This window comes from Alexandromys fortis, unplaced genomic scaffold, assembly GCF_014885135.2.
Source record: "Alexandromys fortis isolate MF-2015 unplaced genomic scaffold, M_Fortis_MF-2015_v1.1 scaffold_0, whole genome shotgun sequence".
NCBI classification, from domain to species: Eukaryota; Metazoa; Chordata; class Mammalia; order Rodentia; family Cricetidae; genus Alexandromys; species Alexandromys fortis.
Window position 1 is genome coordinate 30,855,361 of NW_026067949.1, and position 72,089 is coordinate 30,927,449.

The window sequence follows — 72,089 nt, forward strand, 5'->3', positions numbered from 1 at the left end:
CTGAACACAAACTATGGTCACAGGCTCTGACCTGTACTTCTGGTCCCATTACTGTTTTTTTTTTCTTTTCTGGTCTGCCATGTGATACAACCCGACCTCTTTCTTCTTTAACCCTTGGATCTCTTCTGTGGTTGAGTTTCTAATGAGGATGGGTTATATGACTCCACACCTGACTTTTACAGATTCTACTCCTTCCCCAACTGTTAACCCATCTCCATTAATCTGCACATCACCATGAGATCATGTCCTACCAGCAAAGTTTTAGCATGTCTGTCTCCTGCAGCAACTCTATGGCTTCTCTCTGACTCTGCCTTCCTTCTCCCAGCATTCAGTTTAGTTTTCCCCTTCTAAAAGTAGCTTTTTCTGCTACTACTGAAACTGCTCTTGCCTGTACTGTTTGATGGTATGCTTGATGAACTGGACATGCAGGGCCCACAGAAAAATCACTGGTGAACTTGCCTAAAGGTGAGACGATCCTTTGGAGTTTCTGCTTCATCAAAGACTCTGCCAGACATTCTGCAGGACACAGAAGAAAGTGACTGACAAACTTCCAATATAGGTGGAACTGTCTTTGAAATTTCCTGCTTCATGGAAAAGTCTGCTGTATACTATGGGCCTGTAGGCTAAAGATTGGATGCCCCAACAATACAAAAGAATTTTGGGTGATTGTCCAGGCAATGTCTCTGTCAATTCTAGAGTTTTAGAAGGTTGCTTGCAATGCACTTTCTATTTACTTAGGTAATATTATATCCTTCTGGAGTCTTTGATTGAGTTGAAGAATAAATAATTATAGTTGTAGTTTTCCTTAGTTATGATAAAAGATAAAATAGATATAAATATTGTAACTGTAATTCTTGCTTGATACCTGTTTTGTTATATGTAATTTTACTATGTTAAAGTTAAAACCTTCCTTTCTTATTTGAACAGAAAAGGGGAGGTGATGTGGGATTCCCCTCTGTATGCTGTGAATAAACGATTAGTTAATTAATAAAGAAAACTGGCTTGGCCTGATAGGCTAGAGTAGAGCTAGGAGGGGAAAACTAAACTGAGTGCTGGGAGAAGGAAGGCAGAGTCAGAGAGAAGCCATAGAGTTGCTGCAGGAGACAGACATGCTAAAACTTTGCTGGTAGGACATGATCTCATGGTGATGTGCAGATTAATGGAGATGGGTTAAATTAAGAAGTAAGAGTTAGCAAATAAGAAGCTAGAGCTAATGGGCCAAGCAGTGATTTAAATAATATGGCTTCTGTGTGATTATTTTGGGAGTCTGGGTGGCTGGGAAATGAACAAGTGGCCTCTTACAACATTGGATGGGCTGTATACTGATTTTAGCTCAGAGCTTGGGCCAAAGGAATCAGAATGGGTTAAGTCATTTCAATAGGGATGCAGAGATGGAATCTACAGTAACTGATAAAGTGCGTGGGTTAGCAACTAGTCAGTAAGGGGTTCAAAATCTTCTGGGTGTCTACTTATCTCCCTGTGTATCACTTCTGCTCTAACTCACCGAATATTCATGGCACATACAGCTTCTTGGATAGCCCTCAGCTCTGGGGTCAGACATTAGTTGGGGTCAGACATTAGGTGTGAGTGTTGGGAACTGAACTCTGGTCCTCTGCAAGAGAAGCTGGTGTTCCTAACTGCTGAGCCATCTTTCCAGACCATTGTCTGAAAATCTCTATATTTTTATCTCATTTCCTTTTTGGTGCTAGGGGTCTTGTGCCTAGGGCTTGATTGTTAAACTTGAACTCTACTAGTGAGCTCCATCCCTTACCAATATACCCTAGCCCACTGGTATATTTAAATCTTTCCTTTTAGAAGTGGTCGTGGGTATCTTCTGCACTTACGTCTGGTTTTTATTTGCTACACTTGTTCTTTATTTTCCTCCCCTTTGCTGCCTTATGTAGCTTTCATCAAGCAGCTCATGATATTCCAGCGTATCTCCTGTTTTATATTAACTATAATTCTTTAAAATAAATGTTGTTGGAGTCTGCAGATTTGGATCAGCACTAAAGAGCAATGGCTGCTCTTCCAAAGGACCAGGGTTTGGTCCCCAGCATCCACATGGCAACAAGCTGTAACTTTAGTTGCAGGGAATCTGCTGCCCTCTCCTGGCCTCTTTGGGAACTGCATGCACGCAATACACAGACATGCACACAGTCAAAACACCCACACTCATGAAATAAAAACTAAGGAAAGAAATTTTTAAAGAAAAATTGTTTCATGTGGGCCTATGAGATGCCTCAGCAGGTAAAGGCACTTGCTGCCAAGTCTGATGTCCTGAGTTCGATACCTGGGATGTGTATGGTGGAAGGAGAGAACCCACTCCTAAAAGTTGTCCAGCTACACACAAAAACAAACAAATGCAATTACTAAAGCAACAACAAAAGTTTAACTGTTTCAGCATTTGATGTAGAACATCAGCATAATCTTTTAAAACCTAAATCAACTTTCAAATGTATATATATATATAGTATTTAATTTCTCACCAGTGTGACGAAATGCCTGGCAGAAGCAACCTAAGGAAAGGGAGCTTTATTTCCAGATCAGCTCAGAGGTTACAGTCCATCCTGCTGAGGAGGTCTAGGGAACTGAAATGGCTCCATCAGCGGCTTGATATGCAGCAGCTGCAGCAGAGGCAGACAGGACACACCGGAAATGGACCGGAAGAAGAGTGGGGTTTAACCCTCAAGGGGTGGCCCCCCGAGGCACCAGGGATTCATCTGATAATCATTCCAGCCCTGGGGTTTGCAGAGTTCCCCAAACCTTTTGCCTAGCTGGGGACCAAGTGTTCGTCCTTAATTGTCAGGCTCTGCGACCAACGCCTCTAATTCCTTTACCTGTTGAACTAGTGCACAAGCCCTGTTTGTTTGGATTCTGTTGTTATTATTCATTTGTTGTTTGAAACAGGGACTCACTAGGGAGACCTGGCTGACCTAAAATTCACAAAGATCAACCTGCCTCTGATTCCCGGGTACTGGATGGAATTTACCAGTGTACACCACCATTCCAGGCTAGGCTGAGATTTTCATAAGGGTGACTTGGCTTTGCCCACGTGCTAGGAAAGTCATGACTGCAGAAATGCCTTCTGACCTGGGGAAGGCTGGGAAGCTGAAGGACCCCCTGGAAACATTTCAGACCGGTTGCTACCTGCCTCCCGCCAGGGCCGTAAGGACATCTTTCTAAGACAGCGACCTTGAGAACCTGGTGCTGATCCTACAGGCCTCAGCTGTGGAAGTGTGAGGTGCCTCTTAGGGCTGAGCCCTTAGGTCTCTCACTAGTTTCTGCATCAACCTTGGCCTTCTAGCAATTCACCAAAATTACCACCGATGTGTTCCTAGGCACTACTGGCTTCATAGCACCTGCCTTATGGTGAGATTCCCTGATTCACCTGACTGAATCAATTCTCTGACAGACTGAGGGAAAGTTAATTTTAAGTTTGCTTAGATTTTTATTGTAGACACAGAAAGGATGATTTCCAAGCCCTTCACATGCCAAACCTGAAGCTAGAATTTATTGGGGGGTTCCTAATAGATGTTTTAGAAAACTCTACAGCATCATCTTTCTCCAACTCTGTATCTTTTTTCTTCCTATTCGTCTTAAGATCTTTTTTTTCCTGTTCTTTATAGTCAGTCCCGTGTAGTCTAGTAACACTTAAACATCTCTACGATGCTACTTTTAGGTTGGTTCATTTACATCACAGGTGCTCCTGAAAAACAGTAAATACTTACATCATTACTATTCCAAGAAGTTGGTGGTTATTTTCGCAAGTAAAATGATCTCACAAATTTTGTATCATTGGCTATCTTACTCTGTTTCAATTTCCCTGTTTTAGGGTTATTTCGATTTGTAGGTTCATCTTGGACAAGAGGAGCTTAATTCACACCCCCTCTGGTATCATGCTCCATGGGCTATGTAATATTTCAGCGAGGCCCGTTAGGCTGTGACTCCAGTACCCTCTTCATTCTGGAAACTCGGGGGCCCTTCTCTGCCTAAGGGAAGCATTTCTCTTTGCCCTCCCTCACTCTAGCCGGGAGCAGGCTCTCTGCCCTCTCGCTCTCCTGTGGAGCGGATATGGATTATAGGGTTTTATATTAGTTCCTACATATTTTTCATGCCTCCTTCTTGTGCTTCTAATCTAGGCAGAAATTTATCTGGTTATGGAGTACAGGTTGTGTCTGTGTTATTTTTTTTTTTCTCCTTTAAAGATCTTTATGGCATTCATTTGAAGTATTTGAGGATGGGGCCCAAAGGCTTGGGTTTGTAATGCCCTTTTGCCTAGAAGGTGTCAGCGTCACCCTTGAGATATATACAGAGTCAGGCCTTAGGTCCACGTGGTACAAATGGGGCACTATGGTTTGGATAAGTGTCTACCAAAGGCCCTGTGTGACAAACTTGGTCCCTAACCCACAGCACTATTAGGAGGCAGTGCGATCTTTCGGAGATGGGACATAATGGAAGTTTGGTCACTATGGATGTTTCCTTGAAAAGGATATTGAGTCTCGGGTCCCTTCCTCCATCTTTTATTTCCTAGTTACCGAAGGGTCATCACCCTCCTCCGCTGTGCGCTCGTAACGAAACCGTGGAGACAGACAAACTTTTCGGAACACTTTTAGGTGGGCTATCTCGGGTAATTTGTAGCGGTGACAGAAAAAGCTGACTAGCACAGCGTGTAACAGGTGGGCGGGGCGGGGCGGGGCGGGGATGGATGGGTAGGCCTTTTCTGAGTTAGTTCTGATGCTCATAGTCCTACAAAGCTGTGGTACTTTGCCACGCACCGCGCCCCTGTGTCTGCTCTCTGTGCGCTATTACCCAGTTCATGAGCTTCGGGAAAGGGGGCTGGAGGTTGAGAACACAGACGCAGAGACAGACTGACACGCAGACCTTTTAACACTGATACCAAAGCCCCCAAGAATGCCCCCTTTATTATTAGTTCCTACATATTTTTCATGCCTCCTTCTTGTGCTTCTAATCTAGGCAGAAATTTATCTGGGCAGATTATAAGAGATAGCCACGCCCCAGCCAAACCCACCAGAAACCACTCTCCCGCCATCAGGAACTCCTGAAGGTCTCGTGCTCAGAGCAGCTGTAGGCACTCAGATCAGGGGAAAACAAGTTGTTTACAAGAAATTCAGGATCTGGGGTCTCACTGCTCCCAACAGTACTTGTAACCTGGACTCTAAACTTGGCCTTAGTGGTTTTGTCCTCTAGCATTCTGAGTCTCTGGCTGAACTCAGTGATCCACTTTTTGTGTCGATTCCTGCAGGTACTCTGTGTAGGAAAAATTTCATATCCTTTATGGAGATTTCGTTTCCTTCTCCTCAATCTTCAGGCTCACACAGCCAATCTCTAATTCACCCCTTTAGGGCCATTCCCCTCCTCTTGTCTGACTTCTTCCCCGGATTTCATCTGCCCAGATATCAGAGCTTTGCACACTGGATGGTGGTAGTCATGAGGGCTTCTGCTTGGTCTTCTCTTGGATTTTATAGCCTTTATTACCCTCAAGCTGTATGAAATTGAGAGAAACACAGCTGACCCAAACCCTGGAGCCATTCGTTGGACTTGTTCAAGATATTGGTGGTTGACTGTTTACTAAACAGACTTCCCTGAGTGACAGCCCAAAAGGCTGGGGCCCCGGGGCCCCTGTTAATCATTAGACATTTAACAAACAGTTGGGGCCCTTGATGGCTTTGCTATCACTCCTTTCAGAAGAACCATTCTGTACCCTGCCATCAGTTACAGAACAAAAGAGGGACTGGGTGGCTTGTTTACCCGGAGGATTTCCAGCAGGCCGAGCTTGCCACACCCAAGCAACAGTGGGCACGCCGTGGTACAGGAGATGTGACATGTGTGACTTTATTGTTGACTTTATCTTTGCCAGCACACGTGGGTGTCTAACGTTGGCTGGGAAGCTGGGCTCTGGGGTGGAGCAAAGGTTTAATGCTGTTGACAATTTAATGCTTGAGAGCCATTGCTTTGGTGAGCTCTCTCCCTGGAGACTTTTGCCCTCTCCCTAATCCTTTGCATAAACACTGCCTTGAAAACCCGCTTCTGAGGGATCTGCACAGGCATGTGAAACTGTTGGTAAACAGTCATTGGGAGTGATATTTACTCGTGGCTGGATCCGAGTCGAGTCTGCGTTTCTCTTTGGTGGGCTTTACTGGACCATGCATAGTGTTTGAAAGCCCCACATAGAGTTGAACACCTCTGCCTGCTTCTTGTGACAGATTAGAGTTCATGATAGAAATGGCAATTTAGCCTTGGGGATGGAAATGAACCGTCTCTCGAGGTTCCTGCATTCCAAGTAGCAATCGCAACTCGATGAAAGGATCTAAAAATAGGAAAATAATCAGGGAACTGCAGAAGGTTGGACATGGGCAGGGGTGACCCACAGCGACAAAAGGGGAGAAAGGACAACCTTGGAGGAGAATGTCCCCTGGATCTTACGGTGGTACTCGTCACTTGGGTCCTTAACCCTTTGCCTTGGGTTTCTCCCTGTTCCAAAAGAAGTTAAGAAACAAAACTGGGTAAAGGAAAGGGGGTTTATTTATAGGTTGGCCAAACTGGGGAAAGAAAGACCTTCTTTCTTCCCTCATGGTGTCTGCGATAGCCTTCCAGCCAGTACACAGGAAATCATGAGACAAACGGCCCAAGGATATGTAGACTTAGTTGTGAGGCAGCCTAAGGGGTCTTCCAGGAAGGTGACAGGGCCTCGGTTGCCTCCATTGTCTCTGTCCTCAGCATTGAAAAAAATAAATCTCTCTCTCTCTCTCTCTCTCTCTCTCTCTCTCTCTCTCTCTCTCTCTCTCTCAATTAAATATCTTCCTTTCCCACCAGCCCTTCTCTTTCAGCAGGGACTGGGGACATAGTGGCGTGGTGGGACCAACTGGCTTGTGTGTCTCTCTGCTCAGCTCTGTGTTTGGGGGATCAGGCCAGGAACTTGCAAACAACTAAAGAGAAACCAGCAAGAACCTCTTCCCTTGGAGAGCCAGAGGGAGAATGTCTCCAGTTCTCCAAAACGACCTGAGGTAGCTTTTCCCTTCATCTCTAAGGCAGGAGAGAGGTTATGATGTTTCTGGGACAAAGGCATGGCAGACTGTTAAGATGTATTCTCAGAGAAGTAATAAAAGCTTGATTCCATGGTACGTCTAAGTCAAGAAATAGCTTTTCCATTTAAATTGAATGCTTCTCTCTGGATGAAAACACATTATATGTGAAATGAAGCTATTTTAGAGAACGAAAGGGGAAAACCGTACACAAGGTAGGCAATTTCCAGATCAGAGCCATCGAGTTCACCTTGGTTTCCCTGGCGTGGTTCATTTATTCATTTATTCATGAATCCCACACTATTTATTGAGTAACTCCTGTATGAACAAAGACATACTTATTATCTTCATGGAGCTTAGGCCTGATAGAAAACAAAGCTATAATCAAATACTCATAAATAAATGTATAATTACAAACCATGGTAAATTTCATAAAAGGGAAAATGCAGTCTGCTAAGAGGGAAGGTAACCCTGACGGTGTGGTCTATGGTGAGGGTGAGGGGTGGGCACCACATGGCAGCGAGTGTGAATTCATCGGAGGGAGAAGCAAGTCTGTTATTTTGTGCCTGTTTGCTTGTGAGACAGTGTCTCCCAATGTAGCCCAGGCTGGTTTCAAACTCATGCTGGTGATGAACTTGAGATCATCTCGTTTCGTCCTTACAGGTGGTGAAATTACAGTTTGGTCTGCATTATTCTGAGGCTGGAAGAGTTGGTAGCAGTTTAAGGAGGTGAAGAAAAGCAAGTGGTGGAGGAGGTATCAGCAGAGAGAACAAGCGTGCCCTTGCTGAGTGATGGGGAGAAACAGAAAGGTACTTTCAAGAAAGGTAAAGGAAGTTGTGTGGCTGAACAACCAAGAAGAGCAGAGGATGGGCGTGCCACGAATTACACCAGCAGACACGCCTGTTGGTATTAAATATGCTTGAGTCAAGCTGTTGGACTAGATTTGTTTTCTTATTTAATTTATTATTAATTTCACTTCGGCTGTAATGTGGAACGCTGATGAGAAAAAGGGGAGAAGGTGGCACATACCAGAGGCTGTCATTGCCTGCTGCAGGAGAGGGAGAATGGACTCTCTCGGGTTAGTAGACACAATGGTGACATAAAGAGATGTATCTAAGAGGTGTTTAGGATGCAGGAAGCTGAAGAGGTCTGGTGATAGACTAATGGGGTATATGCCAAAGGAGGAGTTCTTTTGTCATAGCTGATGGAAAGATTTTTGGCTCTGAGGCAGAACCAATCATTATTTCACTCATGAAGGCTAAGAACCTAAATTGGGATGGGAGCTGGGATCGTGGAGTTGGCTTTGAGATCTATTTCAACGTCTATAATTGAGGTAGAGGAGTTCTTGTTGTTTTGTCTGTTCTTGACACAGGGTCTTACAATATAACACAGTCAGGCTGCCCTCAAACTCATAATTCTCCTGCCCCACCTACTAAGTGTTGAAATTATACGCATATGTCACCATAAACAGCAAAGACATATTCTGGGTATGAGGATCTCGAACCACATGGAAAGCTGCGTCTATGTAGCTGAAGCCATGGTCGTAAGGAATCCTCCAATGGGAGAATATGGATCACAAAAAGGAGAGCGTCCAAGTAGAGCCCCGAGAAAATAAATGATAGCATTCTTTCTTTTTTTTCCCCCCCGCTGCCACCGAGACAGGGTTTCCCTGTGTAACAGCCTTGGCTGTCCTTGGCTGTTCCTGGCTTTGTAGACCAGACTAGCTTCGAACTCACAGAGCCTCTGCCTCCCTAGTGCTAATATTAAAGACATGCACCACCATGCCCAGCAGGGAACTCTTTCAAGAAGAAAGGAATGGCCATGTGTCTTGAATGCTGACAAATAAAGTTCCAAGGTGACTAACAAATTAAAGACGTTAAGCATATCTTTAATGTGAAAATAATGGTCCACATATTGGGTAATGTCATACTGTAAAAATGCTGATATCTGCTGTAGGAATTCTTACAGCTTGTGGTTACCCGTGTACTGGGTGTGACCTCTTATACTATATATGTTGATGCAGAGTCTGTGTCTGCCCTCTTTTCCGGCCTCTCTCTCTGTTCCCGTTGTGGATTTCGGTTTCTAATCTCCATTCCAGCAGAGGATTCTGATTTGTGAGTTTACCCCTAAATAAATAATCATCTATTTCTCAATTCTGAGCTAGTGTGGGATTTCTTTTAAGCCACCATCCTCAGACCTCTGTTTCATAATGATGTCTTCCTTCATAGTTGTAAGAAGATGCAGGTTTCTCTCTCTTCCTCCTTGTTCTCAAAGAGCTTACATAGAGATGCTGGAATGGCCTCTGTGCATTGTGGGAGTGAGGATGACCGATTCTCATGAGGCAATTCTATTACAGTAACCAGAAGTTGCGTTTCTGTGTGGGAGATCAAACCATTCTGGAAGTTGTGTTTCTACATGAGAGATCAAACTGTTCATTTACTATAAAATTCTGGGGCCTTCAGAGTATACCACAAAACTCTTGATTTTTCTTTAAACGATCTAACAGCTACAGAAGAATTGTGTGTCCCATAATCATCTTGAGACCCATGATCAGCAATGGTACACCCAGTATTCAATAAATCTTCGCTGATGACTCAAAGCAGAAGCACGGAAAGTAAGAGAGCTCATTAATCACTATTTACATCTACAGTGCAAATTGCTACAGCAGCGAAGCTCAGAAGAGCACAATGTGACATCAGAAAGCGGCCCCAATCTGTGTTGACAAGGTAAAAGCCTCGTCCCTCGAGGAAAACCCACACTTACTGTCACTTTTCATTCATTTTCCCTTGATTAGCCAAAGATGTTCAAACACCTCAGCCCCCAAACCTACATATGGGTACATTATTCTTATACCTAATCTTATTATTTAGAATTCACTTTTGTCTTTAAATTTTATTTCATTTATCATCATTTATTTGGATGATTAGTCTGAAAAAGACCCTTTTTCTCCTTCTATCTTCCTTGTGTTGGGTACTTCTGAGTTTTAAGTTAGGCTACCCCCTGCCCCCAGGATTCCTCAACTAAGCTTCTTAACCCAGGTAGAGGTAGAAGGCAGTTGACGTGTAGTTGCCAGCCTAGCTCTTCTTGAAATAGTTCCTCTAATTTAAATAACTTGTACAAATTGGTTTTCAGAAAATGCTTAGCTCAGCATGTCTGATATTTACTGAATTTCCTGAAACTATCTTGTACTTACAATAGCAACCCTATGTTATTCTCCAAAAAACAAGACCTTAGGGCCCAAGATTGATGGAGACGTCACCTACGGAGGAAGTTGATGGGGACACCTGACCTAGAGATGAAGCATTCTTCACAGAATTAGATAAAGATGGATTCAGATGGTGGGTCTGTGTATTCTGGTAGATCTAAGGACTTCACGACATCTTTCCTATGGATGCTTCTTCGTTTCCTACAGAGAGATCAGTTTATGACAATAGGATAGTTGTTCTGGGTAAGATGACACTAAGTTATTGGGGACTACGCAGCAGTCATATAAACTGGAGTATCTCTTATGACTATATTGACCAAGGTGTCCTTTTCTCTTTGCAAATTCATTGGCTGATAACTCACAGCACAAAGAACTCTTCTGATGGCCTGGAACTCCCTGCAGGGCTCAAGTGCTTCCATCAGCTAGCTGTATGTTTGCCAAGGAGGCTTTGCATCTGTCATACGGAGAACCATGATGCACTTGGTGTACAGATGAGCATTATGTAAGGATACGCCAAATCATAGCATTCCATGACAAGAAGACTGGATACTTTCGTAAGACTTGATAAGACCAACTGTCCTCAAATGCCCTTGGACTGTGTGTGAGCATAACTACTGTAAAGACCTGCTGGGAGCAATTTGTTGTTTCAGCTCGCTTTGTGTTTTCAGCATCTCATTCCACTCAAAGTCAGGCTGGATAGTGTACAGTGCAGGGTGGAGGAGGAGGAGGAAGGGAAGGGGGAGGAAAAAGGGGAGGAAGGGGAGGAGGAGGAAGGGGAGCTAAAGATGCTAGCATTGCTTTCTTTAGGTCTTAGGTATTTTCGTTTTTGATTTGGGTTTTCATTTTTGTCTAGAATTAACAGATGTGATCCTACAGAGAGTGGGTCTGCCAGGAGCTCACCCATCCTATCAGACACCCAGGCATCTTCTTGTCTTTGCACTCCTGAATCCAAACAGTGTCTGCCACATTGTGATGGAGTTAAATAGAAAGCATTGCTAAGATGAACAAATACACTAATGAAAAGGAAGAACGAAAACAAGCGCAATGATCCCTCGCCTTGTTGTGACAAAGTGTTTGGCAAAAGCAACAGGAGGCAGGGCTTATTGTGGTTCAGCATTTAAGGGTGCAGCCCATCACAGCAGGAGGGCGTTGCAGTGGGCCACGAGGCTGCGGCACATGGAGTCTGTAGAAAAAGGGCATAAATGCTGGTCCCTATTCACTTCCTCCCCTTTATTCAGTCCAGACCCCAACTCATAGGATGGTGCTGCCCACATTCAGGGTAGGTATTTTCTGCCCTGAGAAACAACTTTAGACACACCCAGAGATGTGTTTCCATGGTGATGTTAAACCCCAACAGGTAGACAGAAAAGATCAAAAGATCAACCATCAGGGCATATGTGTGTGCGTGCTTCGTTGTTTGTAGCTATTTTTGCTTCTTCATTTTATCCAGAGTTTGCAGTTGTTATCTTAGAGAGGACTGGTCTGCTAGGAGCTTACCCCAAGTTGATAATGAAGATTAATCATTGCAGTGCCTTAGAAGGCAAAGATCATAATCAGAAGGACTTCAGATCAAAAGCAGCAAGTTGCTGTGAGGGCCGGAGTTAGCAGCAGAAAGGGGCCACTTGACATAGGCTCAGTTCAGTGGCATTCGTGGAGTCCGGAAGCAACGGAAAGCCTTTTTATTTATTCTGAGATGTAAATTTCTCCAAGGCCAACCAGGCCACAGATTACAACAAAGCAGGTTTTCCTAAACTTGATCTCAGGGTCTCAGCATGGCTTCCTGCTGTCCCTTGGAAAACTTGTTGAAGTCAGTTTAGAGACTAAACAGTTGCAGTGACTGAAAGATGATAAATAGAGCTACCTGATAGACCACGGTCACCCCCAGGGCGCTGCAGTGAAAGGGGCTGATCTTCCCATATTGACTGCCATATTAGTGGCCTGATAGTGGTGTGAAGAGCTTGCTAACGAAACACAGCGAGGCCTGAAGTGGGAGCCACTGGGACTGGAAAGAGAATACAAGCCAACAGGCTCACAGGCAAAAGTTGGGATGTGGATCAGAGAGTTCAAAAGGTTGAGATCCAACAGGGAAAGAATATGGTAATAGCCCAAGGAAGACTCATGGGAAGTAGAGAGTTCTGTTGGCAAGAACTATAAAACCCTGCAAACCTGGGAAAGGGTCTAAAATATGGTGATGATGAGAAGTGATTGACAATGGCAGCCTACGTGTGCTAGTCTGGAACAATGACATCACAGCATGTCTACCTGCGTGCCACCATGTCCTGCTATGATAATGGACTAAACCTCTTAAACCGTAAGCCAGCCTCAATTAAATATTTTTCATTTATAAGAGTAGCTATGATCATGATGTCTCTTCACAGCAATAGTAACCCGAAGACACTTATGGCGCACAAAGTACTGGGTTCTATCCCCAGCACCTGCCAAAAACCTAGTAAGAATTATTTCCCACCTGTTGTCATTTGTGTTCAGTTCATCCCAGAACTCCTGGGTCTATCAAAGAAAATAACTTGCCCTGACCAACTCATTTACTTATTCTCCCCCTGCCCCTCACCCGTTGAATATGAGGTCCCAAGAGCATACCCTGTGGTACTTTGAAAGTGAAATGACACCCATAGGCTTATGTGTTTGAATACCTAATCCCAAGCAGGAGGCACTGTTTGGGGAGAATGTTAAACACTTAGGAAATGGAGCTTCAGTGGAGGAAGTGGGACCTGAGGGTGGGCCTTGAGGTTTTATTACTCAGCTCCTCTTCCTGCTTACTCCCTGCTTCTGGAGTCTATACTATAGAATCTAGACTACAAATGCAATGTGACAAGCCACTTCATGCTCCTGCCCACATGCTTTCCCCAAAATGGCGGCCTGTATCCCTTCGAACTACAAGCCAAAGCAAGCCCTTCCTCCTTTAAGTTGCATTTTGTCGAGTGTCTGGTCACAGCAATGAGAAAAGTGACTAATCCAGGACCTTGTATGTGACATTCTCCTTTGTAACATTTATGCCATGGGCAGCACCTGCCTTATAGTAACTAGAAAATGTTGGAATAACACGTGAAGAAACAAACCCTGCCCTAGTGCTCAGTTGATAAAAGGGAACACAAAATCACAAGGTGACAGAAGGACTTGTGCATGCTGCGTAGGTGGAGGTTGAACTTGGCCAGAACCCATTCTCATCTCCTCAAGGTCTCTCGTCAGATGCTTCCAGTGCCAAGCATAGTGGTTCATGTCTCCAATCCTAGGACTTAGAAATCAAAGGCTGAAGGATTGCTAGAACCCAGGTCAGCTATATGTGGATGTAGCTCAGCCTTAGTCAGGGTCTCTATTGCTGTGAAGAGACACCATGACCATAGCTTCTCTTATTAAGGAAACATTTAACGGAAGCTGGCTTACAGTTTTAGAGGTTTTAGCCCATTATCATCATGGTGGGACGTGGCAGTATACAGGCAGACATGGTGCTGGAGAAGGAGCTGGGAGTTCTGTATCTTGATTCACAGGCAACAGGAAACAAAGTGTCTACCACACTGGGGGTAGCTTGAGCATAGGAGACCTCAAAGCCTACCTGCTCAATGACACGCTTGCTCCAACAAGACCACACCTCCTCCAACAAATCCACAGCTTCCGTTAGTACCACTTACTTTAGGGGCCATTTTCTTTCAATCTGCCACAAGTTCAGTGGTACAACCCTTATCCAAGGCCTTGGGTTTAATCATTAGCATCAACAAAATAATGTCCCCTCTCCTGGCCAATTGCAGCATACTCGCTACCCCACAAACATTTCACAGGCCTTTCCTGCCTTTATTTCCTTTCTCGGTATTTACCATAGCTAATATAACCCACCTACTTTTGTCTTACTATTCTTTTAGCCCTCTCTGTAGAATGTAGGCTATTTGACGCAGAATACTTCGTCTCTCCAGCAGTGAGAAGATTGTTTATTGCGCACCAGCAATTACTAGCAGGAGCTCCTGTTAGAATGTTCATTTTGTTCGTGGGAAAACTGAACTTGCAGATGTTAAGTGACTTATCTTAACCCGTGGAAGGGCAGAGGTGGGACAAGCAAGGCCTGACAACTAGGCTGTGTCTTTAATGGACAGGGAACAATTATGGGGGCACTAGCAGAAGAGCCTGGAGCCAGGCAGCAAGCTCCCCTCCTGACTTCACAGGGAGTTCTGTGATTCTGCCCTGCTCACAGAGGAATCCAAAGTGAGGCTGCAAACCAGACTTGGGCTGGGAGCCCTGTGTAGAAACAGCTCCCACTACCAGGGCTACTCTCATCCTCTGGCCTTAGCAAGCATTTCACCTGGTCATGTGACAGCCCCATTGCCTGAGCCCGGGCCAGGAGGCATCCTATTCTTACCTGGTCTGGGTCTTGACTCCAGGGCTTCACCACTCTTGCTGAAGAAGCACCTCTTGTCCTACACCCTGTCTGCAGGGACGAGCTCAGCATCTTCACTGTTAGGGGAGTTCCCAGGGCAACTCATTCTACAGCTCAGGCCAGGCAAGTCCTGGAGACCCTTTCTCACCAGGAGTACAGCCTGCTGTCCTTTGTCCTCTCTTGTACTCTCTCAGCACCTTTTCCAAGAGGCTTTCTCTTTTCCGTGGCTCTCAGATTCCGGTACTGACAGCACAGGAGACATTACATTTATTGTCTCCCTACTTTGCCCCAGATCCATGTGGATTCTGTGGAAACCATAGCGCACAGCGCTAGTACTGCTACACAGGAGAACTGAGACTCCAGGAAACATTCCTAAAGCCACACAGAGAAGGGGTCAGAACAAAGCCTCCGAGAGCACAAATTTAGTGTTATCTTCCCCCTCTCCTTGCTACTTCCTGGGGTTGCCTCCAGCCTATGGGGACTGCCCTCAAAGGCTGGGGAGCCCAGTCCTTCCCATTCCTCCCTCAGCAGCCAGTATTGGCAACTGATGTAGTCATTACCCTGCGCATGACAACGGTGAACACAGCGACGAGAATCCCGCCCTCGCGCAGCCCGTGTACACAGAGGGACTAACAGCGAAACAGACGTGCATAGATTAGTCACGATGGACGATTTCAGGCTGGGTCCAGGGGGGAGGGATGACTGAACAGGGGTATGGAGTTTTCCACAACTGACCAAGAAAGTTTTCATGTAAACAGGGATTTTGTGTTTAAGATCTCAAGTTAGTAAGGATGGAGAATGTTGCTGGTTCAAATCTGAACGAGGCAGGCAAGTCTCTTGGTCACCTTGTGATGCTGTCCTTTTCTGTCATGTGGTTTCTTCATTTGGTTTCCTAGCAAATTTGCTTTTCTAATTGATATGTTCGGAAGCACTCCTTTGGGTGTAGATGTTCAAAGGCTCATAGATGTTCCCTGTGACATGTCAGTATGGGACCTCATGACCTTGTGGGGAAGCAGACAATAACAGAAGAATAGGTCACTATGACCCTCTCTGATAGACCTAGAACCTCTGACCTGAACCGAGCACATAAGATGACTATGACCTTCCAGTGGGCTGCTCTGGGACCCTCATATGTCCTCCTGCCTTTGATGTCTGCCCTAGGCAGGTTTTGCCCTGTTAGCTCCTCACAGCAAGAGAAAAGACTCAATAGTTATGTCCCTGCCCCAGGAAAGCAAAGACCTGCGGCTTCTCCAGAGGCACTGAAACCGAGAGTGAGAGCGGGTGAGAGCGGGTGCGCTCCGCCCACGGCTGCGCTCCGCCCACGGCTGCTGGCAGGTGCGCAGAGCTCTGTGGACACTCTTCTCCCAGGGAAGCAAGCCGGAGCTCGCAGGAGGCATTCAGCTTACACTTTCTACCCCTCCTAGCTCTGCAAACAAGTTATTAGCAGTTTTACATTTTCCCTGAGGGGAATCAGTGTTAATTCACCTTGGTGCCTCTCTGGCACCAAGCCATCTAGTCCTGCTTACAGAGCCTTGACAAGAAAAGCATGAAGCAGGGGGTGGGGTGGAGGTGAGGAATGAAGGGAGAAAGGCAAAGAAGGGAAGGGAGAAAGAAGAGAAAGGAGGGAGGGAGGGAGGGGAGGGGAGGGGAGAGGATGGAAGGGAAGGAAGAAAGGGAGAAGAGGAGGAGATGCTACTTTACCTATCTGCAAAACAAAAGAAAGCCACTGAAGGCCCAGGGGTGAGTTGTGGCTTCCCAGGTCACAGGTGCCCCAAAGCATCCAATGCTTCCCCTGGTACTTCTGTTTCTCTTGGAAATTTTAGAGGAAGTATCTGAACGTGCTAGTGCCGTGGTTCTCAACCTGTGGGTCACGACCCCTTTCAGAAATCCCGTCTATCAGCTATCTACATTGCGATTCATAACGGCAGCAAAATTACAGTTATGAAGTAGCCACAAAAACAATCTTATGGTTGGGGTCACCACCACATGAGGCACAGTATTCAGGGGTCGAGCAATAGGAAGGCTGAGAACCGCTGCTCTAGAGCATCAGGGGAAAGGGGACTCAGTTTCCTTCACTGCGTTCCCTGAGCTTTTCTTCTACTACTTCTAGGGTTAATGCAAAGCAAGGAGTTGAAGATACATGCACATATCCATATATGTGAAAGTCTGGAACGGGAACACGGTTCCTTAGCCTAGAAGGGGACAGCAGTCTGTACTGATGGCGAGGAACTCTCCCTGGCCTGCCCCTACACTTTTATTTGGCAGGACAAGTTTCTTAATCACTACAGTAGGAGATACCTACAGTGAGGCAGAGGTCTGTGCCCAGGTAAGCAACAGCTCTGAGGTTGCATAACCTCATCCCCACAGGCCAGATTGTGGTTGGTGGGTGGGTTAGCTTGCCTCATCCTGGAATTCAGGATTAGGAAGTCTTCTCATGCCAGCCTGTCTCCCAGGATCAGCTTTCTCAGTAGATCAGGGTGATGTTTTGGCTTCCAGTCATATGTGTGTGCATGTGTGTATATTCATACATATGTATATATTGCACACATATGCATATATAATATATGTTCGAGTTCTCAAGGGAGAAGAATACTGTTGACTCTTACATGCCTCACAAGGGTCTCAGAGTGTGCCCCTGTATCCAGCACCTACACACAATGTTGGGTCTGTAGCATCTTCTTCACTGAGAAGTCACCGTGTGTACCTTGGTGACTTCCCTGGGAATAGAACCTGGGCAGGTGTTAGCATCCCATAGAAAATGGTAAGTGAGGGCTGGGGAGGTGACTCAGTAAAGTGCCTGCCATGCAAGCCTGAAGACCTGAGTTCAGATCCTGAGCATCCATGTAAAAAGCCAGGTGTGATGACACACATTTGTAATCCCTGCTCTGGGGCGGTGTGATGGGTGGATTCTAAGATCTTGTTAGTCTAGTCCAAATGTCGAACTCCAGAATCACTGAGACCTTGTCTCAGAAAGAAGGTGGAGAATGAAGAAAACACCTGGCTTCAACCTCTGCCCCCCCACACACACACACAGAGCGAGAGAGAGACAGAGACAGAGACAGAGAGAATGAAAAGTGAGGTACATCAACTTTCAGTTAACCACAAGATAAAGATCCAGAACCCTGAAATGAGGAAGTAGCTAAGCGCAGTCTCCTGAGTCTGAATCTATGTGGCCGAAGATGGGCATGAGAACCTGTCATTCTTGCTGACGCTGCATGCAGAGCCTGGCACAGACTTTCCCTAGCACGTGCAATGTCCATAGCAAAAGCAGGCGTCTAAAAGGCGTCTTTGTTTGTTTGTTTACTATGCTCATTATAGATCTAAATGTTTATATCCAGTATCCAGTTCTACTCAAGTTCTTATGCTAAAATCCTCACCTTCACAGTCATGGAATTAACAGGTGAAGACTTACAGAGATTAGGTCCCAAAGGCATAGCTTCCTCAATGGGATTATTATTGGCCTACTGAAGGAGAGAGAGAGAGAGAGAGAGAGAGAGAGAGAGAGAGAGAGAGAGCGCTCTTGACTCTTCTGGGCCAGAGTGAGTCTCTACCAGATACAGATCTCTCTTACAGATCTCTTGCTTTTGGTCTTTCTAGCTTCCAGAACTCTGAGAAATGAGCCTCTCGTTTGTCAAGTCAAATCACAGTCCGAGTGATAAGAGCACTTTCTTGTTCTGCATGTGTGGTCCTCCAAGCGTGGCATTTGGAAGGCTACATTCATAGCTGTCTATGCCAAGGTAGAGTTCAGCATCAAGAAACCCAGCAGCCTCGTATATAAATCTCATTCCCCATTATCAGCTTGATTGGTAGAAAAAGTGATCTAGTTTCCCGACTTTTTCTCTTTTGTGTGACTTCTCACTGGACTCAGACTTCGACTGTGGATGAAGAGGCTGTTTGTAGACTTTCAAATGCTGAAGAAGCTTATTCTGTCTATCTGTACTACATCCATACAGCAGACAATCCTCCATCCTTGGCTAATATGCAACTTGATATCCGGGCTGACTAAAGTGCATTATAAAACAAAGGATTAGAAAATCTCCCTCCTCTTGAGAACGCTAAACGATTTTGTTCATTGAGCCAGGCACAGAAGTGAGAGTCCGGAAATCAAAGGTGTGTTTAACAACTTGCGTGGGTGTTTTTCTGTTGCCTGTTTACATCAAAATGATGAACATTACCCAAGAGTTAATGGTGAACATTAAATTGTAATTATCCATTAATTACAATGTCCATGCATAAATACCTAGTTGTTTTGTGTGTGAACACACAACCTGCATTCATTCTCAGTTCAAGCTTTGTCTTCAGTGAGTTCAAAGGGAGCCAGTGTGGCTTAAACTTTCTCTAACTCAGTGAATGGTGATCTGCTTAAATGGGGAAAAGGCAAGGTAACTGATGTGTCCCACTGGTGACATAATGGGACAGCACTCTAGGAAGCTGTGATTTAAGTTAAAAAAATCAAAAGAAATTTTCCTCCAAATCGGTTAAGTTAGACAAGTTTGGATGATCTTTAAGATGTTGCTCCATCCATATTCCCGCAAATCCCGAAGCTTCATACTTGGGTTTTTTTTTTTTTTTTTTTTTTTTTGCCAAGCCATGCAAGGTAAGATTTCTGCCAGACCAGCTGCCTTCATTAGTAGCTAAACTGAATGCTAAATAAGCTGCAATCTGTATGCTGTCTTAAAAAGAAATGTAGTCTCTCTGTGATGATCAGGCTGGCCTAGAATTCCTGGAGGCGAGCAATTACCCTGCCTCAGCCTCCTGTGCAGCTGGGACCACAGGTGTGAGCCACAGCAGCCAGCCTTGTCTGTGTGGTCCTTAAGGACTTTATAGACATGGAAATGTTCGTGGATCTGTACTTTGGCTTGTTCTTTGGCAGCAACTGCGGTACGTTCAGGTTATGTCTTAGTTACCGTTCTATTGCTGTGAAGAGACTCGGTGACCAAGGCAACTCTTCTAAAAGAAAACATTTAAATGGGGGCTTGCTTCAAGTTTCAGAGGTTCAGTCCATTTCTATCACGGGTGGGAAGTGTGGCAGCCGACAGTCCCGGGGCTAAGAGCTTACATCCTACAGACTTGGGGGGAGGGGTGATGACCTGGAAGTGGGCGTGGTGTGGGCTTTTGAAACCTCAAAGCCCACCCTCAGTGACACAGCGCCTTCCCAACATTCCACCGAGCGAACCAAGCATGTAAATATATGAGCCTATTGGGACCATTCTCACTCAGCCCGCCACACAACGTACGTGGATGTGTGTGTACCACAGGAGGCTTGTGGAGATTGGCAGATGATGCCTTTTCGCCGTGTTTTTAAGAATCTCTGCTGCTGACTGCTGCATACAGCAGGTAGACTGGCTCACGAGCCTCCAGGAATCCTCGGGTCTCTCACTTCCGTCATGTCATGAAGTGTTTGATTGCAGACGAGCCCTACTGTATCCGGGGTTCAATGCGTTCCTGGGATCCAAACTCGGATACTCAGGGTTCCAGGGCAAGCACTTAATCCACTGAGTCACCTCCCAGCCCACCCAATTATTTTATTAAAGTTCAGCTCAAGAGGATAAAATACCCCCTTTACTTCATTTTCTTTTTTTAATTAGGCAGCCTCTGGTTATGTGGTTTACAGTTGCCAGCTTTACCTTGTGTCCGGCAAGTCTTCTCATGGCTGGCACCTGTCTCTTCTCCCCTTGTGCTCACTCTATAATCCTGTTCTTTTAGACCCATCTCTCTCTAAAGGAGGGGGTGCTCATCCTTCCCAATGCTGCCACCCCTTAATACAGTTCCTCATGCTATAGTGACCCACACTAGAAAATTGTTTCGTTGCTATTTCATAACTGTAATTTTGCTACGTCTATGAATCGTAGTGTGAATAACTGATATGCAGGATATCTTGTATGCGACCCAAAGGGGTCAGCACCCATAGGTTGAGAACCACTGCTCTTCCTAGCCTTAGACCTCTGCAGCATGCCTTCTCCAGCCTGAATGACCTGGACAGACCTACCTGCTATCCTGGTGTTGGTGCCCTCTAAGCAGTTCTTGCTGACCAAATGTTTTTTAGAAAAATTATAAATTATTTCCTGACAGTGGAAGTAATAGTAATACCCCCACCCCTGCGGTGTTTTGAACGAAAATGGCCCCCAAAGGTTGTGGCACTACCGGAAGATGTGGCTTTGTTGGAGTTCTTCTGGCCTTTTTGGAGGACGTGTGTCACTGTGGAGATAGGCTTTGAGGTCTTTGCTTAAGGTTTGCTCAGTGTCGCAGACTCTTTCCTGTTGTCTGCAAGATGTAAGACTCTCAGCTACTACTCCAGCACCACGTCTGCCTGCAGGCCGCCATGATGACAATGGGCTGAGACTCTGAAACTGTAAGCTTCAAATAAATATTTCACTTAATAAGAGTTGCCATGGTCATGGTGTCTCTTCACAGCAATAGAAACCCTAACTAAAACACCCCCCCCAAAAAAACCCGAATTAACAAAAAACTAAAAACCAGACCAATCAAACAAACATTAAAAAACAAAGTCACTTGTCGGTGGGTTCATGTTGTTCCACAGACCTTGTTGGACTCCCTGTTACAGCATAGCAACTACACTTGGAGAGGTCCTACAAGGAAGATGTGAAGACTCTCCTACCCCTGATGCAGAGTTTAGCACGTAGGTGAGGATTTCCAGTGTCTGGGAACTTTGCTGCCATTTCTCTTCCCATGCCCCTGGAAGACATGAATAATCAATGACAGATTCAAAATCAGTCTGTTTCAAAGCACTGCTTAAATAGCTACTGAGAGATGAGATGGATTTATCACTCCCAAAGTTAGGCCTATAAAGAAGGTAGGAAGAGAGTGGGGAGAAATTATGGCTTATCTTTGAGAGACTCTTCCTGGCAAACTTTTGTTAACTTAGGCCTCTTGAGTGGAACCTGAAGTTTCAGCATTATTCTAGCAACTGCCAACTTACCAGGTATCATACATTATACCAATGCATCTCATCATGCATCACACAGCCCCTTCAGCTACCACATGCTCGAGGTTCTGGGAGGTTAAGGACTGTGTTACCTCAAAGAAAAGGGCGGTGGGAACTTTGTGCTTGGACTCAAAGTTAACATGGAACTTTCTTGAGCTGCCCAGAGTTTCACCATTAGCCTTATGGGAAAGTTCTGAGTAGCTGAGACTTAGAGATGAGTTCCATATTTTTCTTTTGCAAGAAAGAAGTGTTTTGTGTTTTCAGACCTTTACCGTGATGACAAACATTACCAAGTAGGTATTTTGAACAAATAAACACACTTCATTTGTCCCCTCAAGGTAAAGGTGACATTTTGACACGGAAGAAAGTCTCTCTAAAGAAACTTGTACATAAAGAACATTTTGGAAACCGTTTGAGTTTTTCATCTCTTGCTACAAACAATACACGCATGACACATGTCACAAAGTTGGAGACATAATTTCCTGACCTGTTTAAAGATTTTCCAAGCAATTGAAGTACGTTTTGAATGCATTTGTTAAAAATACCAGCATTATAAGAACAGTTCAAGATTACTTTAGTAAGAACAGCGGATAGACAGCAAAGGAGACAAAAATTCCCCGAGCCAAATGTCAACAAAATTTGCATAATTTGCAAATAAGGCTGAAAACCAAAAGATCATGATTTACAAATTCCAGTCGTGGTGTCTTTCTATTTTCATCCCCCAGTGCCTTGGCAGGCTGAACTTAGTTCTAGCTGTCTTGAGAAACCACATTTGGTTTGCTTCAAACCAGCTAGAGCCAGCTTGTCAAGCTGCCCACATCATAGGGGGTTCAACAGGGCTGCGCTGGATCACTGCTCCTCTTGCAAGAATGGGAAAACATTCTTGCATTGTGGGAGAATATAACTACAATCAGATTAAGAATATTATTTTGTCGTTACCGCATTTAAGAATCTCCTTCTGTTGTCACTTTTATTATACAGACTATACTGGCAGAAGAGTCCGTGCGTGCCATTAATAGTGATATGTATATATTGGGTTGCACTTAATATTCCTTTTATTACAGATACACATCCCCGAACCCAATTTTTGGAGTGCTTTGCTCTACTTCTGGGAGCTTTAAGAACTGCAGTCAGTGGGGAGGAATTTGAGGCACCAAACAGCAGCAGAGAACCTCAGGCCTTATATATTTACATATATTAAGGCTAATTACCTTATGTAAACTGGGTCTAGTTATATTTAGCTATCAGATTAGAAGCCACTGCTAAGTCTGCCCTTTGTTCCAAGACACCCCTCTCTGCCGCCATTTCAGACGAACTAGATTTGAGGAGGAAATGAGTGGGTGCTGCTCTTTGCCTATGGACAATGGATACCTGAGCCGCTTGGAGTGACCTTAACTCTCTCTGTCCCAGCCCCTCTCAGCATGTCTCCTCCAGCCAGGAGGACTTTGACTGCCCTGTGCTTCTCTTCCCTTTATATAGGCAATCTCAAAGTGTCCAGGGAGGAAATCAAACTGTGGAGGGAGGAATCCTCACCAGGAAAGTGATTTCCCCCCCCCCAATTTTTTTTTTTTATAAATTAAAAGAGAATTTAATTTGGAAGCTTGGATATTATATGGAAGTCCTAGAACACAAGAGGTAAGCAAGTCAGGGGCTCCCTACCATAACAAAATACCTGAGACAATCAACTTAAAAAGAAGAAAACTTACTTTGTCTCACAGTTTCTGAGATTTTGTCCTGATTAATTGACTTCAGCGCTGTTGTGAGGTTGACTATTCTAGCAGGAGCTCACACTGAAACCATTTACCCCAGGAATCGGGTAAGAAAGAAAAAAGACAGAAGGAAGCATAGTTCACAATGCTTGCAAATGCTCCCAAATCTTCCACTGGGCCCCATCTAGCCTTTAACGCATGGGTCTGAACGTGGGGTTTGGGGTGAGGACTTCAAAGTCAGTTTCTAGCAGCATCCATTCTAAGTGTTTCTCTGAAGGATTCAAAGAGACACCCCCCCCCCAAGTGCTCAGGACTCCTCATGGGTGGATGTGACCCTGCAACTTTTAGTCCACCACTGATAAGGAGCTATGCTTTGTGGGAACCTTTCTCATATTGCAGGTATGCCTGCACAGTCCCCACCCCTTTTCACGCCCCTCCCTTCCCACATCGCAGGCACGCCTGCGCAATCCCCACTCCTTTCACCACCGCCCCTCATCACCCTGAAGTTTTTCCTTCCTACTCTAAGTCCTGACCTCAGGAGAAGAACATGAAATGCCTTGGGATACAGGCAGGCAATATCGAAGCTCTGAATACGTTTCCTTTTAATCTTTCAGGGCAGAAGGTGTAGCTCAGGGGTAAAGTGTTTGTCTGGCACTCGGGAGGCCCTAGATTTAATACCTAATAATTTCAATACTGCAAAAATAAAGAAATAAATATGAATAAATAAAGCCAAGTTACACTAGTAAAGAACAAGCCAATTTAATCTGAGGAGCTAGGAAACAAAAGAAAGCCCATCTCTGGGCGTAGAATGCTTTCTGACTCTGTTTGGGAGCATCATGGCACAGGTGTGCACACAGGTGATGAGCTGAAGTCTTAAGATGGACCACTGTGGAGCACGGAGACTGTGACAGCTTGAGAGGCTGGAAGACACCAGGATGGTCTTCAGGGTTGGTTAGTGAGCTCCTGAGAAGGGGCTTAGATGAAGAAGGCACCAAGGGGACATGAGCCGAAGCCCCTTATCTCTGTCTGTACACATCCTCTAAACAGGCTTACCAGACTCTATGGAAATCGCCAGATAGGCTGAGCCTATCATGATCCATTCATCTTGAATGCTACCCATGTCAATTACGAAGACAAACAGCTAAAACACATCATCTCCTTTCACCCACACTAAGCCAAGGGTGTGGACTGTTATTCAGGGTTTAGGTGAGGGTCGGAAGCTGGCCAGGAGGTCCAGGCACACGTGGCGTATCATGTACCAAGTCAGTGATTTCGTCACAATGCCACTGTATTGGCCTCTCAATGAGAATTTCTTATGTACAATACCCCAACTCTCAAATAGAACATTTTCTTTGTAAGTAGATTGTCTCATCCCTCACACTGTTTTGTGACAATGGAACAGTGACATTGATTGACAGGAGGTGTCTTCAAAGCATTATGAAGAGCATTATGTTCTGAGAACTTGCCCTTCCTTCTCCTCACAAGTAAGAAAAAATGGAAAGAGGAAAGGATTCAATGCCTGAGAGATGAGTATTTCTGTACCCAGTGGTTCCTTCTGCACCTCCACAGTAATCCTTAGGAATTCACACAGCACCCTGACTCCCTAGAGTGGTGGTTCTCAACTGTCCTAATGCTGTGACCCCTTAATAAAGTTCCTCATGTTGTGGTGACTCCCAGCCATAAAACTACTTTTGTTGCTATTTCCTAACCATAACTTTGCTACTGTTCTGAACTGTAATGTAGATATCTGATATGCATGCGGCCTTAGGAAACCCCTGTGAAAGAGTCAAAGAGTCCTTTGATCCTTAGGGGTCGTGACCCACGGGTTGAGAACCACTGCCCTGGAAGATGTGCTGACCCTAAAGGCATGAGTGGCCAGAGAAGAATTCCCACCTTCCTCCTAGGGTACTCCAGGCAGACCACTTTAGAAGTCACCTTCCCAAACACCAGCCTTCCTTCGGCAGTTTCAGTAGCAGCCGGCAGGGTCCCCCAGGAACTTAATGGGATTGCTCCTGTCCTCACTAGCAGAGAGAATAGTAGCTGGTTCCCTGTGCCAGGTGCTTTTGGCATCTCTGAGTCTGCTTTACAACCTGTTTTACTGCCTGGAGTCTTAACCGCTTAAGCAAATTACCCCTCCAAGTCTCATTTTCTTCAACGGTAAAAAAAATCAAGATGGTATGACCAAAGAGATATAGAACAATAATAATGTTCTGCTACCTATCATCTATCTATTTATCTATCTATCTATCTATCTATCTATCTATCTATCTACCTACCTACCTACCTACCTATCTATCTGGTGCTGGGAGTCAAACTCAGGGAAGGCCTTCTGCGTGTCAAGCAGGTTCTCTCTCACTCACTGAACTGTATTCTCACCCCCTAACAGCAGCAGCAATAAGTAGGTATGTTTCACATCCTGGGACCTGATGGGCACGTTTCCTATCTGGACACAATTTAATCCGTGCGAACTGGAAACCATTGCTATTCCCCATTTGCAGCCTAATAACCTGGGACGTACAATTCAGAGTCAAGATTTTAATTGGCTTTCCCTAATCCAGAGCCTAAATTCCTAGCTTCCCCGCTCCTCTAATCCCACTTCAAAAACGTTGCTGCGAGGTGTTTACAATCTTCATGACAGCGCTTCGTAAACAAAATATTTACACCGCCATCCTTATTCTACCCACAGGAAAAGAGAATTAGAAACAACCGGCGCATAGTCCAGGCCTTTAAGAAATGCGTAGTTTTGAGAATTAGATGAGAAAACTCCCCTACAATAATGAAAACCCTGTGAACGGAGCAAGCTCAGGGCGTTCTCACAGCAGACCTTACACAACTGATCTCAGACCGCTAACCATCTCACTAAAGGGGTGGCAGAAACATTTCTGGTGAAGGGACCACTGTCTTGGGGTGACCTGAGGTTGGAGTTCAGGGTGCGTGTTGTCTGGGCAAGTGAGAGCGCTAGGCCAAGAGAAAGCTAAGAGCCACTTGCCAGGGAAAGGAAGCTGCCTTATCCAGGTCCCTAATTGGATTTGCAACACTATAATGAACCGCTGTGGGTGTCTGAACAAGAGACGTGATACGATTCAAAATACATCAAAGGAAGACAGCCCAGAAGGATCTGCGAGGAAAACAGCCCAAGGCAAGGAGTTCACATGCTCAGTTCAGGGACAAGATGAGCATTTGAATCTGTGATGATTAGGGGTACTGTTAAAAAGCAGAGATCAGGCCCCTTGAAGCCTGGGCAGTGCCTGTAGGGCTCATCCCCATGCCTATGGTATCTAGAACCTTCCTACGTGTGTATAACATTGTTGACTGAGGTTTCTGTCCCGCCCAGTCCTGCAGCCCTTATGTCTGAAAGAATCACACAGAGATCTACATTAGCTTCTTATTAATTAATTCTTACATTAACCCATTAGTCTTGTCTTTGTTAGCCACGTGGCTTTGCGATCACCAAGAGCCCATCACGACCCAGCTTTCCCGGTTGTAGGGAGTGGAAACTGGTGTAAACTGCCTGCCTCAGCTGTTTGAAAGGGGCCTGAGCCAAACAGAGATTACTTGCAACCAGGGTAACCTTGCTTGAAGCCTGCATGGTTCTTTCTACCATGGACCATCAGATCGTTTTGTCACAGCACCAACATGGCAGTTTAGTGGTGGAGGAAGGACAAGACAAGTCTTGTTTATGTCACTCCTGCTGTGTGTGATGTCATGAGGATGGGATCATGCCCCCTTGTAGACAGATATTAAAACTAAAGCTGAGGCTGCCGTATCTTGCCCAAGGTCCAGCTAGTACCCCTCAGGTAGGTTTCAACGCCAGTTCTATCTGATTCCATACCCTCACAGTGTCCCCTATATTTCCTTGTCTGTCCAGGAAGGGTGGGGGAGGGGACCTGGCTACCAGAGAGCAAGGACATTTCCAACATATTAAAAAATGGGAAGAAGTTAGTGGCACATCCCAGGCTTTTCGGGAATCTTCTGGAAAGGGTGTGCTTGGTGGCAGAGCAGGCAGCAAGAGTTCTCTATCTTGGCAACTTCATGTCCTGGGACACAAGTCAAAACATGTAACATCTCTCTGGTACTAACAGATCTGGGATGAGGGGCCACAGCGTCCTGAGTGTGGTAGGCCATTAGCTAGTTTCTGTGCTGAAATTTTGGGTGTGAGCCCTAGTCTCCAATGGCTGGTTCCTGCTCTGACTCAGCCATCCTGGTGCCAACACAGAACCCAAGAAAGGCTCCCCAGAGGAATGCTGATGAAGGCCCCATAGGAAGGAGCGCTGGAGGGTGGACCCACCCTAATGGAAGCTTCATAAAGCCAGGGAGTTGGTTTTGTTTCATCAAAAGCTGGCTTCATCAAATTATTTGCTGTGGTAACCCTCCAGCTGACAGGGCTAAGAAGCTACATTCAAAAAAATCGCCTGGTGCCACACACATGGTGCACAGACACGCATGCAGGCAAAACATACACACACACCAGCACAATAAAATAAAGCAAATAAAAGAGACACTTGCTGACTGAGCAGTGGGACTGCAAGCATGACATGTTCTATGTTCTACAGAGAGACCTGTGATTCATTCCTTACACGATGCAACAATTTGATTTTGATTCCTTTTTTCTTCTTTCTTTCTTTCTTTGTCTGTCTTTCTCTTTTTCTTTTCCTTTCTTTCTTTTCTTTTCTTTCTTTTTTTTAAAATAAGAATGGGTCTCATGTGACTCCAGGCTGAAGCTTGCAGTGTGGCCAAGGCTAGCCTTGAACAACTGATCCTCCTCCACTTCCTCAGCGCTGGGATTATAAACAATGCACCATCATACATGACATGATTTACAACTGAACTACTTTTTAAATATTAACAAATAGGAGAATATGCCTTGTCAACATGTTTCAGCCAAACTTATTTTCCCCCATCCTTAAAAGGCTGCAAAGAATATGGGATTTAGGAGCATCGTAAACCAAAACAAAAGCAGTCCGAGAAAAGCCCCTGCCGTCAACACTCCAGTTAATATGCACCTGGGTGTTCTGTCATGGTGGAAACCGAACTTAATTTGTTGTGATATGATGAAGCTATTTAGCATTTCCTCCCCTTTCTCCTCCTTCTTCTTGTTAATTCTGAGTGGAGATAAATCTTGAACACCGAATTGGAGGGCACAGCAGGGAGCCCCGCAAAGTCATTTGGGTTATAGCTGCCACCACCATGCCCTTTGCTGCTTCTGAGCAATTAAACTTTAGCAAAAAAAAAAAAAAAAAAAAAAAAAAAAACACACACAGAGAAAGCATTGCCATGAACATTAAAGAGCTTGGCTCCATGGAATATTTAGCTTCTGATGAGGGGGAGTCTTGGGCACCCCCAGGTGTTCAAAAATGATCTCGATTGCCCCAGTGATTGTTCTGAATAGGAGTTATATGGGGGAAAAGACCAACGCCTACAGTGGCTTGTCAACCCCTTAACTTTTAGAGCATTCCAGAGGAGCAGGCAAGCTACCCAACTGTCAGTTCTTAAGCCAGGAAACAAAGGCCCTGGGAGTGGAACAATTTTCCTCGGGCAACTTGTCTAAGCTGGCAGCAGAAGCTCGGGTCCTTGCTCTCAGAAAGCAAAATGACAATGGGCACAGCATCAACCTCTCTCTCCCATGGTGGTGAGGGTTTGATCCCTGATATTTCCCCCTGCTGCTGGTTTGATCTGCTCTTATTATTTTGGCCCTCACACGTCTTCAGATGGTCCACATTTCAGTGACTCTATGCAGCGCACAATGCCTGTCTGTGCTCTATGCGTTACCATACAGTTCGTGAGCTTCGGGCAAGGGGCTGGAGTTTGAAACACACAAAGACACACACAGACAGAAAGACAGACAGAGACATGGACCTCTAGTCACTGGTAAGAAGCACTTTATTCAATAGCTTATATACCCAACAGTCAAGTGGGCCAACAGGTGAAAACCTTATCCTCTGATCCTCAAGGCCAACGCAACACGTGCTTGTGAAGCAGAGCTGGTAAACAACTTTGACACAGCCTTTAGTAACTCAAATCAGAAGGGAAGTAAAGATCTCTAGCAAGGAAGAGCAGTCATTGGTTAAAGATGAGCTATTTCATGTACAGCTAAACAGGAAAATGGCTAACAATTAAACCACGGCATGACCTTAGTCATGGCTTAAGAGATGTTAACATATGTATGCTGGGGGTTGTTTTAGGAGCCACCCAATGTGGTATATGGATTGTCCAGAATCAGGACTCTTTTGGGGGTGGTTGTTTGTTTTGTTTTGTTTTTGAGACAGTAAGAGCTACAGAGGCAGAGATAGAATGGTCACGACAGGCTTCAATTATTTTGCCCATGTCCCCCCACGACAGTGGGTTTCATTGTCTTAGGGAGAAAATCAAAATCAGAATCCTGGTGTAAGAGAGAGTAAGAGAAGAACATATATTAAGAAAACACACGAGGACTGGAGCGTTTTCGGGTAAGAGTACATAGAGCTCTTGCAGAGGCAATTCCTAGCTCCCACCGTGGTGACTCCAAACCTCTCCTAACTCCCTCGTCTGCTCTCCACCAGCAGCTGCGAGTGCAGTTACATGTGCACATACATGTCCCCACCCCACCTCTACATATTTAAGTGAACATTCAACTGGGAAAAGAAAAGTTAAGCCATGAGCCAGCAAAACGGCTTAGCATTTGCTGCACAAGCCTGACGACCCGAGTTTGATCCCTGGAAGCACACAAAGGTGACGGGTGGGCGTTGGCCCCATGGGGTTGTCTTCTGGCCATGGCCTGCCTGTGCCCCCAGCCCTCCAAAAGGAAAGAAAACGATAACAGTGAAGAACAGGCAGAAAAGGGGGGGCGGTACATCCGGAGAGAATGACTTGCCCATTGAGGCCCTGGCCTCCTTTCCCAGGAAAGAGAAACAGGACAGCAACCCCCCAATAGGCTTAGCTCCTCCTGCGCAGTCCCTTCTGCTAGTGATGTGTCTCTTTCCCCTCCTGTGGGAAAGGCACGAAGGGGTTGAAAAATTAAGGATAGATTTCTTGAGACTTGAAGAAAATACGAAAGTGAGCATCCAGCACCCAGTGGGACCTCACGCTGCCCTCGGACTGTGAGCTGTCCACATTTCCCAGGGTTTCTGATGGATGCTTTGCAAAAAATTTTCTGTATAAAACTTCACAAATCATCAGGGAATTACACTAATCCACTTTACCCTGTTTTAACTCTTCAAACGTCCCCATGGCCTCTGGTTTTTCTATTGCAGAGAAAGTATAAGTGGAAAATTGCTTTTGAGGTTTCTTTGTACAATAATAACCCTGGGCAGGACCCACCTTGCTGCGTCCTCTTGTGCACCTTCTAAATTGATCCCACACCACTTCCTTATTCAAAAGCCTGATCTCCTTGGAAACCAGAAAGAAAACAAATAGTTAGGAAAGCTTATTTTCCTAGCATCAAGATCAAAACCTTCATTACATAAATCTGCTTGTCCTTTGGTGGCTTTTAGGTCAGAAATATTCATTATGAATCAGTGTTGATCTCACATTTTGGCAATATTTTTTTCATCTAGATGGACCCTAAAGTTGTAGAGTTGTCTAACTCTTATTGATTAAAAAAAAAAAATCACTTCCTTCCCTCGCGCCCAGGCATTTTATTACTTCTTGTGTGCCGGTGTGCAGAAACATTCCTTTATACTGTTTTCTGAAGGTTTATTAACTTTTACATGGACAAGTGTTGAATGGGAGCGATAATACCTTATGGGTTTTTAGGTCAGAGCCTTTCCCCCAAAGAATGTCTTTTGTGAGAAAACACTGAATGGTAGAAAAGGCGTTCCTCCTGCCGAGTAATCACCTAAGTATTGTGTTCACGTGGAGCCTCTTTTCTCTCCAGAGGAAACAAGCTTGGAACGCAACCACGATGCAGCACAATGGCACCAGCTTTTGAAGCTGTCTACAAGGTAACTGCTATTAAAAATTCATCCCCAAAAATGCTCCCTCAGAAGCCAGAAGTATTCAGGAGACTTTGGTGTGGGTCTGAGAACCTGCAGAACAACCTCCCCTTCCCCAGACACTGGGTGTCACTGAAGCCCCCATGGACCACTTTAGTCTCCCATCCTGCATCCCATCTTGTCGGGATGAGGCTGCCCATGGGATCCTGTTACCAATGGAGCAGGGGCTGTTTTAATTCACCATGTACCGTGAGTGTCAGAAGCCCTTGACCTCCCCTTTGAGTGTATGTCAGGACCCTGGCCTGCTTTCATTTCCTTGTCTGGTGTTCTAGGTTCTGGCTGGAACTCAAAACTCATTCAGCTGACTCTTGTTTCTTACCGGTGTTGGTTCCTAGTTTCAAACAGAGGAACCTACTAATCTCACTGCACTCCCTGGGAAGCTAAAAGTTGAAGGGAAGGAAAGCGCCTGTGTGCGATCTAGACTGGAAACTGTCAGATGTATGCCTGGAGCTTTCAGGGACAAAATGATGGCGTTTTTCCGGAAAGTTAATGTCAATATCTGCAGAAGAAGAGCCGAGAGACGACACAGACCGAGCAAGCCCTGGTTACGTATTTACCCCCTGAAGTTTTTGTTCTCCTGTGCATTGTAGCATTCCCATCTGAGTGTGGATGCTCGTTCCCACCATGTCTGTTCAACATTATCCTGGGCGGGTCCAAACCACGGTCAAAATGCAAAAAGTAAAAAGCATAGAAACAAGAAAGAAAATTAACCAGTTGCCTGTATTTGTAGGCAAGATGGTCTTCTATGTAGAAAATTCTAAGAGAAAAAAGAAACAAAACCCAGCCCATCAAAATTAATACATAAGTTTTAGCAAGGTTAAAGAATAAAAAAAAAACCACCGTTCTGCAGCCTTCAGCCTTCAATTATGATTTTACATAGTAGGGATAAGAATATTACACATTACTTGGCGTGATGGTGCATGCACGCCTTTGATCCCAGCACTCGGGGGCAGAGGCAGGAGTATCTCCGTGAATTTGAGACGAGTCCACTCACCATAGTGAGTTCCAAGGCAGCCAGGGCTACGTACTGAGACCACATCTCGAAAAGATCTTTAAATTACATTTCAATACACCTCAAAGTCAAAAGATATGCCATTTTATGCTCACTAGAATCGCTGAAATTAAGAAGACTGATGATGTAAGCGTTGATAAAAGGCAAGTAGGAACTGGGTATCCCATACATTGTCACCAGGGAAGCAGCATGGTGCAGCCTCTTCCAGAAGAGTTTGAGGACATCCTCCTACCATATGGCTTGGTGACTTCATTCCTAGGTATCTGCCCAAGAGAAATGGGCATACATGATGCCTCTACGAAGAATTAAACCCAAATATTCATTTCTTCTTTACTAATAAGAGGCCCAAACGGGAATTGGCCAAAATGTTCATCAGCACATGTGCAGACACATAAATTGCGGGTACATCCATACAACAGAATAAAGAAACAAGTGAGGCGTGGCCCAGGATAACTTAAAGGAGGCACACACTGTACACCGTACACACTGCATCGAGCATGTGTAACGCATTTCCTAGTACTCTAAAGCACATCAACGGGGCTAGGGCCCAGCAAAGAGATTAGCTGCCACCTCACGAGGCAAATCCGATAGTAATGAAAATGTTCTGTGTTTATTTTGGTGGTGATTACATGACTGTCACATTTGTCAAAACTCACTGAATTGTGCATTAAAATGGATTTTTTTTTTAAAAAAATAGTCATACATAAAAGCTGCTTTTAAGAGGCAAGCATGGCACTATGCCGGCCTCCGTGTCTGCATTGTGCGAAAGTGAACAGGGTGCTCTGAGCCAGGAGGCAGCCGGCAGGAAATATCTGAGGCTTTGGGAGCCATGCAATTCCTGTCAAAACAGCTCAGCACCAGAGCAGCCACAGACCACAGTAAACAAACACAAGTGGCCCTGTTCCAACGGCAACTTTAAAAACAGTGAAATCTGAATTTCACAAAATGTCTACAACACGAGATATCATTCTTCCTCCCCCTTCTCCCCCCCACCACCCCATCATTTAAAAATGTAAAAACCATTCTTAGCTAGCGGGCAATGCAAAAACAGATGGCAGACCAGATTTAGCTCAAGGCCCCATTTTTACCAGCCCATTACCGATGCATGCTAGTAAAATACAACAATTCCCATGACCAAATCCAAGAGGTGATGGTTTAGGTGAAATTTCTACCAATTTGTTCGTTGCCAGCCCAGCAGAGAGCTGCACTATGGATTTAGCATCACTGTTACTTGCTCTCCAATAGTGCGCATTTGCTCACTACACCAAAATTCCCCTGGGGTTAGTGGGCTTTAAAACCCTGGACTAACTCAACAGAGTCAACTTCTTAGTTTAAAATTCCATATCCACTCACTTTCAAAAAGATGTCTGAATGCCTTTAAGGGATTTTGGTTTTACAAGACAGGGTTTCTCTGTATGACAGCCCTGGCTATCCTGGAACTCATTCTGTAGATCAGGCTGGCCTCGAACTCACAGAGATCCACCTGCCTCTGCCTCCCAAGTGCTGGGATTAAAGACATGAGCCACCACAGCCCGGTTTGCCTTTAAGTGATTTCTAAAAGCTTAAGAACATACTGTGTCTGAATTCTATGCCACCTCTGCTATTGTGTCCTTCACCTTTGACTAACTCATGAGTGTCTTTGCAGTGGTTACATTCTCTGGAATGTTCTCCTATGGGTCTCTCTGTTCTTTTCTGACCACGCCCCTTCTGCCTTCCTACGCTGCACCCCTGCCCCAACCCGCACTTATTACAGTCGGTTATACCATCACTTCCCTTGTTTGTGCGGTTCCTGCTTCTTCTCAGAAGCCTCACAAAGGCAAAGGTTTTGCTCAACATGTGGCTTGCTGGGTGAGTCACCTAGGAATGCAAGGGTCCATCTTCCATAGGAACATCACCCATCAACTACCACATACGGAGAAAAATGCTCAGGATCGTTAGCCTAGAACAATCGAGGTGGCGCGAGAGAATTCCAAGTCATATCCGTCAGTTCAGAAGGCGAGCCAGTCATGGCATACGAGCAAGGTGCTGTGGACCCCTAATGCATCCATGTTCTCTTCAGGAAATACAGCTTGTAAGGCATTGAACCACTGCCGCATTGGAAACCTTGGAGTAACCACGCCTTCGGCTGAGACCGTAAGGATCATTTTTCTTTCCCTCAGTCTAACTGACCTAAGTCAACTTCTAACATTTTTCTTATTAGGATGTATGTAAATAAGAATGCAGAATATTCAGTAGAAAGTGTTTATTGGATTTCAGAGAGGAAGGCCAAGTGTCAAACGAGGAGTATGTGAGAATCTCCAGGAGGCTGGTCATGACTTCAGAGTCGTGGATGTCCCAAGGACCAGAAATGTACAAATAAAGAGAGCGTATTTGCTTTCTTCAAATTGCAGTGTTAATTTGTACAAATATGCACCTTCAAAGCTCCTGCCAAGTAACGTTGACATTTCAGACCCGATGGAAGGTTAAAGAGATGCTGGAGAATGAGAGTGGAGCCTGTAAAAGATGTTCTCTGGAGGTACGAAAGTGGCTGTTGTTTTTAAATGGATGCATAACTTTTAAACTCTGAAATCACCACAAAGGAAAAGGGGAGTTGGCGCTAATATCTCTTTAAACTTCTTATGAAAGGCCTGGGCTTGGGGGTTAACATCTTCAGTCCCAGCACTCGGGAGGCAGAGGCAGTGGATCTCTGGGTTCAAGACCAGCCTCGTCTTCAAAATGAGTTCCAGGACAGCCAGGGCTACACAGAGAAACCATGCCTTGAGGAAAAAAAAAAAAAGAAAGAAATAAATAAAGAAAAAAAAATTTTTTACAAGAACTAATAGATACAAACATTGAACAGATTTGTGTTCGGAACATCTTTGTTTTGTTCCACATATTTGAAAACATAAACAAAAATATTTTATTGCAAAAATATGCTCTGTAGTTTTCTAACACGGGAGAGTATGTCAGGATGACTGGAGGTTGGCATGTAAACTGGCAGTTGTCCAGGGTTTACATAGGAAATGTCCCCTGAAGACTGGTGTCTTAGAAACTGGGTCCTCAAGGCCAGAGTGTTCCGAGGTGCGTGTCTGGAGACACAGGATTGAGAGAGCTCGAACCTCATCAATCACTGAAGCCACTGATGTGTCCATAGCTGCATGGACTGCCTTTTAAGATGCAGGGTCTTCCTGGGAGAAGTACGTCACTGGCCATGCTCTTGCAGGGTACTTTCGCCTCCAGCCCCTTGTTCTCTCTGTCTGCTCCCTGGCCACCACAGAGAAAGAGCAGCCTTTTTACATCTTGCCTTTCCAACCTGTCAATGGATCCAGATGTTCACGGATTGAAACCTCTGGAACTGTGAACTCAAATAAATCTTTCATTCTTTTAAGTCAATTTCCTTTTGTTGTGGTAATGGAAAGTTAATGCAAGTTAACTTTGTGTGTTTATAGATATAAATATTTGTTCTGACTATTACCCTTGAAGAACACTAGTGAGTGTTCGCTTCAAAATATAATGGTCGCTTGATTTGTTTTTAGCCCTGGGGATTAAACCCCGGACTTTGTGTATGCCTGCTAAGTGTATATTCTACTATTACATCCCCCTCACTACTCAGATATATTTTACTGTAATACCCATTATTTTCCTTATTTTAACATCACTGAAATTATACTGTCTTGCAACAGATGGCATCCTGAACTAAAATTCTCAGTATCTGCTTCTTTTGTGTGTGTGTGATACAAAATAATATTAAATCTCAAAATTGGCATCATTTGAGACACCATTTAGTAAGATATATATATAAAATACATTTTACTGCTTGTTCTTTTATTGTGTGCATTCCTTGTTTGGAGTTGGGTTAAGGCAAATTCTTTTAAACATATCATTTACTCTGACCATTTTCCAAGCCCCTACTTCCCCTTTCTCCTGTCTCAATCTCCTCCCTTCCCCAGGCTCCTTTTAGCTTCCATGTCATACACATATGATTTATGTCTCTATAAAGAATTATAGGATGAATGAAGAGAAAAAACACAATATTTTTTTCTGAATTACTCCTGGAGTGATGAGTTCCAATTCTATTAATTTTCCAACAAATGGTGACTATGTTCTTTGGGGCTAAATCAAACTCCATTGATAGAGGAGGGATCTTGGGTGAGTTAGGAGATGGAATAAAATATGATCAAAATATTTCATTTGGAATTCTCAAAACAATAAATGAAGACATAACAGAGGAAGATAAATACTTTTTAAACTCCACTGGATATATATATATACATATATATATATGTATCCAATATATATAAACTCCAATGGATGGATATATATATTGCATTCAGTCATCTAGATGAACACCTAAACTGATTCCATAACTTGGTTAGTATTAACAGTGCTACAATAAACAGCATTGTGCAGATATGTCTGAGGCATATTGAGACATGTTGAGTTAGAGTCCTCCAGATAAATATCTGCAGCTAAGCAATGTGATAGCTCTACTTTTAGCTTTCTGGGAAGCCTCCGTACTGATTTCTACAGTGCCTAGAACAATTTGCATTTGTGCCAGTGGTGTCTGATGTATTCCTTTGTGCCCATATCTTCAGCAGTGTTTGTTAATTTTTTTCAAGTAATAAGCTTTCTATTTTTTAATATTTTATTTTTAGTTATGTATGTGTGAGTATATGTGGATGTGTGGGTCTATGTGTTGGTATGTGTATGGGAACGCCGGTGTCGGAAGGGGCCAGAGGCAGTGGATCCTCTTGGAGCTGGAGTTACATGTGCTGATGAGCCTGACGTTAATACTCAGGTCCTCTGCAAGAGCGTTCTACACTCTTACCTGATGAGCCAGCCCTCTGGCTCTTTGGCCCTAGTTATTTATTTTCTCAGTAATAGCTACTCTAACTGAGGTCAGAGGAAATCTCATTGTGGTTTTAACTAGCATTCCTTTGAGGCTAAGGATATTGAGCAGTTTTTCATGTTTATTGTCTATCTTTTTGAAATGTGTTGGTTTTTTCAGCCTATTTATATATTAGATTGACATTTTTATCATTCTTTTATTTATTTATTTATTAAAGATTTCTGTCTCTTCCCCACTGCCGCCTCCCCTTTCCCTCCCCCTCCCCCAATCAAGTCCCCCTCCCTCGTCAGCCCAAAGAGCAATCAGGGTTCCCTGCCCTGTGGTAGATTGACATTTTTATGTTTAGTTTTTTGAGTTCTTTATATCCTCTGGATATTAATCCCCCATCAGATAAATGGCTAGCAAGTGCTGTGGGATAATGCTCTTGTACCCTGTAATTATTTGTCACTCGTATTGGTTTAATATTATGCTGATTGGCCAGTAGCCAGGCAGGAAGTCTAGGTGGGGTCACCAGAATAGGAGAATTCTGGGAAGAGGAAAGGCTCAGTCAGCAGTTGCCATCCAGACACAGAGGAAGCAAGATGAGAATGTTGCACAGATAAAAGGTACCAAGTCATGAGGCTAAACACAGACAAGAATTATGGGTTAATTTAAGTTGTAAAAGCTAGTCAATAATAAACCTAAGCTAATAGGCCAAATAGGTTATAATTGTTATAAGCCTCTGTGTGTTTCTTTGGGGCTGAATGGCTGTGGGAGTGGGCAGGACAGAAACTTTGTCTACAAACAAGGATTCTCTCTCACTCCACAGGCTGTTGCTTGGCTCCATTGTGTACCAGAAACTTTTTAATTTCACGCAACCCCATTTTCAACTGATTTCCTGAGCCTTTGAAGTTCTTTTAAGAAAATTCTTACAGCTGGGTAGTGGTGACGCATGCCTTTAAGCCCAACACTTGTGAGACAGAGATAGGTGGATCTCTGTGAGATCACACCTAATCCAAAGACAGCCAGGACTGTTACACAAAGAAACCCTATTTCTAAAAAAAAGGAAGGAAGGAAGGAAGGAAGGGAGGGAGGGAGGGAGGGAGGGAGGGAGGGAGGAAGGAAGGAAGGAAGGAAGGAAGGAAGGAAGGAAGGAAGGAAGGAAGGGAAAATTCTTACCTGTACCTATTCATTGAAGTGTTTCCTCTGACAGTCTCAGGTCTTATATTAATGTCTGGTCCATTTTGGATTGGTTCCTAGAGAGACATAAAGATCTGGCTTCATTTGTCTACACGCAGACATCCAGTCTCCCCAGCTGCATTTATAGAAGTTGACAGATGTGGTTGTATGGATTTACTTCTGGGTTCCTTATTCTATTCTGTTGATCTAAGTGTCTGGTTTTGTGTTTGTATTATACTGTTTTTTAGTTCTGCAGTATTTTTTAATCACAAATCAGGTATTGTGACACCTTCAACAGTACTTTTTTTTTTTTTTGCCTACAATTCCTCTGGCTATCCAGGATCTTTTGTGCTAGTGTATGGTTATGTCATTGGAATTTTAGTGAGGATTACACTTGATTTAAAGATTACTTTTATAGTAAATTTCAAAATTTTAATTCCAATAATCATAAGTATAGGGATATCTTTCTATTTTCTTGTTTCTCCTTCAGTATTTTAAATTTTTCATTACAGAAATTTTTCACTTTCTTAGACAGGTTTATTCCTAGAGCATTTTATTTATCTATCTGTCTATCTGTCTCTCTATCTACCTATTTTCTATCTATATATCTACCTACCAATCCATCTACTTATCATCTATCTACCTACATACCTACCTATCATCTATCTACCTACCCATCTACTTATCGTCTGTCTGTCTATCTATACCCTTGTGAATAAAATTGTTTTCCTGACTTCTTTGTTAATGTGTTCACTATTGGCATACAAAAAAGCTGCCAATTTTTGAATGGTGGTCTGTATTCTGATATTTAAGTATTTATAACTTTGATACGTTTTCTGGTGCAGTCCTTTGAGTCTCATAAATATATGCTAATATGATCATTATATCATCTACAAATAAAGATGATTTGACTTCTTTTTTGTTTGTCTCTTTTGCATCTTTTATCTTATTGCTATAGCTAAGACTTTAAGGAATATATTGAAAAAGAGTAAAGAGTGTATACCTTGTCGCATTCCTGGTTTTAGTTAAAATTCTCTGAGTCTCTTTCCATTTTGTATGTTAGATAAAGGTTTAGCTTTTATTATGCACATGTGTACTCTTTTTACTGTTGCTTTTTTTACAGGGCTTTTTATAATGAAAGAGAGTTGAATAAAAGACCTTTTCTGGATTATTGGGATGATCGTGTGATTTCTGATCTTGAGATAATTAATGGGATATACTACATTTATTGGTTTGCATATATTTATTGGGATCCCTGAGGAGAGTCCTGTTTGGTTATTGAGAATGATCGTTTTGATGTGTAGTTGAATTCAGTTTACAAATATTTCAAGGAGCTTTACACATCCTGTTCATTAAGGAGATTGCCTTCAATTTCCTTCTTTTGTTGTGCCCTTATCTAGTGTTGATATCAGTGTAGGTCTGCCTTCATAGAATGAGTCCAGCAGGGTTTGTCCCTTTTCTATTTCTGGGGCATTGTTGTTAGTGCGTTAAAGATCTGGTAGAATTCAACCACGAGTCCATCTGCACCTGGGCTTTCTTTGGTTGGAAGACTTTTTACTACTGCTTCAAACTGTTACAGATCTATTTAAGTTGCTCGTGTCTTTCGAGTTAACTTGGGTGGGTCATATGTATCTAAAACTTTTTCCAACTCTTGGAGATTTTCCAATTTATTGTAATAGAGACTTTCCAAGTTTATCTTAATAATTTTCTGAATTTCATCGCACCTAGCATAATAATATCTCCTTTTTCATCTCTAACTTAATTAATTTTGTCTTTTTATTAGTTTGGTTAAGGATTTGTCAATGGTTTCTATCTTTTCTGAGAACCAATTCTCCATTTCACTAATTCATTTTTTATTAAGATTTTTTATTTTCTTAAAAATTTCATTTGTGGCACGATATTACATCATTTCTACCCCCATCAAATTTCTCCTATGCTCCCCTATTGAATTCATGCTCTCATCTTCTTTTGTTATTATTATTATTGTTTATGCACACACATAGTGCATATATGTTTTATGAGTATTTAGTCCACTTAGTGCTGCTTGTATGTACTTTAGACTAATAGCTTTGAACTGAATAGCTTATCATTAGTTCTTTATACTAGTTGCTTTTTTTGTTTTTCCATTTCATTCATTTCCTGCCTATTACCTCTCTGGATTGGTTTTGAGCTTAGCTTGTTCTTATTCTCCTAAAGTCCTGAAGTGCATCATTATGCTGGATTATTTAGAATTTCTTTGATTATTTTAAAAGCAGAGTCTTATGTAGCCCAAGAAAACCTCAAGCACATTAATCAGCCAAGAATGACGTTGAACTTGTGAACCTCCTGCTTCCGTCTCCTCGATACTGAAATTACAGGAATGAGCCACCATGTTTGATTTCCCAATAATTTAGAGTAGACATTTATAGCCATATACTTCTTTCTTAGAACTATGTTCATTGTATCCATGGGTTCTAGTATGCCGTGTTTTCATTTTCACTCGACTCTGTGAGTTGATTTTATTCTTGATTTCATCAGCGATCCACTCATCTTTGAAAGTGTGCTGTTTAATTTACATGAGTTTCTATGTGTTCTGTAATTTCTCTTGCAGTTAATATCTACTTTTATTCCATTGTGATAAAATAGAATATAGGAAATTATTTTGATTTTCTTGTATTTAAGATTTGCTTTTCATCTTAAAAGCTGCTCTATTTTAGAAAAAAAAATCCTTGGGCTTTCTCTACACTGAGAAGAATGTGTATTCTTCAGTATTTGGAAGGAACATTCTGTAGATGCATGTTAAGTCCATTTGAGCTATAGCGTCATTCAGGTTAGGTTTTTGTTGTTGATCTTTTTCTTTTCTTTCCTTCTTTTCTTTGTCTGAATTATCTGCTATTGGTGAGCATGTGGTACTGAAGTCAGCCTCTATTGTTGCACTGAGATCAGTCTGTGCCTTTACACCCAATAGTGTATGTTTTATAAAACTGAGTGGACCAGTGTTGGGTGCATATATGTTTAGAATTGCAATGCACTCTTGATGGATTGTTCCTCTAATCAGTATGTAGTGACTTTACTTCTTTTGACTAAGATTACTTTGGAGTTTGTTTCCCCAGGTATTAAACTGCTTCGTTTGTCTGTCTCCTAGTTCCATTAGCTTGGGATCTCTTTAGCCTTCCTTTCCCTCTAAGTCTATGTTTATCTTTGCCATTGAGATGTTTTCTTAGAGACCACAAATAAATAAATCCCATTTTAAATCTAATCTTCTGGTCTATGTTTTTATATTGGCGAATTAAGACAATTAATAGTCACATTTATTATCAAAATGTACATGTTTACCCTGCCATCTTGTTGCTTTTGTAATGTCTGATACTTTCTTGGCCCCCATTGGCTTACTTGCTGTTCTAGAGAAGTCTATTTTTCCGTGTCTTATTTATGTTCTATGTATAGGATTCCTTAAGAGTTTCTGTACTGTTGGTTTAGTGGTCATAAATTCCTTCCATTTGTATTTATTATGAAAGCTTTTTCTTTCTTCAGCTAAGAAAGGTAGTTTTCAGGACACATCAATCTAGGTTGGTAGTTATTGCTTTTCAGATATTGAAATATATTGCTCCTGGCTTTTAAAGATTCTGTTGAGAAATTCTGTTACTATACTGGGTTTGTTTGTGTTTGTGACTTGCTGCTTCTCTCTTGTAGCTTTTTGTATAGTTCCTCTGTGCTGGGTATTTAGTGTTCTGATTATAGTATGATATATGGAGTTCTGATCTTTCTTGTCCACTTGATGTTCTAAATGCCTCTTGTATTTGAGTAACCTTCTCTTTCCCTAGATTTGCTATGGCTTTGTTGAATTAGTCTTCTATACCTTCAGCTTGAACTTCTTCTATGCCCCTGATCTGTAGATTTGGCTTTTTAGTTCAATAGAACTCTCATGTTGTGATTATACTTTTCTATTATTTGATATTTGATATTGTCCAAATGCTCTAACTCCTTTTCCTTGTCTTCAGGCCTGGTGTTCTGTCTTCTACTTGATTGACTCTATTGGTGTGGTTCTACTGTGATTTTTATTTGACTTCTAGTATTTCAAATGGACTCTTTCAGCATTTCTTTTTCTTTCTTTATTTTATTTTATTTATTTATTAAAGAATTTTGTCTCTCCCCCCCATGCCGCCTCCCATTTCCCTCCCCCTCCCCCAATCAAGTTCCCCTCCCTCGTCAGCCCAAAGAGCCATCAGGGTTCCCTGCCCTGTGGGAAGTCCAAGGACCACCCACCTCCATCCAGGTCTAGTAAGGTGAGCATCCAAACTGCCTAGGCTCCCACAAAGCCAATACATGCAGTAGGATCAAAAACCCAGTGCCATTGTTCTTGAGTTCTCAGTAGTCTTCATTCTGTTTTATATCTCATATTAGCTTCCTTTTATCATTCAGCTGTTTCTGTTCTCTTTGAATTAATTCATGTGTTTATTTATGTTCTCTTTGATTGTGCTGAACATTCTCATAAGAATTCTGGTGCACTTTTTTGGCCCAGGATTTCAATCATCCATTGTCATTAGAGGCCATTACTATGGGATTAGTAAATTTCAGACCAGTCACCTTGTCTTCCTTTTTCCTATTTCTTCTGTTTCTGCACTGGGACTTGTGTATCTGGGATTTGCTCATTGGTTGAGTTTCTTAGTTGCCACCTTCTTTCAGTGGGAGTATTAGCCGTGTCATAGGTGAATATTGGTTGCATTAAGGTGGTGGGTGTCATTTCTCTCTGCTGAGTGTATGCGTCAGTAGTTACACCTCAGCCCACATGATCAGAGCACTGAGTTCGGTCTCTAGTACTACTCACAAGTACAGTACCATCCGCAGTGGCAACCACAGCTGATGCCTATGGCCACTAAGAAAATACAGTAATTATCAACTAAATACTCATCCTGTCAACTCCAACACTTTAGGGCAGTAAAAGAACACAGATAGATTATGTACACTATATAATTTAGCTGCTAAGAATATTAACGGAAGAGAAATAACCAGAGTGAGACAGGAAAATAGAGAAAGTAAAGTAAATCGAAGAAGGGGAAATGGGAGGAGATAAGACAGCTCTGGCTAGGAAGCTGAACAAATAGAGAAAGAGGCAAAGAACTGCAGACAACATAAGACAATCTTTACACATAAGAAGCTAATTCAGGGAGAGCCCCAACTCCAGAGCCCCAGAGACCCATGTTCTCTGGGGAAACCCATCAAGAACAAAAGGGTTTAATCCCTAACAATAACTAGAAATGCTTGTCCTTAATTATATCCACAAATGAGCGTTGTCTTCACCCCTCATCAAGTAAACTTCTCTGCAGCTCACAGTAATGACTACAGGAAATCACAGGCAATCAGTATACAGAGTTATGGACCCCAATCCCAATGGATACATTCACCAAACACACCCACACCTAAGGCTCAGGGAACGTGATAGAAGAGAGGGCAGAGAGATTGTAAGAGCTGGAGGATCAGGGAGTTGGCTATGAGATTGTATCTCCCAGTGATGTCAGAGGACACACCCAGAAAGTAACAGCTTGACGGCCTAAACATGGCCTGAAGAAGGAAGACACCAACGGAGGAAGACACCAATGGACATGCCAAGCTGCAGGAGGAAAGGCCCATTCAGTCTCAACCCCACACAAGGAACTATGGAAGAGCAAATCTAGGAGCAGGAGAGGTGGGATTCCCCAGGGAACAACATACCAACTGGTTGTCCAGTACCAAACTGTCACTCTGAAAACATACAGACAAATAACATTATATGGACTTAATGGATTGTATTTGGGAATATATATATATATATATGTATATATATATACAAATACATATATGTATGCGGTAACAGTTGATGAAAAAAAAAGAGGCCATGGATTTGAAAGAGAGCAGGGAGGAGTATATAGGAAGGCTTGGAGGGAGGTTAGGAGAGAGCAAAATGTTGTAATTAAAATGCAGTCTCAAAAAGAAGAAGACAAGGCAAGGGAGAGAACAGAGAAGGGCAAAACTGATCCACTAAACTGGCATTACATATTAAATATGGAAAGAATAAGAGAGAAAGAAAAGAGCTTGGTAGAGGCTTGAGAGTCTGCATGTGGTCTTCCTTTTGGACCGAGTGCTGAACCTCTGGACAGAACTTCAGGGAGCTGGGATGCTGTTCCTGCTGCTGGTTGATCCTTCTCGGGTCTGACCAACAGTGCTGCCAGTGCCTCTGGGCGCCTCTACAAGGCTGGGTCATGGGAATTCTTTAATACACTAAGTGTGTGTTTATGTGGTTTACTGCAGACTCTGGCTCAAACCAGATTTCTGCCTCACGGAAGACTGTGTGGTTCTGGCTCAAAATACCTCCTGCCAAAATTTAGGGCTATTCTGTGGGCTAGCTTGGTTTACTTCCCGGAGGGTGTACAGGGAGGGACTTTGGCATTTGGGTCATCTAGTTGCTTCTCATTAGGAGGGTCTCCCTAAAATGGCTTTTTTTTTTTTTTGAGACAAGGTTTCTCTCTGTGTATTCTCAGCTGTCCTGGAACTCTCTCTGTAGACCAGGCAGGCCTTGAACTCACAAAGATCTGCTTGCCTCTGTCTCCTGAGTGCTGGGATTAAAGGTTTGCACCACCACCACCTGGTTAAAATGGCTTTTTAATGTGCCTGTTGATTGCAGAGAGGAGAAGGTTTCCCCATGCCCCCACAGGCATGATAGCTGCCATGAGTTCTTTCCTCTGTCCACCTCCCCCTCGCCCTCTCCGGGAGAATCAATGGTTTAGCTCCACTCCAAAGCTGAAGGCTTAAGAAGCAGGATCATCAATAGAATGATTTAATGAAATTTAAATTTTCATTTTAAATGCTGTCAGCTTCAAGGCCCAGAAAGACCCAATGTTCCTTTCAAGGTCAGAGGCAGGAAAAGCTAATGTTCAAAGGCATTTCACCGAGGGGATATATTCTAGCTAAGGAGAAGCCAGCTGCTTTGTTTCCTCAGGACTTAAAGTAGATTGTATTGGTCCAGATGAACTCCAGAAGGCAACCTGTTTTACCAAAGAGACTGGGTAAACGTGATCTCAAATCACCAAGGATAAACACTTAACTGGCATCTGGGCACTCTCTGGCCCAATTGGGTTGGTGTATAATTTCTTTTGTTTTTTAATCACTATTTTGCTATGTAGCCCAGGTTAGCCTGGACCTTGGGATGCTCCTTCTGTTTCTCAAGTGCTGGGATCAAACACTTGTGCCACCAGGTCTATCCACACAAAAAATCAACCACGGCTTTACCTGGGTCTCACTGTTCTTTGGGAGGAAAGGATATTCTAATTCTGCTTCATTAGGACTGCAGTTAGGGGCAAATGGGGCTTTATATTCAAGGCTTCTGGGATGTAATAAAAACTCACTTTCCCTATTATTTCATGGCTGCCCATGTCTGTGGATAATCAGGGACTGGCTGGGACTTTTATGCTTTGTTTTGTTCCTCCTAATCCAATTCTACCCACTAAGCAAAAATGTCTTTTTCACCCTCTAAGCCATTCTCCCTCTGAATACTTCTGAAGTATCCAGACACCTTCCCGCCAGGTCAGCAGAACCACGGTGTTCTTTTGGGAAGAACCTCGCCCCGTAAACTGGAATATCTGCATCCATCACAAACTAGTTCCTTCCTGGCCTTGCTGTCTCTTGCAGGTCAGGGCCAGTCATACATCCAAAGAAGTCCAAGTTTCAGCACATAAACCCTTTCAAGCCCTCGTCTTGGTCCTTCCCCTCTCATGCAAAGTATGGGCCAGAGTCTCTGCATGGTTTACCTACTCCATATTGGGGACACGAGTCACAGATCGCTTTAGAACCGCCCTGCTTCCTCCCCAGGATTCTGCTCTGGCCGTCTATTCATGCGATTACTACATCAAATTGCACCCTAACTCTCACTCTCTGTTTTCTCCATGTTACAGTTCCCAGATTACAGTGCCTTCTCTCCAATGAGCTTAATCTTGAGGAAATCGATATGCCCATATTATTTTTTCATCAATATAATCTCCAGTGAATTGAATCTCATTTTCAGTTGAGTAGGGGAAAGGGTTGGCTGAGGCTGGAACGAGACCAGCAATGACGTATTGGATGGATCTGTACTTTCTTCAGCCCTAGAATCTTGCTGCTCTTACCCTTCCTGTAGTCATTTTATACCCAGTTCCTAGTCATTCCTCCTGGAGGGCCTTTATAGTTATACACGTCACTAAAATTAAAGAGAAAGGCCCAATAAGCTACCAAATAATAGTTTTACTTTGAGGTTTTAAGATAAATACGCTCGATGGCAGAAATCGTCCTTATTATGGCTTCACTGAGAAGTCATTTCTGATCTTGAAAATTAAAACCTACGTCACCCCTGCTCACCATGTGTCTACCCCAAGTGTGTGTGTTCCTTTCCTTAGGCCCTTTTTAGGAACTATGACATCCAGCTAAGGTTAACAACTGCTGTCAGATAAGCATCTCATAATGAGAAAGTATGGACTCTCCCAAGTCTGCTAGTGCGCAACTTCTTGCCCTTCTGATATTTAAAAAGCATGCACAATGGCTGAAAAGAATTTCCATTAAAATTTTTTCTATTAAAAAACTGTCTTTTGACCGATTTAAATACACCTGCTGCCTCAGCTCCTGGCTTCTGCAGACTCCTGGCTCAGGGGAGATGCACAAGGTAGCAGATTTTCTGCCTTGTGACAAAAACTCGTGGTGGTGGCTGTGGAGGCTGAAGATCAGGGGTGAGCCATCCTGTCCCATCCTTCTTTCCTTTTGGGATAGACAGTTCCTATTGGTAAGATATTGCTAGCAACAAAAGTATTCTATGTCTCCCTGCCCTTCACACTTTTATCTACCTCACATCAAGAGCATAGGCTATATGGAATCTGCATGAGGAAAAAACCCTTCATTGTTTTTAGATCACACACACAGGTTCAGAAAGGGGACCTCGCTGGTGTGAGTGCAAAGGTCATGTGTGCCAACTCCACTTAGCAAGTCCTGAATAATGAGATTGGTACCAAAAAGGGAACGCCTATCTGGACCAGATGAAGGGCTGAGTGATGGAGGATGTAGAAATGAACACATTAACACTATGCCAGGCCACCGTTATGATCATAACCTGGAAAGCAACTTCCCTCCTTAAGACACTTGCCCTACTAATAGAGAAACATACAGACACCAGCCATCTCCCATGCGGCATGAAACGCTGTGTCTTTAGATGTCCCAATCCATTGCTATCTGTCTTCTTCAAACACCAACCACAAGACACACATCTGGAACTATTTCTCAGCCTAGTTATGGCTTTCTAGTTTTAACTGATCAGTCAAAACACGTTAGACCAGTGGTTCTCAACCTTTCTAATTCTGAGACCCTTTAATACAGTTCATTGTGTTGTGGTGACCCTCCAACCATAAAATTATTTTTGTTTTTACTTCATAACTATAATTTTGCTACTGTTATGAAACATAAGGTAAACATCCTATATGCAGATGGTCTTAGGGGAGCCCTGTGAAAAAGTCATTTAACCCCCAAGGGGTGAGGAGGAGAGTAGGGAGGAAAAACTGCTTACATTAATTATAAACTGATTGACCTATTAGCTCAGGCTTTTTATTGACTCTTATAACTTATATTATCCCATAATTCTTGTCTGTTTTAGCCATGTGGCTTGGTACCTTTTTCTGCGAGGTAGTCATATCTTGTTTGCTCTGTGTCTGGCTTCCTCTCTGTCTGGTGATGACCGCAGACTGAAACTTCCCTTTTCCAAGAATTCTCATTGTCCCACCTCTACTTCCTGCCTGGCTACTGGCCAATCTGCATTTGTTTAAAATACAAGTGACAGGGTACAGACCATTTTCCCACAGCACTTCCCCCCACCTTGTTTTTAAAACAAGAACTCTGAATTGAATCTCCTTTGTTTAGCTTTTCTACTGACCATTATCCATAACAACTTGTAACCAACATTCTAAACAAAGGCAAACATCCATAATCCATTTGGGGGGAATGAGGGCATAGTTTTCTAGGCTACTTCCTGCTGATTGGGGGCACTGATAATCTTATGGAGACCTAAAGAAAATTTAGAATTATGATCAAGACCTGACTGGAATATCCTGTGAGGCTTGATCATCTCATGCAACAGTCTTTGAACTATTCTGGATGTAGTACTCAGACATCTGGATCATCTACTCCTTTTGGAGATTTCTTAGGGTGTCTTCCTTGATCAAACCTTATTTTTCTTAGCCCAGAATAAATCCATAGCTTCTCATTTCCCGTGGAAACAAAAGCAAAACCTCTTCTCCAAAGTAACATACCTTTTGACTTAAAGTTTAAAGTCAAGACAATTTCAAAATATATAGGTTGGATTAATTCAACAGCATTTATAATCAAATATCTTTTAGCAGCTTTTGCTCCTTCCTCAGCCATCAAACAATTTAAAGACAACACAATAACATACAGTATCTAGACTCTCTATGTATTTTTCATCTTTATGTGGCTTTATTGTAACCTCTATTTCTTTTATTTTTAATTTTTGGTTTTTGAGACAGGGTTTCTCTGTGTATCTTTGGCTGTTCTGGAACTCACTCTCTAAACCAGGTTGTCCTTGAACTCACAGAGATCTGCCTACCTTGGCCTCCCAAGTGTTGGGATTAGAGGTATGTGCCACCATATCCAACTACTCTCTTTTTTTCTTTTAAGTACTTTATTCTTTTTTTTCTCCCATGCCTACATATATTTTTAAACACACAGTAAACCATTTAGAGGTTTTCTTCATCTTTGAATCTACCTTTACTGTATATTTTTCTTTTTCTGACCCCATGAATCTTTAATTTGCTAAGCAATATGGCTAGGATTAAAACCTTGGATTTGATGGCTAGATCCAGACCATTCCTTAGTTTTTTTTTTTTTTTCTGAGAGTCTAGCCTCTGGCCGAGGTATTGGCCAGAATCTTGTTTATTGCCACAATTCTATGGCTTTTCAAGATCCCTGCCACCACCAAAATATATGCAGTCAGTTTTTCATCAACACCATTTAAATGTTTTGTGACAGGACCTCTTAAAAGAGCTGCAAGGTTTTGCAGCTAAAGCTGAGTCAGGAAGCCTCTCTTAAATGAGAGTGCTTGCCTCTAGCAAACAGAGCCCTCCCAAGAAAATGCTGCTATCATGAAGCCATGCTTAACTCTATTCTTTTCTATCTAGAATAACTTCCCAAGCTCTCTCAGGCTTTTAAGTAGATTTGGTCAGCCCCACACTGGCATGCCATTCTGTTGACTGAGGTTTCTGTCCTGCCTGGTTCTTGCAGTCATTAAGTCCCAAAGAAATCACACATAGGTCTCTGTCTGGTGATGACTGCAGACTGAAACTTCTCTCTTTCCAGAATTCTCATTGCCCTGCCTCTACTTCCTGTCTGGTTGCCCCACCTATATTTCAGCTTGGCTCTTGGCCAATCAGTGTTTATTTAAAATACAAATGACAGGGTACAGACCACTGTCCCACAGCACTTGTGAAGGGCCTGGGAAATGAGCAGGATTGGGGTGCGTGATGTGAAATTTCCATAGAACCAATAAAAATTTAAGTTTAAAAAATGTAGCCTTTAGCTGGGCGGTGGTGGTGTACTCCTTTAATCCCAGCATTTGGGAGGCAGAGACAGATGGATCTCTGCAAGTTTGAAGTCAGCCTGATCTATATAGAGCTAGTTCCAGGACAGCCAAGGCTACACAAAGAAGCCCTGTCTTGAAGAAAGAAAAAAAAAAAAAAACAGTCTTTATTTTTTATCACACTATCACAGCTCCTGAGATTTAAACTGACAGATCAAATACTGAACAGGTAATTAAATGGAAAATAAAATAAAAAGGACCATGACTGCTACTAGATATGGTGGAGGAGAAAGTTTATTATAGTTCAAAGGAAGATATAGTCAGAGGCAGGGACATCTGGAAGAGTCCAGAGTGGACATGACCAGACTGAGCTGGGACATGTGGGAAGAAGGGGAGGGGAAAGGAAAGGGGAGAGAGGAGGAACCAGGTGCAGCAGCCAGGAGGCCCAAAGTTACAAAGAGAACGGGTAACCAAAATGGTTAGATAATACTGGGAAGAGCAGTCCAGTCTCAACAGGTAGGGACAGAGGGGTTGCACAGAGGCGACCTGGTCCATTTTGATACATTTAATAGGCGCCTCAGCTATTTGTCCCAGTTTGCTACCATTATCATGTTCCTTGCCAGCGGGATACCCTTGCCTAGTTCTGCTGTAGTAACCAAAGAATTCCCAGGTTTACTCTTCCCTTCCTCCCTCTTTGCTTCTCTCTTCCCTTCCATACTTCCCTCCCTGATCATCACTGTCCTCTGAAGCCATCGAGTACCCAGGGTTTCTTTCCTCTGAATCTGGAAATCACATCTATGCTTTTTCCTCCCTCGCCAACCCCACCTGAAACACGCTCTAATGAGATACTGCTGTGAGCCCATCCAGTCATAGGACGCAGCTTGCTTTTCAGCTTCTGGACCTGACTGATGCTGAGAGTGTTGGGTAATGGTTAGCGGCTGCTCATTGTTGAGTGATAATACAGTCCAGGAACAGCCGAGCCGTATTCATATTTTCCCCCATTGAAATTCCATGCAGACCTTGAGTTAGGAATTGTCATTAGTTCTTTCTCTGTAAGTCGAGACAATAAGGCTGTGGCTTGAGTGGGGTTTATCTCCGTCAAAGTCCATGGCAAGTATTGTGTTGGTTTGTTTGCTTTGCAGTGCTAGGCATTGAACTCATGGTCTCACACATTCTGGGCAAATGTTCTACCCCTCAGCTACGTCTCCAGTCCTTTATGTTAAAGTTTGGTCTTCACTGTGGAGCTGTTGGGAGAAGGGACCGAGGGTGGGAGTGGGGAGTGGGACCACTTGGGAAATTCAGGCAGAGCCCTCATAAGCAGCTTAGATCTTTCCCCCTGTAGAAATGAGTTAGCCTTCCTGAGGTTTAGACCCCTTTTCTCTCTTCTGCACACATTCAGGTTCCCCTCTGCTTTCTACCACGAGTTGAATCAATATGTATTCCTAAGCAGATCTGGGTCCCCTTATCCTGGGCATCCAAGTTCCAGCACCATGAGCCAAAATAAACCTCTTTTTTTTTTTTTTTAAATCATCCAATCTCAAACATCCTGTTTTAACAACAGAAAAGAGACAGAGACAACTTAGGCAAGTTAAGGATATTCTCAAAATCCTCAGCTCAAAGAACTAGAAGTTTGGTTCAGACTCAGGAATTCAGGCAGCACAAGCACCCGGGCCTTCCTGGCTCAACAGAGAACCCATCTCTTGATGTCTTATAATTACCCGGTGGTGTTTCATCACCATCCACGTCACGTTTTGCTTCTACTCCTATTATTTGTGTTTGTGTTCTCTCCCCTAAATTGCTTTAATCTCTAAATCCCTGTTATTACATTTCCTTCTCTCCCAACTCTGGCTTTGTAAAGCATGCCTAATATCACGTCGTGATTAAGGTTCTAACCCCAGCTCACACACCCAAATCCTGAAAGCATCAGAGCAAAGTTGCCCAAGGAGGAGAGACAAAAAAAAAAAAAAAAAAAATAGAAACTCCATATTAGCATTTTCAGCAGTGGGTGTGGAGCCCCTACGAAGAACCAAATGCCGTGTGGTGCAGAAAGAGACATCACCCTGCTCTCTAGGTGGGTCTGCTGGTGCCCCCCCCTTCAAAAAGGGTGCTGTATTATGGCTGGGAGTTCGTCTGTGGATCACTACTGGGAAATCGCTGCTGGTGCAGATGGCTCCTGTCTCAGAGCCTCTGCAGTGGGATGGCGGCAGGCACTTGAGTCTCAGAGGGAAAGTCGGCTTTTCTCCATTGTACTGTAAGCCGTCTTCTGGAGACAGCTTGAAGAGTGTCCTTAGGAAAAGGTCAATGATTATCATGTCTTCTGCTGGCAAGTCTGGAAGAAAGAATAAGCCTTGAAGTTCTTAGTAAAGGTCACGCAGCTCCCCAGCTCCAGGCTTGGCCAATGGTCTTGCAGCTGCAGGCCTTGGGCTGGGGACTTCCAGAAACCCCAAGCAGACATCTGCAACACTCTAGGTAAAGGGATGGCCTTCACTAGTGTGGACCGCTCTGTGGGAGGGAACTTGGGGAGGAGCCAATCCCTGGGGCAAGATGACCTAAGTGGCCCTTGTTCGGAACACCCAAGGCCATTTGTTAACCCCTCAGACTGCTCCACCGCATCTCTACCGTGTGAACACAATTACACTCAGGTAGTTATGGGACACCCATCAATTGTCATTCATCCTTCCTGCCTGCCAGCAATTAATTTGACTTAATAAATACTTATTGACTGTTGGCTATAGCACTGCGCCAGGACCACGGGACACTTGTGACGAATACAATAAGCTGGCTTGAGCCCTGGTACTGGAGGTAAACAATAAGCAAGCAAATTAATTCCTCCGGCATTTATTACAATTAGGAGCATATTTACTATGATGCTAATGAAACATAAGCTTCAGGGACCTCTGGCTTGCGTAGCCTGCTCTGAAGGTCCTGAAGGGGCCGAGCTGTGCTTCTGGGGCGTGGGAGGTAAGCAAGTAATTTATTCATGAGCTGTGTTTTGTAACATTGGCAAAAAGCAATATATTTGTGTATCCTTTCTTATAGAACGTGCCCCACGTGCATAACCTCCAGCCTGATTGCAAGGTAAGGAGCCCTGCATAGATTACTACCTGCAAACAGAAGTGAAAGCCGTGGTTTTTTTGGCCTTTTGTGGGAAAGCAACTGTGAACATGTCTGCAGTTGCTATAAACAAACCCGCTCTCATTTGCCGGTTCTCTTTCCCAATTGCTCCAGGTTTTCTTATATGCAAATCCAAGTTGATAACGCTCAGCTTCGGGGTGGGGGGGGTGGCAGAGAAATTTTGCCATCATTGCAAAGAAAAATTTAAAAGTAAACAGAAGAACAAACACAACATTTACTGCATTGCAGCCTGTTCAGCCTGCATAGCTTCCTTGCCACAGAAAGAAGGAACGAGAAAAAAGAATGATTTTCCAAAACACGCCATTGAGATTATTCAAGGCCAGGTGAACTAGGACCCGAGTGAGATTTTTGAATTTAAAGTGTTGCTGTGAGAAAAAGAAAAGGAAGGAGCCCCGGGAGACCTCCTGAGCAGGCAGGGCTGGGACGGAGGAAGGGGCGAGGGCGATAGGGCATCCCAGGAGACCACAGTTAAAACACAGAACAAATAGTGATAGCAGCAACGGAGCCGCCATGACAAAGATGGAGGCCCTATCCTTCTCTCTGTCGCAAAGATAGTGACAATGATCGAGGAGGTTGAACTGAAGAATTTTAAGTTCATTTTAGTTAAAGACTTCTGGAGGAAGCACAGGAAAGCGTGGTAGAGGAAACCACTCAACTCACAGTCACTGGGAAATAAACAGAAAGAGCCACCATAGTAGTGTGTAAATGGAGGCCTCTCTCCTGGCTGCCAGCTCCTGAGTAACTCAGGAGCTTACTCAGAGGCTTATGTTAATTATGTTTGGCCAGTGACTCAAGCTTATTACTAGCTAGCTCTTACATTTAAATTAACCAATATTTCTTATCTATGCTTTGCCATGTGGTTTGTGGCTTATTACCTCATTTTCTACATATCTTGCTTCCTCTGTGGCTGACTGGCATCTCTCAGACTCCACCCTTCTTCTCCTGTGTCTCTGTTTGGATTTCCTGCCTGGCTCTATCCTGCCTTGCCATAGGCCAAAGCAGCTTTATTTATCAACCAATGAGAGCAACATATAGTCACAGCATACAGAAAGACATCCTACAACAGCGGTGCTTGATTTTAATCCCAGTAGTGAGATGATCTCTATGAGTTTGAATACAGCCTGGTCTACATAGTGAGTTCCAGGATAGTCAGCATAAGACCCTGTCCTAAATTTTAAAAAAAAAGTCTCTCTCTCTCTCTCTCTCTCTCTCTCTCTCTCTCTCTCTCTCTCTCTCTCACACACACACACACACACACACACACACACAGAGAGAGAGAGAGAGAGAGAGAGAGAGAGAGAGAGAGAGAGAGAGAGAGAAATGGACCAAGATCCCAAGATCCCTTTCAAGGCCATACCCCTTGTGAACTATGTCCACCAATTAGGTCCTGTTCCCTAAAGTCTCCCCCACCTTCCAATAGCACCATCATTGGGACCAAAACTTAAATGTATGGGCTTAGGGGAGACAGGGAGACATTTAAAATCTAAACCACAATAGTAAATAAAAAGTACTTTCTACTAAAAGTACTATCTCCTCTACAAAGGACAAAAGCATGACCACAGTACACAATGAACACTATTAGGAGGTAAATTGTGTTCTCCTAACACTTCAGACTGTAATCCAGGACGTCTGTGTTGTAGAAGAGATTAGGACTCAGACACACACAGAGGGAAGATATTTGAAGATACACATATGAAGATATACAGAGAGAGTAGCCACCTAGACCATGAAAAAAAAAAAGGGGGGGCCTCAGGAACACAAACTGCATCTCAGGCTGTGAAAATAGATCACGTCTCTGTATACTGACATTAATTGTATTTGTTACAGCAGCGTTAGCGGACTAATACAAACCAGTACTGATGTCAGTGCTGTGTCCATATAGTAATAGTGGAGCTCTGAGTCTAAAACGTCCTCACAGTAAAGGAGCTTTTGTGTGCCTAGACAAAAAAAGTGTTCATTGCTTTCCTGGGACCTTGACTCTGTGTGCACACTGGATGTTACAGTTTTGCCCTAATGTGGTGAAACTCCACTATTTCTCTGCAAGCAAGAGGAGGTTTGGTAAGAACTTCCATGGTTGCTCTGTATATAAAGTGATGTAGCTCATTGATGGAGTATATTGTTGTTTCCTTAGAAAGCATGACTTAGCAAATGACTCAGCAGTTTCTCTCCAAGGAATTTTGCCCAAGAGAAATTTTTGAAGTGCTGCAGAAACATATATGCAAATGACCATAGCAGTTTTAGTCTTAATAGCCAAGCTAAAAATAACCTAGATGTCAATCACTGAGTGAATAAAAAGTGACCTGTGAGAATTAACTGTTGTTGGGGGAGGGAACCATGTTTTCCTCAGTGGTGTGGCCACCGGTAAGCTGCCGTGCTCACGTGAAGAGTTCCTCATCTAAGCTCCTGTCAGCAGTTCTGATTTAACTCATTACTTCACCAAAGGAAAAGGGGGCAGAAGGGGACTAGCTGGGAAGAGGGAAAGGATAGCAGAGGGCAATAGGAGGTGACTGGGTTCAAAATACATTATCCACATGTCTGAAAATGCCATAATAAAATATTGTTATGCAAAATAAGTATATCTAATAAAAACTTTTTAAAATCTAGGAAAAGTAGTGATATAGTCCTACAACAAAATTATACTCATCAATAAATGTGAATAAGTGTAGTACAGAGGGCCACTTGTTGGCTTGTTGGTTCTCAGCCGCCTGACTAGCTTAGACCTGAAATAATCACACAGAAACTGTATTGATTAAGTCACTGCTTGGCCCATTAGCTCTAGCTTCTTATTAAATAACTATTACATATTAATTTAACCCATCTCCATTCATCTGTGTATTACTACGTGGCAGTGGCTTACCGGCAAAGTTTCAGCATGTCTCACTCTGGCTGTGGCTCCATGGCATCTCTCTAACTCTGCCCTTCTTTCTCCCAGCATACAGCCTAGCTTTCCCTGCCTAGTTCTGTTCTTCCCTGCCATAGGCTCAAAGCAGTTCCTTATTCATTAGTAGTAATCACAGCACACAGAGGGGACTCCCACATCAAATAAGATACTGATATACACAATCTGGTTAAATGTCAAAAATCTCTGAGCTTTATGAACGAAGCCAGACACGAAGGCTTCAGCTGCAATAGTATTTGCATGAACATTGACAAGGGTAACGCAATTGTGACATAAAACTGACCGTGGTCCTTAGGGACCGGGAGTCAGGGAAAGGAGACTATAGATGGTAAAAGAGGAGATGAGCTTTGGACTAGACATTTACATTGGTTGAGGTGCTATGCTACTTAAATATATAGCATGCATAGTGCATACACACACACACACACACATCTGTGCTATTAAATAGGCTGTGTTACTTAAATACATTTGTGGTGTGAGACACTTGAATATTGTCAAAACTCATTAAACTATCCACTCTTGGTGGACAAACTTATTATACATAATATACTCCAGGAATGTTGACCTGATAGGTCAATCTGATAATCATAGAATGAGGAGAAAGGAAAATAACAGAGGCAAAAATTATTCAGCATTTGGCAGCTTTATTTAGTGCTGGTGTCCCTGTTGTTTTGAGGTAACCACCTGGACAGTGTGGGGTCAATCAGGAGTAACTGGGGGTGAAGTTGTCTTCTTATTCCAGCATCTTTTTTGTCCTTGAGAACCAACAGACAGCTATTCATATGGAAAATAAGAGAGAGGTGAGGACAGCTTAAGCGAAGCCCCTGAGCACCAAGCTAATAGGAACATGTTAATATGAGCAGATGGAGTGTTTTGTCAACTAGAACACCATGGAAACAGCAATCATATGATCAGTGAGCTGCCCTACCACACAGTCTTTCATCTTGGACTCCCGTTAAGATTTATCAGAGAAATGTACAAGATGAGCTCTGAAGATCTCGCCGCCTCCTGATAATGAAGAAGCTATGAACGACAACTGAGGTCAGGCAAACAATATTCAGGGTTGATGTAAAAAGCTACCACTCGCCCAGAAAGGGATAAATGAGCTTTAATATGGATAAGGCTTACCCTGGGCTGGAGGCTCTCAGATATGTTCAAGTGCATATGCTTACAAAAATGCTCAGTTCTTTTTTAATTGGCAGGGAATCAATAACCCATTGCCTTGAAAACTGGGGAAATTAGACAGTTATCGGATGGTTTGTTCCTTTATGAATTCATTCTGGTAACCAGAGAGTAGTTTTTATAAGGGTCTTTTTATAAAATGATCTCAGCTAATGAATTAAATACAACAAGAAGATGGACCTAGACTACATGGTCTAGCAGCTGGAAAGAAATTTGTAGATTTGGATACTTGGCATCAACAATTACAATCATAAAAAAAAAAAAAGCAAACGACAAAAAAGAGAGTGAGCCATTTTGTCCCTGTTGATGGGACTCGCTAAAGGAATCAACCTAAGTCTGATCTGGATCCAGTTACCAAGTTTCCAGAGGAGGTACAGGCGAAAGAACAACAGGGTTAGACAGCACTAGGTGCACAGTTAGCAAAAGCCAGTCCCTGGAACCCCTGTGACAGCTGTCCATCAGTCCAGCTGACCTGTTTAAAAGAAAAGGATCCCAACAGAGAGAAGTCAATGGGTTGGAAGAAACTAAACAACATTTCAAGCTTTTTAAAATGTGGAAGACAAACCCTGGTGATTTGACTGGTGGAAACGTAATGTGGTGACTATAAAAGGCAAGACAGTGGTTCTTATTTGAAGGGTGCTGTGGCCTGAATTGTGTCCCTCCAAATTCTTATGATAAAGCCCTAACCCTCAGGACTCAGAGACTGAGTATATTCGGACCTGGCATCTTTAAGGAGGCCAATGAAGGTGGAACAAGTTTATTAGGGTGGACCCTGATCCCACATGACTGATGTCTACACATGAAGATGTCACTTGATGAGGTGGCATCTGCAAGTCAAAGATAAGGGCTTCTGAAGACTAAACCCACTTATACCTTCTCTCGGACTTCGGTCTGCAGAAGGGTGAGAAATCTGTCTGCACCGTTTAAACAACATGGTTTGCAGTATTTTGTTAGAACAACCATAGTGGGCTAGCTCTGAGGAAGAAACGAGTTGCAATTGAGCAGAACACAGTCAGAGAAATGACACTCAGTGGCTGATGAAGTTTCATCGGAAGTGGTGCTAACAGGGGTGTCTACTTCTGAGCCACTCCTCATGTCCTGCTGCTTTATGAGGTGTCTCTATGCCCATGTTTTATTTGCTGGTGTAAATGTAGGAAATGAGAATAGAAGATTTGTAAACAAAAGTTATCCAGGCAGCAGAGGGTCCCAGCTGAGATTAGGGAGGAGGAGAAGTTTTTAATAGAAATGAGTGTATTTCTAGCATGATGGCTTGAATGAGAATGGCCCAGTAGCCTCAGTTGCTTGGACAAATTGGTCCCTAGTTCGTAGAATTGTCTAGGAAAGATTAGGAGGTATGGCCTTGTTGGAGGAGGTGTGCTACTGGATTCAAGATTTCAAAAGCCCACACCATTCCCAGTTAGCTCCCTGCCTTGTGTCTGTGGATCAAGATGTGAGCTCTCACCTACTGCCCCAGTGCATGCGCTCCACCATGATGGGCACAGACTCTACGTCTCTGAAACTGTAAGCCCCAATAAACTCTTTCTTTATGAGTTGCCTTGGTCATTGTGTCTTATCACAGCAATAGAAAAGCTCCTAAGACATCTAGCCTACTTCCTGGACAGGAAGTGTACATATAGGAGAAGTGGGCAGGGAGATGCTGCCATAGAATAGGAGGTGGTAGGTGAGGGTTTAGCTAAAAGCTGACTGCTTATGAGCCGAGGACTGTTCAGCCTAGCTGAGAGCACCATGACCTGGCATTATACTGGTCTCTTTCTGTGTTGCCTCAGTTCCTCTCACATTAGAAAGAAATGAAAAAGGACAGTGGAAAACTGAAATGAAGTTGCTTTATTATTATTTTCTCTAAGTTATTTCTGTCTTAAAATTTTCAGTTGTACTGTTTTAGCCTGTTTTATTTTCCATTAGGTGAGAATGAACTTGAGTTTCTGATCCTTCTGCCTCTACCTCCTGAATGCTGGGATTACAGGCATGCACATGATTTTTATACAGAGCTGGGAATTGAACCTAGGACCTTGTGCATGCTAAGCAAGAGATCTTTCAACTGAGCTACGTCTCCAGTCCTATTTGTTCAGTGTTTTTTTTTCCTGTAAGCCTTCTGTGGGTCCCTAGACCCAATGTTTCCCCATGCAGTCTTAGTGTTTCCAAGAACAGTGAAGAACATTCTCTGCCCACCAGGATCCTGGAGGGTGTGCTTGACACATGGTTCCTAGGCTGATAGCAGGATCTGTTAAATAGCTCAGTCTTATTCAAAGAAACTAAACTGCATGCCAGCTACTTCACTGGTATCCATCTATGCTTTTTATTCTAGCCTCTTAGTCCTGATAATATGGAGAGTTCTCTGATAGCTATTTGGAGACTCTAGGGAAGGGCGCTTGCACTTTTTTCCTAATGCAGCTACATACATTTGTGACTTTGAGCAGTGGCATGGAGTATGAAGCTAGTGGCTTTCAGCAGACTTTTAGGGATGGCTCATCTCTTCGTATGGCAGCAGGATTTGTGGACCGCCACTGTATGTGGTCTATAGTCTCTGGGGATGGCTAGTCTGGAAGAAGCCACGCCACTCGCATCCCTCATCTGTGAGTTAGTCACGTACCACTGACATTTCTTTTTTTTTTTTTTTTTTTTTTTTGGTTTTTCGAGACAGGGTTTCTCTGTGGTTTTGGAGCCAGTCCTGGAACTAGCTCTTGTAGACCAGGCTGGTCTTGAACTCACAGAGATCCGCCTGCCTCTGCCTCCCAAGTGCTGGGATTAAAGGCGTGCGCCACCACCGCCCGGCTCACCACTGACATTTCAAAACCCTGTGATAGAAATCCCATCTCCTGGACGTATGCTCTTCTCAGACACTGATGCAAAGAAAATCTCCCCAGCCTTCCAGAAGTAGTGTTACAAAGACTTTGACAATAGTTGAATCAAAACTCCAGTCTACAATGGCTAACCCTTCACACCCACTAGAATGGCAATAGTCACTTTAGAAAGAGCCAGAAGAAAGCAAGTGCTGGTGAGCATGTGAAACTGGGATGCTTGTGGATCTCTGGCGGGGAGCAGCCTGGAGAGTCTCAGAATGAGATCGCCATGTGGTACAGCAGCAATTCCTAAACAGACAGGCCACAAACCTGGAAGCAGGAATTCGAGCAGATGTCTGTATCCCATACAGCAGCTTTATTAATAGCAAGCAAAGCGGGGGAAATAATTCAACTGGCAGCCACAGGGAATGCACAACAAAGAATGACGTGTTGACATATGCAGTGGAATACTATTCTGCCATGAAAACTGAAGTTTTGACATACTCTTTGTGATACATGCTATGGCATCGCCCTTATGCTCAAATGAAACAAACCAGATAGACAAGGACAAATACTTATACACGATACCTCCGAACAGGAAAATTTATACAGACAGGAAACAGAATGCAAGTTACTAGGGTGAGACAGGAGAGGATTATAAGGAGGATGCATCGGCCACAGATGGCAATGATAGTTGCACACCACTGTGAAACGATAAAGTGATGGCAGGAGAGATGGCCCGTCAGTCAAGAGGACTTCTTACTCTCCCAGAGGACCTGAGTTGGATCCCTACCACTCACACTGGGCAGCTCGCATGCCTGTAGCCCCAGCTCCAACGCTCTCCCCTGGCCTCTATGGGCATTGAACTCAGAGGCACAGAAACACACATACCAAATATACATGGGTGTTTAACAGTAAAATAATGTTGTTTCCTTCCTTCCTTAGCTGGTACAAATATACAAACTGTACCCATTAATGGAGCATCACGTGCTGTTTTGAGACTTGTGTATAGTGTACAATGTTTGGATCAGATTAAATATATTTGTGACCACCTCAAACATTTGCAATTTTTTCCTTGTTGTTTTATTCAGATGGGGTCTCACTTTGTAGCCTAGGCTGGCCTAGAATTCATGATCCTTCTGGATCAGCCTCTCAAGTCTAGAATGACAGACAGATGTTATCATGCCCAGCTGTCATATCTTTATGAGAATAAATATCAAAATTCTCTCTTTCTCCTGCCTTTAGAACTACTTTATACATTATTATAAGATAAAATATTATGTATAGCTTACCACCACAAAAAGCATCACTTTAAAACAAAGTCTAGTCCCGCACCCAGGAAAGCTTCTAACAGATAGTTATCATAAAACTCTTTGTTTGCGATGCATGTTTACTTTTCTGTGCAGTGCTGCTGATGGAGCCAGGGACTCACGCTGGCTGGGCATGCGCTCACCCTTCAAGCTCCACTCCCTGCCCCACAGTAGACACCTTACCTTTAACAGTACTGCCCGCCAGACAGCTGCAATCATCTGGATTGGAGCACGCTGGCCCTGGTCTTCCTACCTGAAAGTGTGAAACTCATCGTTATAGGTTTCTTCGTTACTGTGACAAAGTGCTCCAACAAAGGCAGCTTCGGGGAGGAAAGGGTTTGTTTAGCTTAGACTTCTGGGTCATAGTCCATCAATAGGGGCAGTCAGGGCAAGAACCCAAGCAGGAAGTTGAAGCGGAAGCTGGAGGAACACTGTTTGCTAGCTCTCTCGGGCTTTGCTAGATTGCTCGCACCGTGTAGGACCACCTGCTCAGGGAACTGCACAGTGCACAGCAGGCCCTCCTATATCAATTAATAATCAAGACAGTTCCTCACAGACACACTTGACAAAAACCATTACTCACTTGAGACTCCCCCCCCCCGTGTCCCCCAAATAGGCTCAGTTAGTAATTAAGTGCTTGCTTTACAAGCATGAAGATCCGAGTGCAGAACCCCAGCATCCACAGAAAAGCCAGGAACGGCATTATGCACATGCAATTCTATGGCTGGGTGTGGGGCTAACGGGGCAGATTCCAGGGCTCACTGCACAGCCATTTCAGTTGAGACAACAAGCTCCAGGCTCAGTGAGAGACCCTGTCTCAAAGAAGAGGTGCAGATGGGGGCTGGAGAGTAAGCTCAGCTTTTAAGAACACTGGCTTCTCTTCCAGAGGATGTAGGTTCATTCCCATGGCAGCTCATAACTGCCTGGAACTCTAATTCCAGGGGATCTGATACTCTCAGATATATATGCAGGCAAAACACGAATGCACACAAGATAAAAATAAATTGATTTTAAAAAATGAGGTGGAGGTTGAAGAGGACTTTCTGACATCAACCACTGGCTTCCATCTACACACACACACATATAACACACACATATGCACACATGCATATAACACACATACAACATGTAGATAACACCCACATACACATATGCATACATTTATATAACATGCATATAACGCACACAATACATATAATCACACATATGATACATATATGCACACATGCATATAATACACACACAAACACACACACACAGTTAGAACTGGAATTTATATCCCAAGAATCTAAGTAAACCCCCCCTACTAGCTCCAAGGCCAACGGAATTGGGTTAAAAAATACACCCAGGAAACTACCCCGAAGCAGAGAAAGGCCTACCGTGGGACAGAGTCTGCCTCATGTACAACCATAGGCTGACATAATCATGTCAAACCCTAGGACCATGTGCTAAACCCAGTGCCACAAACATGTATCAGCAGTCCCTACCCCAGCCTCCCTTCAATGTCCCCATTTTTAGAAACACGAGCCTTGAGCTCAGCAGAGAACGTGAAAGCTGATCTTGGATGCTGGTGTCCAGGCAGTAAGGCTGACCTTTTTCTACCCAATCTACACTCCTTTCTCTTCTCCTGAGGCTGCACTCTCCAACAGTAGGAGAGCAGAAAGAGGGGCTAGAAGGAGGACGTAGCAGAAACAGGCAGAGATGATTTGTATCCTTGGACACCTCCATTGAAAGTTAAATTCTGAAGGGGAAGGAGAAACCTGAAATGTACTAAGGGTTAGAATTTTTCACCTGCCACATCTCTTTCAGTCTCAGGAAAGCCAGATAGTTCAAGAGGAAGAAGATAATTGGTTTTGCCTTTCTGGGGTCTCAGAAAATGAGAGCAGGGTGATGGTGGATGTACTTAATACGGACTGGGCAGGCAGCTCAACAGATACCTGGAACTTCACTGGACAAGCATGAGGATCTATCTGATTGCATCCCCAGAAGCCATGTCAATCCAGACATGATAGCAAACATCTGTAATCCACTGTTCCTACAACACGGGAGCTGGAGAGAAGAGAATCCCAGATCATGAGGCTGCTAGCCTAGAGGACGCAGCAGCGGACAAGAGATCTTGTCTCAAACAAGGTAGTAGGTGAGTACTGGCACACACACATACCCCATGCACATGCAAACATACACACAGACAAATAAACACTCATGGACATACAGACACATACACACATGCAGAGGCAAACACACATGCATACATGCACATGTAGACACAATACACATGCACATACACACATGTATAAACATACAGGCATGAATGTGCATGAACATACACAGACACACAACACACACACACACACACAGAGTTCTTTTTTTCAAAATAGCTGTAAACATTAGTCATGGCCTTGGACCTGAACCATGCAACAGAGATACCTAACAAAGCTGCTTCAGTGAGTCCTCACAGGCCTGCTCAAGTGAGAGTTTCCACTTGGAACTGGCCTTGGAGATACCTCCTGGTTAAAGTTCAAGGCATTGTGATGCATGAGACCTCAATCCAAGCTACCTGACATTGTACTCCTGTCCTCACTCCAGCCTAACCTTTGTCCCTGACTTGTCCCAGCGATTCTTTCCTTGGGGTTGCAGAAAGGGCCGGTGGGGATCCAGGGGTTAGAGAGATGTCTTGGTAGTTGGGTGTGCATATTGCTCTTACAGAGGTCTCAAGTTCAATTCTCCACACTCACATCAGGCTAACAGCCACCTGTACCTCCAGCCCCAGGGTATCTGACACTTCTGGCTTCTTCAGGCAACTGCACCCATATGCATACACACATGACACCCTCCCCCTCCAAACGCACATTAACATGAAATAAATCTTAAATCCTTTAAAGAAAAGCATTTGGGGATCCAATTGCCTTGCTAAAGATGCCATCTTCTAGCTTCCCTTGCAGCTATATCTGGTCATGTGATTAGGTTAACAGCAATGGAACTGAAATCAAAGTCATGACTTCAGAAAGAGCTGAGCATTTTCTCTTCTCACCCAATTCTATCTCCCTCTTCACAGGAAAGAACCCCAGTGTTGAGAAACATTGCAACTGTAAAAGGAACATTCATCTCTGACGATGGCGGCACTACGATATTCTTCTCTAGCAGTTTCTTCTGCCCTACATCCCATCCTTACATAGCATCAGCTCGACTTTCCTCAAGCGCAACATATAAACTATGTACAAATGAATCAGACATGTGTACTATACTCTATTTGGCACAGCTGTACTTTTAATGTGCAAACAAATCACATTAAAATGCAATGTCTTGTTGAAATGCAGAGTGTTTCCGTAGGTCTGGGCTGGGAGCTAAAATTTGGTGTTTCTAACAAGCTGTGATGCTGATCATGTTGATTAGACCACATGCTGTGTAATGAGAACATAAAGCCTGGCTGCTGAGAGGTCCCTGTCATCGCTCCACTCTGAGTGTGCAGGTCTTCCCGGGCACCCGTTGAACCCCAGAGTCCTCCCCAGCTTCTCTCTTCTTGCTGAAGGCCTGTCACCTTCACGGTGTTCCCATCTCTCTGCATCAGCCTGTGCTGACCCAGGTCCTTCTTAGATCCAAGGTAAGGCTCTAGGGCAAAGCAAACGGTGCAGCCAGATGTGTGGGACCAGACAGCAGACAGCTATGGTAGTGTCAGGGCATCTCTTCCAGGTTCCAACATTAACCCAGGTGATGCTACTGAGTGAGGACTTCTGGGCCATTTTCTCGAGAGTTCCATCCCCACAATGACTCCTTTCCCTTGTTCTCTCCACCTGCCCCAACCCCGACTTCTTTCCTCCTCACACCATGCCATGCACATGGCGTGCTTATTTTATTCCCTGTCTGTCTCTTCCCACTGGAATTTCGGCCAGAGTCTGTGTTTACCGAGTGGGCACATAACAGGAAGTTCATCAACACACAAACAGGGACACTACAGAGACACTCCAGGCAGCCTGGTGATGTGTCTCACAGCCATCAGTCAGGATCAAGAAAAGAGATCCAACTGCAGCCCTTTGGGAGCACAGCCGGGTTGCCAGGACAAGTCCTTGAACGCTCAAGAAACATCAAGATCTTATAGGTAAGAATAGATCTCAAGAAGTCTTGCTACCTACCTCCAGCCACTGGCCTTTCTTCTCATTTCTGGAAACCTGTCACGTGTCTGCCACTACCTTGTCAGCAAGTCCATATGGCTGCTGTTACTCCTCCCTGTCCATCAATGAAGACACTGGAGATCTGTATTCAAAAAGAAAAGTCCAGATCTAAACTCAATTTGGCTTATGTCAAAAGACATGAGGGCTTATGTTTGGGAGTCCCAGAGTGGACTGTGTTTCTAAATGAAGGTCAGGTGACTCCAGTCTGCAGGAGAAAAAGGCTGGATTAGGTACTGGTTAGTTTTGCACAGCTGTGGCGAAAATGTTACAGAGCAGCTTAAAGGACGGGAGAGTGGTTTGGGCTCACGATTTTAGAGGTGTCAGTCGAGCGTGGCAGGGAGATTGTGATAGAGCAGATCACACAGAGGCAGACAGGAAGTGGGGGTTGAGGTAAGAGGACCTCAGGTCCCATTACTTTCAAAGGCTCACCCCAGGTATGCACTTCTTCCTGCAAGAGCCCACTTTTAAGCTTTTACAGCTTCCTATAATAACGCCGCCCGGTGGGGACCACAGATTCAAAACATGAGCGGCGCATTTTGCATTCAAATCATCATTGATTCTTTGCTCTGTGGAAGCTCACACATGCTGACTTTTATTTACCCTGAGGCCCAGCCTCCAAGCAGGCCCTTGGGCCTGCTGACTCACCTGGTCCCCGTATTGATTTGATTTGGAGCAGAAGAGTCTAATGGTACCCACCTGCGTTGTGCTCCTTCAACCCTTGGTGACTCTAGGCTACTGATGCTAACCCACCAGGCTACCCATGAGACCCCTTATCCCGTAGAACCTTATCTGGAAGAACAAGTGAAAAGCATGGCTAAAAGCCACTTGGTGGCTACCCTAAACACTTCCCCATTCGTTAGGGAATACCCCCTCATCCACGACGACTTCGGGTCACAAGAAACAACTTCAAAGTTGTTAATACAGTATAATACAATTATGAAAGTATAATACAGTTCTTAGGGCTTCTGAGGCTGTATGTGTAAAAGGTTCCTGGGTGTTCATGTAAGGTAACCTCCATGGGGTAACAGCCATCAGGATCCCCACCTGGGGTGGGGAAGGCTGGAGGAGAGTTGAAGCAGAGAGCCCTAGCAGAGGGACTTTTGGGTTTTGCTTTGTTCCCTGCCTCGGGCTGTTATTAAAGTTCACGCAGGTTTTCAGACACAATCCCACACCTGTGACCTGTACCGTCTGGCCAATGAGTGCTCTGAGTCTGTTATGAAAGCGTCTCTGCAATTAAAGTGACATGTGGAGAGGGCCTAAGAGATGGCTCCCCTCTTCCTGAGTGACACGGCCATGCCCTGAATTTAGAAAACTCCCTTTCAGAGGAACTCAACACCCTTCTAGACATAATCTCATTTATCCTCCCATCTGCCTGCTAGTCCTGGCTGCCCCTTTCCTAGAGGTGAAACATGAGGCTGAAAGAGCTGAGAGACCGATGAGAGCCTGCGAAGGCAGGCCCTGATACCTAGGTCTCCTGACCCTGTCCTCAGCCCTGTCCCGCTGTGGACTCCATTATCCTGACGCCCTGAGCACCAGAGGGAATGGGCCTCCTTCCACTCGCAATTGTCTGAAAAGAGGTCAGCCTTCAAAATCTGTGCTTGGTCACAGAGCAGGGCCCAGGAGCGAGGCTAGATAGAAACAGAGAGAAAGCAGAATTTCGGATTCTTGAGAAGCGAAGTGAAGGCGGACACGGGAGCACAGGAGAGGGTGATGGACTCCCAAGTGCCCTGTGACTGAGGCCTCCGTGGCCTTCAGCACCTGAAAGCACAGGCGACCATGCCGTCTCAGCGTGAAACACAGTGAATGATGCCACACGATCCCGTGCGCAAGGACTGGTGCCTCGCTTAGCGTTCAGGGTTCATTGGTTTTTGAAATATTCCAAACACAGGCAGATGGTGCGGTTCATGCTTGTGCCTCCTCAGCCACGGCTGCTCAGGTGTCTAGGCTGGTGAGTATGGAATTGGGCATGGCAGTTGTTCGAGTTCATTTGCTGTCGCTGAAAGCCCACTCCCTCAGATTGGGTAAATTATAAAGGTAAAGAAATCATTTGCTGCTCGTAGTTCTGGAGGTGATGGTAGTGGTCGTGGTGGTGGTGGTGTGTGTGTGTGTGTGTGTGTGCATATATGTGCATGTGTGTGTATGTGTGCATGTATGTGTGTGTGCATGCATGTTCGTGTGTGCGCACACGTGTGTGTTTATGTCTATGTGTATGTGCGTGCATGTGTATGCATGTTCATGTGTATGTGCATGTATGTGTGTGTGTTTGTGTTTATGTGTGTGTGCATATGCATCTTTGTATGTATGCATGCAAGTACTCGTGTCGGTACCCAAAGTGGCCAGAAGTCAACCTTGGGTGCTGCTCCTTAGGATCTGTCTGCCTTGGTTCTTGAGAATCTTTCACTGACCTGAGACTGGCTGGTTGAGCCCCAGGAATCTGCCAGCCTCTGTGTCCCCAACATGGGGATTACAAACACCCACCATCACAGGCTTTTCTATGTGTTCTGGGGATCAAACTCAGGCCCCCCAAGTTTGTGCAACAAGCACTTTCTGGGCTGAGCCATCTCTCAAGCCCCAGGTGATGGCCATCTTGATGGTAGAGTACTGAGGCAGTGCAGGGCACCATGTGACAAAAGACAGCAAGTGCTTGAGAACTACAGCCAAACTGGCTTTGATACCAGACCCATTAATTCATTAATCGCATGAACGGGTTAATCTATTCGTGAACACAGAGCCATAATCACCTCCTGGAGGTCCCACCTGATCCCTGCTCTGAGTATGTCACACTGGAGATGCGATTTCATCATGAGCTGTCATGGGGCAGACAATGTTCCAAGCACAGTAGCACCCGGCAGAATACTGACAGCTAACCTTTATCGATAGCTTGTTTAGGAAAGGCATAGCCACTTCCTGAGTGGTACCGTATTTAATCCCTGCACAAAGCTTGCAATTGCCAGCCCATTTTCCTTCTGAAAATACCGAGGCTTACTGAATATGGTTGAGGGCTTGCAAGAAGACTCCGTTCTTCAAGTGTTTGCCCTCCATGCCCAGGGACCTGAACCCATATAGTAAAAGGAGTATCCTGGTCACTGGTCTATCGCCTTATAGAGACGCTGCTGCTGTAATCCGAAAAAAGAGGTGCGTGAGAGAAAGATGCGTGTGCAGAGCTCAGGTGTGTGTGGGGAAAGTGAATGGAAAGGGGGGGTAGGGAGACCGGTCTCTGGGGACAGGAGTGTCAGAAGAGGAGACAGACAGACAGACAGGCACAGAGGAAAGTGTGAGAGATGAGAGGTGAGCGGGGCCCTTTTAAAGAGGAACACAGTGAATGCGCACAGGAGGGGCTCTCTGTGGCTACAGCTGAGGACGGGTACCCCAAGGTCAGGCCAATACAGAGGCCTGGACACCAGCAACCATGACCACAGCAACTCTTATAAAAGAAAGCCTTTAAATAGGGGATTGCTTACAGTTTCAGAGGGTTAGTTCATTATCATCACGGTGGGAAACATGTTAGCATGCAGGCAGGTGCTGAAGCAGTAGCTGAGATCTACTGACCATAAGCAGAGAGAGAGGTGGGGGCAAATCCTGGCCTATTGAGGGCTTTTTAAAAAAGCCCATTCCTGGTGACATATTTTCTCCAACAAGGCCACACCTCCTAGTGCCACTCTGTGCTGACCAAGCGTTCAAATCTATGAGTCTATGAGCGCCATTCTTATTCAAACCACAACATTCCACTCCTGGCCTCCATAGGCCTGTCGCCATATCATAAGGCAGAAATGTATTCAGCCAAACTTCAAAAGTCCCCAACAGTCTCAACAGTGTTTAAAAGTCCAAAGTTCAAAGTCTCTTCTGAGACTTGAGGCAATCTCTAAACTGAAGCTCCCTGTAAAAACCAAAATCAAAAAAGCAGATCACAATACCTCCTCCAGACAATAGCCCAGGGTGTATATTACCATTCCAAAAGAGGGGAGAGGGAGCATAGCAAGGAAACACCGGACCACAGCAAGGCCTGAAACCAGCTGGGCAAACGCCAAATTCTGCATCCCCATGTCTGATGTCAAAGTGCTCTTCAGATCTCTGGTTCCTTTCAGCTTTGTTGACAGCAACAAGAAAAACCACCGCGTGAGTTGTTCCCTGACCTCTGCATGCAGACCGTAGTACATGTGCACACACACTTAGCATCATCTCTCTCACGCTCTCTCATACACACACACACACACACACACACACACACACTACTACTACTACTACTACTAACAAATAACGAATACTTTTAAGACTACAGCTGATATTGTTTACCTGACTCTTCCTCAACTATTCTGCCATTTAGGTTCTTCTATTTGGAAAAACTAGTCATTGGTACAGCAGGGAGCTTCCTTCTGGCCACTGTAATTTTTCTTTCTAAAAAAGCCAGTAAAACGTCAGCTTTGCCACTGAACACTAGGAAGCAGATTCTGCTTTTTAAGTCCCTGTGACAGCTTCCTGTCTTTCTGTCTTCCAATTCCGTTTGGAGACAGTCACTGAGAAGTCCAAACCTCTGATGCATTCTGTGGAGTTCTAACACAAGCTGATTAGACGTCAACCTTCTGGAAGACAGCACTTAACCAAACAACACAGAGAGCTTCACAGGAAGAAATCTGTATCGAGTCTGTTCTCCTCGTGCAGAGGTCAAGGACAGCATCTTCCACAACCCCAGGATAGGGGCTCACCTTGCCCTTACTCCCCAGCTGAAACCATTCATTTGCACAGGTTGCAGAGGCCTGCCTGGAGGGTGACCTCGGAAAGTCTGCACACCATCAGATGAGGAGTTAGGATACCCAAGGCAAGTCACATGGCAACGTGGCAAGCCTTTCGTCGGTAAAGCCACGGCTCCCACAGGCTACCGAGGCTCGTTGTTCCTGTTGAAACTTGAAGTAAGAGGTCTTGTCTGACTGGTGCCTTTCTGTCGTTTCTGTTTCCTTAGCATCATCGGCTGCTTTCCTGCCTTCTGAGAAGACTAGGAACAAAGAAATGGACTTATGCCATGTCCCTTTTCCTCGTCAGACAAAATGCACCATGAAGACAAGTGTTCAGTCCCTTTTGCTCAGCAGAGTATCCCACACACCTAGCTGCTAGCCACTGAATACGGGTAAAGAAAACAATGAGTAAATATTCGTGAAAGGCTAAGTGACCATGGGACACTGCACTGCTCCGTCTTCCACTATTATCATACACACTGGAAGTGACCAGCATATGAGAGAGAAGGCTTATTTTGCATCCCTGTCTTGGCAATTGAGGTGCAACTACTGTTTCGTAGGACGTGGTACATGTGTTCCGAGCAGGCCAGCGAGTGGTTAAATGGTAAGTTCATACCATAAAATACAATACAGGCATTAAGGAGAACTGAGTAAGCCAGGGGCGGGAGGATGGGGAGCAAGCCTTTAATCCTAGCACTCAGGAGCCAGAGGCATGCAGATTTCTGTGAGTTTGAGGCCAGCTTGGTCTACAAAGCATGTTTCCAGGACATTAGAACTGTAACATGGAGAAACCCTATCTTGAAAAACAAACAAACAGAAAAATGGGTAGTTTGATATTTAGATTTGTTTTTAAAAAACACAACTTGGGAGGGGCTGAAGAAATGACTGAACAGTTAAGAGCTCTTGCAGAGGACTCATTTTCAGTTTCTGGTACCCATGCGGGGCTCACAATCACCTATAATTCCAGTCCGGGGCAGGGGGTCTACTCTCTCCTCTAGTTGTCTTGGGGACTGCATGCACATGGTACATTTACATATATACCCAGGCAAAACCCTCATCCACATAAAATAAGAATAAATAAATTTTTAATTAAAAAATGCTCTACAAACTTCAAGGCTTTAGTAAATGCCCTAAACAGCTTGATCTAACTTTTATTAAAAAACTATATGCCAGGTATAATGGCATATGCTTATAACCCCATCAGCTGGGAGGAAGAGGCAGGAGGATCAGTAAGTCAAGGTCATCCCCTGCTGTGTGTCAATTTCCAGACCAGTCTGGGTTACAGAAGACCCTGTCTCAAAAGCAAAACAAAAAGGACAGAAAACAATATACACATTTCTATACATTTGCACATGTGCAGATTCATGACCAAAAACCTATCTTAAAGGACCAAAACATGATGATCTCTGAAAAAGAGACTGGAGGGAAACCGACGCACGGACGGCGGCGGGCGGAAACCGACGCACGGTGGGCAACGCAGCTGGCGCGGGCCGGACCGGCGGGTACTGACACAGTGGCAGGCAACGCAGGCGGCAGGGACCAGCGCAACACTGAGAGCAGATCGCCCCAGGACAATTTAATCAAAGAGGTAGGCCTTTGGTTGGCGAGGTCCCTGGAATACAGGGAACCTGGTTCTTTTCCTGAAGACCCGTCTGAGGGGTGAGAGGGATCTTGGCCCCTGGCAGAAGCCAGGAAACAGAACGAGGGCATTTTGCAAGAGGAGCCTCTTTCAGCAGGGAAACCTGATCTGGTTTTAAAAGACCAATTAGAGAGCATCAATAAGAGGAGATGGGCAGGCGCCAAGGCAAAAATTCACCCAATAACCTGAAAAACAATATGAAAGCACCAGAACCCAATGATCTTACAATAGAAGGTCTTGAGCACCCAAACACAGAAGAAGTGGAAAAAATCGACTTTATGAAAGCAATAGAGTCCCTTAAACAATATGTAAAAAACACCTTTATAGAAATGGATGAGAAGTATAACAAAAAGTTTGAAGAATTGAGTAAATACCTACATGAGACCCACAAACAGGTTCAAGAATTGAA